Source organism: Rattus norvegicus, chromosome 6 (assembly GCF_036323735.1).
Source record: "Rattus norvegicus strain BN/NHsdMcwi chromosome 6, GRCr8, whole genome shotgun sequence".
NCBI classification, from domain to species: Eukaryota; Metazoa; Chordata; class Mammalia; order Rodentia; family Muridae; genus Rattus; species Rattus norvegicus.
The window spans coordinates 68,936,027-69,008,115 of record NC_086024.1 but is presented as its reverse complement, the minus strand read 5'-3'; positions in this window follow the sequence as shown (position 1 = coordinate 69,008,115).

Here is a 72,089-nt window from a genome sequence, read left to right as displayed (position 1 = left end):
TTAGAGAAAGAGAAATAAAAACCGAAGGACCAGGAAAAAATACACTTAACTTTCTGCCCACATCAGAGTGAAAGCAACAGGGGAAAAACAAATAAGTAAACAATACAGAAAACTGTACCATTCAGAAAATGAGTAATCCCAGCCAGATGTCATGGTGGCTAGGCTCATACTGATTGCTGGATGGTGGGGATTCTGGGAAGGAAAAAAATGCAATATATTCTCTAAGTAACAGATATTTCACCTATTTCTTTAGTATGGTTGTGCAAATTTGCTTACTATTGCTCTGGTAAAACAAACAAACAAACAAAACAAAGAAACAAAAACCTGTCCAAAACCACCTTGGGGAGGAAAGAATTTAGTTTAGCTTACAAGTTACAGTCCATTATGAAGGGAAATCAGGGCAGGAAACAATGCCGAGACAGTGGAGGAATGCTCCCTGTAGCTAGTTCTTCCTGCTTTCTTATACCACCAAGTGTTAGCATTTAGTTCAAGCTCTGCCAAAAGGTTAACTGGCAGCAGCCAGGTGTGCCTAATACACTATAAAAGTGTATGCTTGACCCTTCTCTCCTCTCTTTCCTGCTCTCTTGCTCTTGCTCTCCTCTTTCTCTTGCTTCTTACCATCCTTACCATCGGTCACCCCCCTCTCTCTCTCTCTCTCTCTCTCTCTCTCTCTCTCTCTCTCTCTCTCTCTGCCTTTCTCTGTCTCTACTCACTCAACTCCCCTCCCCATGAGGGCATTAAACTCTATTCTACACTATCCCATCCTGTGGTTGGTCCATCAGGGGAAGGGGTTCCTGAGCATGGGCCCACAGAGGCACCCCTTCCTCCACATCATACCTCATCTCCAGCAAACATATTTTCTTCTCTTTTATAAAACACAACAACCTGCCGAAAGGAGGGTCCAGGAACCTCATGGTAGTCAAGCATTCTCCCACCAATCCTTAAATAAAAACGTACCCACAGAGTTGCCTAGAGTTTAATCTTGCAGAAATATATTCCCAAAATTTGTTCTTCACAGATGACCCTGAATTTTGTCAAAGTGGAAACCAACAACAATAAAAACAGCAAAAACAAACAAGCAGACAAAAAACAAACAGCATAATGCCTTGAAGTAAAACTGTCTGAGGAATGGTTTCATAACCGAATTACATACCCTATTTCCCTATCAAGTTCCCACCCAGGCCAGAGAGTCTATGCTCCCGACAAAGATGTTTTTCTTAATGGGTATTTGTTAATGCTTTAACACTTATGTCTTAGCACCTCAACATGCTGAGTTCTTTACTCAAATGCACTAGAACTAGGAAGCATATCCTTCTGTGTTCATTTCAACATTTTTCCTACTCATTTCAATATTTATCTCATTTGCAGGGCTATTTTAATGTGTTACTTTTGGATAATAGAAAAAAATGTTTTACAAGAATCTGAGATACAGCACTTCTGTTCTGTCTTCTGACAGCATTTTAATTCACTGCAAAGAAGCTGGTGAAGTAAAGTTTTGCAGAACTAGGAAAGGTGTGATCCTTGACCTGGTGTTGGTCCTGAGATGGAGCACTGATTCATGCAACGTCAAGAGGGTAGCCCTGATATTTTGTGCTGTCATTGCTGCCATACTCCCCTATATCTGAGGATCCAAAAGTCTTGTCATTCTTTTTGACTTTGTCAGGATCATAATGTTGTCTGAAACTTTCCCATGCTTTTAAGGACACCCAAATACTTATATATTTGAAAGTATATTTATATGGATATGTGTAAATCTTGTCAGTGTAAGTCATGTATGTGAGGCCAGAAGAGACAGTTGGAGTTACAGGAAGCTGTGAGTCAGCAGACATAGGTGTGAAGAATTCAACTGAGGTCCTCTGATAAATCAGAGAGAGCTATTAAATGATGAATTATCTCTTTAAGTCTTCTCTGCATCTCTTTCCTCGATACCTCGCACCTCCTACCATAGGATCGATCACCTTACAGATTTTTCTTTACAATAATCATAATAAGCATATAGGTGGTTCTCTTAGCTTCCACCTTAACATGAATTGGCCTAGAAGTCACATTTAATACATGCAAACTATGAATGAATGTTCCTAGAGAGAGTATCACATTCCACTAAAGCTTCTGCAAGGCCTGGGTAGTTAACTGATTAGAACTTGAGTGACTGTGGAGAGATTTAAATGCTGCAAGTACAAAGACAAATAATCTTGGATCATTTTAAGCCCTCTTGATATCACTTTCTCTACATAAATGAACATGATAGTCACCATTAGTTTAATCTTTTGCGATGGGCAGACACCTAATTTGCACCAATCACAACAGCTAACAATGCCATCCAACAGCATCTGAAGCCAATAAGAGACTTTCCTACTCTGCTTTAACATGTCTACTTATAGGATCTACCAATGTATTCTAAGAATACCTTAGTTTCTTTCTTTTTTACCCTTTTTGCAAAAATCCAAATGAATAGTTATCATTTTGGGCACAGAATTTTGGGTGACCTAAATCTGTATTCCCTGGCCATGGTCACTCATATTTGGCCAGAAAAAAGATCACTTTTGAGGCAAAAGTTTTGCCTTTGCATTGACAATTTATAGTAGATTAGCTCCAGTCTTATCTGTTCTCTTCTTTCCTAAAGATGTGGCAGGCGCCACACACTTGGCAGTCACATTCTTACATCCCCAAGCAAGGAGTAGAGAAATGGTTCTTTTCTTTCTGCCATAACAAATCTACAGAAGGAGAGATTATATCAAACTTCTAATTACTTTTCTTTCTCTCCATATATTCAATTTTTCCCATAGCCAATGGTCTAGGAAAAAATGAGCCCCCCTTTCCTTTTTTATTTGTTTTATATCCTTAACACTGTTACTGAAAAGAATACTTCTTCCTCACCATGACTGATGGTAGACAAGAACTATGCAAAGGAAATACTTATCTAATAGTTATGATTTAAAACTAAAAGAAGCAATAAAGTACAAATAAACGAAACCAGAAATCAATCCAAGGCAGAAAAGCAGGCATCTTAATTACTGTGCAACACAAATATTACATTTTTTTTTTTTTGGAAATAGTTCAAGTTCAAAAGAACTTGATTTGAGATTCAGTGATGAGCTAAAATTTCATGGGAAAGTGAGCCAGTCTGTTTCCAGGGAAATGCACCACAAGCATTGTAACTATGTCTATGAGGGCTGTTCTTAGAGCCAGGACTTGGAGGATCGCCCACATAATATAAGCACCTGACCCATTGAGACATACAGGGCCCTGCATTCAAATTTGTTGCTTAACAGCTTGTAGTAGTTGTTGTAAAGTTCTCAAGGAGCTTTAAACAGTTGAATCCTGTGCTTTTATTTCATACTAGATCCTTAGGTAGTGTAAGGAAGGTGTTTGGATACTTAAGCATTGAGACTAGTGCCTCAAATCTCAAGTCTAAAGGCTTACTTCAATTCCTCTGAAAGGCAGGTTAGTAGAAGCAGAATATTTACATAGAGAGTAAAGAAGGGGAAATGTCTACCTCACTTGACTTCTGGCTTTCAGAATTTCTAGAGATGAAGTTGATGGAGAAGTCATACATCTGACGTATGAGATATTTTCTTCAATTATCAGACATATACCAGTAGATGAAGATGGTTCAGGACCCACCATTAGAAGTGAACTGAAGTGAAGGAAATAAATTGAATTACACAGCCAGCATTTCATTAACTGTTTGCTCTTATTTCCAGAGGCTGAGAATCAGAAAGGATTTCTGAGTATTTCTGGGCCAGAGGGAGAAATTTAAAAGAGTAAGAGCTATGATTGTTGAGGAGTGAGTGATTATAGTTTAATTGAAGTGAATACTAACCAAAGGAAAAAGATATGCTAAACTAAAACTCAATACACTGGATAAAGACTTACCTGAGAATGGACCAAATAAATAAAATATCTCAACAGTTTGAATAATGAAAGAACTGAAGAGTGTTGTTTTATAGTTTTGAGAATGAAGCCAGTTTTTCATGCTCCTCATGTGTTTATACAGAATTCTCAGCCATACCAATCACATACCAGTTACACATGAGAGAGAATTTATTTTGTTTATAGAAGTAACAAGCATATTTATGTGCACATGTATTTCATTTTTGGAACTTTGCAAAAAAAATGGCAGACCTATACTGCCCATGACTTTAATGAAAATAAGTTTCCTTTATACTCAATTTCTCTCTTGTCAATTATTACTAGTGAGGAAAGCAATCTGTAGATGATATTTGAAAATACATTAGGACTTTTAGGGAAATGCTGTTTATTTATTTTGTTTCTGTCCCTTGGCATCCTAAGTACATGAAATCATCTCCAGGTAGATGGATGGGTACGGTGTAGGTCTGTAGCAAAATACAGTTTATCCTTCAGGCAAAACAAGGCAAATTGCCGACAGGACAAACCAAAGAGCGCTGTAGTTTTACACAAAGATGACATTGATTAGAGGAAAAGAAAATGGTAGCAGAGAATCCCAGAGATTCTGTAAAGGAGTCAAAGAAGCTGCCAGTCAAAAGGAGAAGACAAAGAAGACAGCAACTGAGAACCGGTGGGACTAAAGATAACAAGAACAGCAGGAGGAGAGGGGGAAAACATATAAAGAAGAAAAAAACAATAAAAGATGATACATAAAAGGGAATGAAAAACCAATAGAAGATGCCAGAATTTTTGACAGTGAGTGGTAGGATCTGAAAGAGCTTCTGAAAGAAGTGGCTGAACTTCCCTGAGAGGCACTATCCTTGACAGTGAGGTATTAACCTGGAGGGATAACAGTGCAGCCAAGTGGAACAGAAGTAAAACACAGAATAACTAAAAAGCATGCACCAGATTGCAGGTATCTGCTCGGAGCCACTTCACCACTGATACTTCAAAGAGAGCACTATAGAAAAGCTGTATGTTTTAGAAAATGAAATCAAAAGAATCTTTGATGTTTGTTGTTATTTGTTTTTGTATGTCCTTCTGTTTTTTCTTGTTGGCATGGTAGCCAGTCCTCAAAGGTAAGGCGGCATTGAATAATCATTTGAAAATAGAATTCATGTTTTCCTGGGTATTTTCTTTTATCCTTTCCCCTCTTCCATTGTTTATTCTGAAACTGTTGCATTGAAAGCACTCCATTCTTGTTTATTGATGATCCCATAGCACTCATAGACCAGCTGCAGCTATTGGTTTCTTTCAGAGAAAAGATACATCAATTCAGCTTCACTTCCTCCTTTTGTATAGATTCTGCAATCATGGATGTTCATTAAAAATCTCTATGCACATATGTGTGTCTGACTGGTGTCCGGAAGATTCAGAAGCTCACTACTGACTTTATATTCCATCCATTCAGCGCTGCCTCTATTGGTCCTGTGCTGAGTCATCTCAGGCATAGCGCCCTGCCATTTTAATATCAGAGAATACCACCACCAACTGGTATGATTTCATCAGGAATCTACCTCAGCAAATTCAGAAACATTTCGAACAAGTCACAGATTCATTTATTGTTAGCAGTTTACTTGTTTATTTTTGTGAGTGAGACAGTTAGTTAAGAGGCTGATAAGTTCACACCTTGCCAGCCATCACACTGGGCAGTACAGTAGTGCTGGCACTAGCTATAACTTAAGCCTACAGGAAAGCTCTGTTTGGTTTTGTGGCTAGACACGGAGATGGACAAGTGAGAGCTCATAATTGTGAGAAAGCAAATGAATGTTTCTTCTGTGAGAAAAATGTACAGATAAGCTATATCAAGGTTATTAAAAACCAGTGACTAACTCTGAATGAAAATAGTGCCCAAGATTGGGCTGCGAAAATTCTCTGATCTTTCTTTTGTCATAAAGATTGTGCAAGGAAATTGGACATAAGCATATCCCATACCATACCATTCCACAACACCATCTCTGTAGTAACCCTAGTGTGGACTGAATATGCTGAGAGGTTTCAGACAGCTGGAAGACTGTAGCTCATGTGAAGGAAGCTAGGTATTAGTTTCCTCTCAGAAGTATCAATCTAGTCAATATTCTATGAAACCTAAGTATACTTCAGGAAGATGTTGTTCATTAGACAATTTCAAATATACTATATCATGTGATCCTCTGATATACTTTTTGTTGTTGTTGTTGTTCAAAATAACTTACAAAGAAACCAATGTTTCTCTCACAGACAATTGACTCCATTGCGAAGTGTCTACAGAGGTGGCATAATTCAGATAATTTTAGTTCATCAAAAGTGATCATTACAGTTGATGACGTAGTATTTATGAAGACAAGAAGATAATTTCAAATACAAATAGTGGGTGGTTAGAACTTTTAATATTCTGAAATCATTTATTGGAATACTTTTTCCTGAACTTCTTTGTAATTAATCATATTTTTAAACGCACAGAATTGTGCTGCTTGAATAATTGGTGATTCAGAAAAATTAATTTATTTTTATTCATTGAATATACCATATCAGCTTGCTAAAACTGTCATAACAAGGCACCATAGACTAGAGAGCTTAAACAATATGAATTAATTAATTTTTTTCACATTCTGGAGGCTAGGAGTATAGCATTGGGGCTGGAAAAGGTATGGTAATAAACTGCATTTTCTCTTCTTGACTTGCAGTTGGATGTCATCTTTGATCCTTTTAGAGTGGTTGTAGTTCTGTGCAAACATGCCCAAGGGTCTCTAATGTTTTAATTTTCTAAGAAAGACATCAGCCACTTTAGATTAGAGCTTACCCTAACAGCCTGGTTTTTAACATAATCACTTTCTCAAGGAGTTCATGCCCTAATATGGTCATATTCGGAGGTACTGAAGTTAGGAGATTTCTGGATTTAAGGAGACACTGATTAGTTTAATATTCATACTATGAATGAGACACTGCTCTATATGTTTGCGATCATAAAGAATTTAGGGAAAATACCTACCAATGTGGATCTGGCATGCTAACAAAGGGAATTATACTGTGAATGCAATCTTGACTTAAGAATTGCATGTGTCTGCTCCACTATGTTCATAGCAGCCTTATTTATAATAGCCAGAAGCTGGAAAGAACACAGATTTCCTTCAATAGAGGAATGGATACAGAACATGTAGTACATCTGCACAATGGAGTATTACCCAGCTACCAAAACCAATGACTTTGTGAAATTCATAGGATGGAACTGGAAAATATCATCCTGAGTGAGGTAACCCAATCACAGAAAGACATACATGGTATGTACTCACTGATAAGTGGATATTAGCCCAGATGCTTGAATTACCCTAGATGCCTAGAACAAATGAAACTCAAGACAGATGATCAAAATGTGAATGCTTCACTCCTTCTTTAAAAGGGGAACAAGAATACCCTTGGGAGGAATTGGGAGGCAAAGTTTAGAACAGAGACTGAAGGAACGCCCATTCAGAACCTGCCCCACATGTGGCCCATACATATACAGTCACCAAACGAGATAAATGGATGAAGCAAAGAAGTGTAGGCTGACAGGAACCGGATATAGATCTCTCCTGAGAGACACAGCCAGAATACAGCAAATACATAGGCGAATGCCAGCAATGAACCACTGAACTGAGAACGGAAGCCCAGTTGAAGGAATCAGAGAAAGGACTGAAAGAACTTGAAGGGGCTTGAGACCTCATATGAACAACAATGCCAACCAACCAGAGCTTTCAGGGACTAAGCCACTACCCAAAGACTGTACATGGACTGACCCTGGGCTTCAACTGCAAAGGTAGCAATGAATAGCCTAGTAAGGGCACCAGTGGAAGGGGAAGTCCTTAAGGCTGGACCCCCAGTGAACGTGATTGTTGGGGGGAGGGCGGTAATGGGGGTGAGGATGGGGAGGGGAACACCCATATCGAAGGGGAGGGGAAGGGGTTAGGTGGATGTTGGCCTGGAAACCGGGAAAGGGAATAACATTTGAAATGTAAATCAGAAACACCTAATTTAAAAAAGATGAAAAAAGAAAGAATTGCATGGGTCTGGACGTGTTACTCAGTGATAGAATACTTGCCTAACATGGATAGATCCTAAGCACTCTGGCTCCAAATATAAAAAGTTATATAATGTTGGAAGGTGACAGTTGCAGTGCTAGGAGGAAAATACTAGAACATAAAAAAAAAATCTGGAGGCATCAGAAATTATAGAAAGTCTCTAAAGTAGGATCATAATAGCCCATTTTAGAAAACAACAAAAAGCTCTGTGATCAAATCTGAGTGATCAGGAGAGCAGAAGAAATAGAATCACTTAGAAGTTCACAGAGAATCAGATTAAGAATGGTGTTGCTGCCATTGTAAAACTTTAAGCATTTGCCTTAAGGTCAGCAAGACCTGAGAGTAAACACATATGAACTCTCCAAACAACTTTGCTGTGGTTTCCGTGTTGAGACAATAGCAGTGGCAGGGTGGAACGTACAAATCCAGGCAGCACATCTGCAGTAGTTCCAGTGAGCAGTATTAGTTACTCCGACTAAAGGCAAGTCAATGAAGATGGAGGGGAACAGCTGTTTTCTAAATATGTTTAAAGGTGAGAGAGCAGAATTGGCTAAGGCCAGAAGAGACATGAGGTTCAGAGAAGTCGGAGGTAACTAATGTGGTCCAAATAGATGGACTCATCCAATCATAGAGTAGTAAGAAGACATTCGGTAGGGAAGATCAGGAATGGAATTGTGATGTTCTAATTCTCTTTTTTAAAATTTGTGATTTTAAAAATGATGGTTGGGGAGTTTTAGGAAAGTATAATGGCTAATCGATTATAGGATCAGTCACTAGGTTAAGAGACTTCATTCCTGAGAATATGACCAGACTCTGGAACAACCGTTATGATAATGCAGGTACTGTAGTAGCAGCTTCCTTTATTCATGAAAGCTATCATTCCAATACCAGAAAGGCACAAGTTTAATTTCTAATGTGTCACAGAAAGGGGGTGTCCTAAGAGGCACAATGACAAATGAAAATCGCATATCCAGTGTTAAACAAAGTTATTTGTAATTCTTGTTACTCATAAAACAGATTTCAATCAATTCTGGTAAGACAACAGCTGGAAAGTTTGGAATAGTAGGGTCAGAGTATATCACCTGTCAACTCTGTTAGCTATGTTACATTAGCCAAGAAATAATTAACCTTTATTTTAGTTCCCAGACTGGTAATAACTTGACAATGCAGAGGAAGGCATCAATGAAGGTTAGGTTTCAAACATCTTACGGAAAGTGGCAGATAAAGTCTATCATTCCACAGGAGGTTTGCATTTCAAAAACTGCCTCCTATGAATTTGAGAAAGACATCTCTAGGTTGAAAAGCTGGCATGAAATCTCTAAAGATATTTGCATCTTAAAGGAATAGGAGAAAGCCTGATAGTTTCAAATTTTCTGAAGAAACTGCTTTAAGGAAAAGGAATCCAAGGACGCCAAGGCAGGAAGGCGTCTACCAAAAATTGGTCAAGATAAGAAAAAAATTGTCACTTATACTTTAGTAAATTGTGTTTTAAGAGCAAGTAATTCCAGCCCTACAGCATGCTAGGTGCTCACAGAATCAGAGCAATTGTAGTTCTTGTTAATGATTGCTGCCATAGAAAGCCCTGTTTAACATAAACAAAATGCCCACCGACTGATAATCTGATCAGTGCTGTTACATGTCGTGACGATGGGCATGTTGATTAATTATGAGGTCATCATTTAGTATACTACAGAAAGGCCCAGTGATCACAGACACATCATTGGGGCTGCCTTCATGGCAGGGATGTCCTAATAATTTTCTGAGGAACATACCCCAGCAATTCTCTCTCTAGAGATGACAGATGCCTGACATGAGCAAAGCTGAAGAACCAAATTATGAATGTCACTGTTTGTAACTAACAGAATATGACACAAACCAAACCTATTGTTTTATCCCTATCATTTAATGTATAAAGTGCTATTGGCTGCTAACTGAATGTAACTTATTTTAATGGGTGATTTGAAGTGAGAGAAGATACAGTGCAACCATTCCAAAAACAATCATTCTGAGCATGCTGGATGCTGGAACTCTGTCCTGTGTATAGTACAATAGATATTAAAGAGCTTCCACAGATTGAATCTAATACTACTGGAAGGACAAATCTTGTAGAAAACAATTTAAAATAAAAATATTCTGTATACTTATCTAACCCACCCAGCATATGGAACCAAGAGTAAATGGGAGATGAAATGTACAGTCTTGACTGAGAGTAGAGAGTAGAAATTATGCCTCTAATGCATAAGTCATGTAGACATTATGTTTTAGTCCATCAAGCAATGCAATATTGCCCAGACTTGGTAGAAGTTCTTTGCTTTCTGTGATTTCTTTGCCAGAATATCTTTTATTGAAAAATTTGATACCGAAATGCTTTAAATTTGCAAAATTTTAGAAGTCCAAGATGGCTTGTCAAGAGGTTGTATATATTGACTTACTCTGCCACAAAACTGAATGGTACCTCTGAGAAAAGGACAGTACAGAAATGAAGGCTATGTAATACGGTACCAAATCCAGGAATGACTACCTTATACTTTAAAATAACATAAAAATGATAATCGTTTATTGCTTCAAAATGACTTATTTTTAAACATGAAAAAATATGTTGTATTAGTCCATTGGTTTTGTTGCCATAAGGAAATATAATGCCTGAGGCTGGATAGTTTACATAGAAAAGTGGTTTGCTTAGCTCAAAGCTGTGTAAATTTAGTGGTACTTTGCAAATGTTGGGAAGTTCCCCAAGATAGGTAAATCATATCAAAATGGTAGGAGTCTATGAGAGAGACCAAGAGATCACATTGCAAAGACAGTAATCAGATAACCACTCAGATGCCCAGAGTACTACATTAATCCCTTCTAGAGGTATTCACTTACTAACCCTGTCAATGGTAACTACCACTCTTTCTACAAGGAGAGCATTACTCCTGACACACCTTCAGCTTATGCCACTTTGACAGGCATGAAATGACCAAAGACAGTAGCCATTCTTGAAATAGAGTAGATTTCCTGTTCATCAAATAAGAGCTCTTCTCTGATGTACCTGATTGCTGACTAGAAAACTGTTTCCTTGTGTCCATAGATACGGTGAGAAGGAAAGATGGTGTGCTGTGGTGCTTAACCCAGAAATAATTGCCTTTTACTTAAAAATAAAATCAAAATAGATGATCAGAGGGTGTGTATCTGACAGCTGTTCTTTCTTCTATTTACACCTCAGTTTTCTTCATGAGTATAAGGGGGCTAATACTTGAGAATACTATGATTTGGTCATAATATATTCCTCAAATTTCTTGCCAGATGGTTGAGCTATAAAGATTATAATAGTGATAACTTCCCCAATCCCTTTGGACAGAGGTCTATGCAATCTATGCCATGTGGTGTGTTTCACAACATAAAACATAGGTAAGTGCCCTGTAATTGTTTTTATCACCTGAATGTAATAAAACTGCCAACCATATAAGTGCTTCATACATACATACATACATACATACATACATACATACATACAAGCAAACATATAGACACAAATATACACACACAAATACACATACAAATTTAAATTTAACTAATGCAATTATATGTGGGTGGATGCATTAGAACACATATATAAACTCAGTACAAAGAGGTTGAAGTGATACTTTTGTGTTAAACCAAGCTAGAGCAAAGATTAAAATATTGTCTTGAAAACTAAAACAAAGCAAATGTCTATGTAAATTGAATTTAATACTTATGTTGGTACATGTGTACAAGAATGTAAACATGACTGTGTAAATGTTTTCTTGTGGTATTAATGAGTCCTCTCTTCTTTTAACAGAAGAATGGAAACTGCTTTGAAGGAGGTAGAGAAGAGCTTTAAATTTTCAAGTTATTGCTGCCAAGAACTGAGCAAAATATTTTGTGTGTGTTTGTTGGCAGGGTATGTGTGTATGAATAACCCAGGAGGGGGACCATAAAAGGAGACATTCAATCATGGGTGTGGCCTCACTTTTTCTTATTAATGTTACCTATGACATCATCCTAGAAGCTTTAACTGCATGGGTGCTGAAGTTAATTCATGAGTCTTTCCTTAAGCCTCCAAGGAGAATGATTCATTTCTTTCTCCGCAGTGATGGTAAAGTTGGTGAGTTTCTTATTTCACTCCAGCTCTTGTAGCATATTATAAATATAGGCTTTTCTATTAAAGTTTGAGCTGCCTAAAACATGCTTTATATATTTGTATTCCTTAATTGGTTTCATATAGAGATAAATTGATGAAGAATAAATGCAATCCATCTATCCATCATCCACATATGCACCTCTCTTTACCTATCAATATATTTATAAATGTACGTACATATCTGTTCTTCTACTTACCTACTTTTGTGACTCCCCTAAGACTTTAGATATATTAATTCATTAACTCTTCTAGATACTTTAATATACAGAGAACCTGAAATTCAGAGATATAAAATGACTTCATGTATATTAGGAATAACGCCAAGATAGTAATACTGCTAAACGATTCTGAATAATCTTTGTATATGTTTTTTGTACTGTTTTGGATTTTCCAGAGATGAGAATCTGAAAACAGTGAGGACAAAACAAAATCTTTTGACAGGTGATAGTGGGAAGCACTGTATCTATATCAATACACCCCTTTAGCTATTGTTGACTCTCAGGGCTCCTTGAGAAATTACAGACAGGGTAAGATTGATGCAAAAATGATTTGAAGGAAGAGGTGGCAGGCAGAAGAGCTTTGAGGTACAATCAGTAGGGTTGTCTCTTCTGACCAGAGTGTGTATATTTCAACCTGGACCAAGGAAATAGTGATTGGTGAGGTTCATTACATTTAAGTGATTACAAAAGAAAATTATGCCTTTAGTTTTGTTGCTTTTGAATAAAGTTCACTTTTACTTCACACTATTGTCTGCAAATTTTTCCAGAGTCTGCATGAGTCCTCCAGATTCCATATAAACTAACCCAAGATTCTGAAACCCCTGAAATGAGATGTTGCTAACTCTTTGTTGTTGTTTTTCAAACCCTTCATTAAATTATATGTATCAGTCAGACTGCACAGCAACTCAACATAGTCTGATTTTCATTGCAAACTTAGACAAGAAATGGATTTATAGTTTCTATATTCAGTCAATGAGTAAGCCCCCAGGAATATGTGGCTTGAAAGCCCATTAGGTGCGTTGGAGAAGCATAGTGAGCAGTTATATCTGACATTACTCATGTCCTTCAGGGAAACACTCCTGCTCTTGTAGAAGTGAAGTTACTGGAGGGAAACATTTGCATTATGTATCCATCTCTACTCACTCTGATTACTTTCCTTAAGTTCCCCTTGGGTTCTTACAAAGCAGATATAGCTCTAAATTTCCTATGATATTCTTCACTGCTAACATGCGTGCTGTTCCAGCCTCTCTGTCACCATTATTTCTGATATGCAGAGTAATATTTGGCAGGAAAGAGAACACATGCAGAGGCTCAATGATGCGGGGGGTGCAGATGGGAAAAAGAAAGAACAGGAAAAGAAAGAAAAATGAACAGATTCAAATCAAAACATCTGACAAAGACTGGAGAGATGGCTCAGTGGGTAAGAGGATTGGTTTCCCTATCAGAGGACCAGGGTTTAGTTTCCAAAACCCATACAGCAGCTCACAACCATCTGACGCCAATCCCAGAGGAACAAACTCCCTCTTCTGGCCTCCTTATGTATCAGGTACAATATTGTTCACAGATATGTGTGCAGGCAATATACCAGCAACACACACATAAGCATACACACACACACACACACACACACACACACACACACACACAGCAACAGGTAAATTCTAACGATGAGGTTTCATACTCAGGTATAGTCAATACAACATCTTCTAGTCCTACATTTGAATGGAATGTGCCTCTTAAACTGCTAACCTTAGGATTGAGAATAATGAGCCAGGAGGGAAAATCCTTGTATTCTCTCTACTATTCTTTCCTCTGTCTTTTTCTGTTTTTCCTTTTTCTTTGTTTCTCTGTCCCATTTTTCCTCTTTTTTTTATGCCCATACCCCCATTTTCCTTCTAGTACTATGATAAACATTATGACAGAAAGTTACTCAGGGAGAAAAGGAGTTCTTTAAGCTTTCAGTTTATAGTCCATCATGAAGAGAAGCCAAGGCAGGAACCTGGATGTAGACACTGAAAGCAGAGCCCACAGGACCACTGTTTATTTGTTTACTAGCTTGCTTAGCCTGTGGTTTTGATGTTGTTGTTGGCTCTTGTTTGTTTGTTTTTTACAGTGCATAGAACCTGTAGAACCAAATGCCCAGGATTATTACCACCCTCAATGTGCTGGGTCCTCCCACACCAATCATTAATCAAGAAAATGTCCTTCAGATTTCCCTATAGTCAATCTGTTGGGAGCATTTTTCTTAGTTGGAGTTCCTCTTACTAGGTAACCCCAAGTTGTGTCAAATTTACAAAATCTAACCAGGGAAATGCTGACCAGTCCTGTGAAATTGGAAATGTTCTATACTTGAAATGTCCAATGCAGTAGCTTCTTTTTATGTATGGCTCCTGAGAACTTGAAATATTGCTAATACAATACAGCAAAAACTTATTTTGAATGATTATATACAGTTAATAAGTATGGAATTAACCAGTACAACTTTAAACCAATTATCAATCTCTAATATCAAATATGAATAATTACACATGTTTCTGACTGAAAGTTGAAATCCTCTTTGTGCCAATGCTTTCTTTATTCTGAGTTTTTAGTTTTTGACAGTTTTGTACATTTATATAATTTTTAGAAATTTTCATTCCCAGTCACCTTCCTCACTCCTGCTCCTCTTTCAAGAACTGTTAACAGCAAAGATACTCGGTCCGGATTACAACATTGGTTTAAATATTTACCGAAGTCTTTCCTTCAACTTAAGATGGCTTTTAGGGTGGGGGCAAGAAAGAACTTAGTCCTTTCTGCAGATAGAGCCTTTCTCTCTGGTTGCCTGGAGACTAGATATTCTTCAGCCAGAGAATCAGGACACCCTGGTGGGTGGTTCAGACTTAGCTCATTTTTAAGGTATGTGAGTAGGTGTCTTTCAAATTTTCATGAGCAAATGTAGAGGTCAGAAATCTCCTTAGCTATCTGCAGGAAAAAATAATGTTGGTACAAGTGTCTTAAGCCAGGAAAAAACCTGAAGAGAAGAAGGGAAGGGAAGAATGAAGGAGAAGTAGCAGAAAAAATAATAATAGAAGAATGTGTCAGAATATCTCTGAAAGTGAAATCCTTGTCACAGCTTTGCCCTTGGTTTTGAATGCCCAGGCAGTCACTTTATTAACCAAATTTTTAATCAATTACAGATGTTTATTCCTCAGGCATAGGTAAGGTTCTGGAGATGAGGGAAGGAGTTGAGGTTAGCGATAGGTATCCCTCAAGATATCTAACTTCCACTACACATGAGTCTAAGGAGGCCCTGGAGTAGACCAGGTGCTGTTTTCAGTGCTTCTGCCAATGTTTCTTTTCTCAGTAGACAGTCCGTCCTCTGAGGTTAGTGATCACTTTGGGGGAGGTCAACATTTGTTCTGATTAGCCAAAGGGAGATGGGAACAGGCACCTCAGAACCAATGTATCAGTAAAATAGGAATGTTTTCTCTAGACCTACAGATCTTCTGTTTTTCCTGAGCCTCTTACAGTCTTGGGAACATGTTCCTTATATTGGAGAAATCTATTTTACATTGACTCTCATATTTGGTACATTTTATATTGACTGGCTTTGCTGGATGTTAAATGTATTTGTGTCTAGACTTGTGGGGCTTTAGCTACAGCCAATTTCTACATTATTAAGAGGGTTATTTTGAGTGGCCCCTGTGAATAAACCTAATTTTCCCTTCTGATTAGTGCTTAATTTGAAATTGTTTGTGCAGTGATGAAATCTTTCTCAAATCTGGCTTCCACGTTCCAATTTCCATCCCCAGAGGCTGCTTTTGATTACATAAATGCATTCAGGTGATTATATGGGCAAGACCGGGCATCGGGTAGTTCCATATTTTTTTGTAAGAAATTCTGTTGTGCAGACAGAACCGCTGTGTTGGGTTTTGGATTTTTGGGTGTTTTTCAAACTGTGCTGATATCCCTTCCACATAAAAGTATACCCTTCACCAACAACCCAGCAGAATTTCATCACACAGATTCAAGGACTCATTTCTCTTTGAAGATCTGTACTGAGGGATGATGTTGTTCCCCTTCGAAGCCTAAGGCAGACTTTTCAGAGTGTGTTTCTCCAAGTTTCTAGTGTCTCTAATTTTTATAATAAATGTGTGTGTGCATGGGCATGAAAGGTTAATACATTTATTACTATCTTCAAAATATAACCTGGACATTAGATCACCTGACTTACTTATGAGCAATGCTTACAGTACAAATCTTTAAATACACACTCTACTCACTGACCCTTACTTAGCCAAAGGATTTGCTTTCTACACTCACTCACTTCTCACAGCTGGAGAAGTGTTCCTTGAGGGCGAATCACCTTTTCACCTTATTCTAATGATACTGAGATTTTGAGTTTAATGGTGATGTTCAACTGAGTTAAATTGTAGAGGAGGTTGGAATGGACAATATTAGGGCTGGGCAGAAAACAGTCTAACATTCGAATTATATCTCTTTCACCCTCACCTTGAGAACTTCAGAATCTGACCTTATTTGGAAATAGTTTTAATAAAAATAATCATACAAAATTTAGGTTATTAGAAGTGGTTCTAATTGAATATGACAGTATTTTTAAATAACAAGGAAGAATTTTGGTACATGACCATACACAGCGAGAAGAGCATCTAGAGTTATGTAGAGGATAGCATGTGGACATATGTTAGAAACAGAGAACCAGAAGTACACGCTTATGTTTAAACAACATGATGCCGATATGGTACCTGGCACAGGTCAAGACAGCTAATACAGGAAACCGAAGAATAGGAATCAGCCCCAAATGGCCAGTACCAGACGTCTGGGGACCTCAGAAGTAAACAGTGGTGTAATCTGCTATATAACTGTCTTTGGCAGAGTGACACTTTTGTGTGATTCTGTATAAATATGGTCTTGAGGTCAGAGTCCCAAACCTTTGTATACTAGCCTGCCTGTGCCTGTCTGTGTTTAGGACTGTTTCATGTTATGTGTGCATGTGAGTGTGTGTAGGCTTGTGCCCTCCTGTTTGTGGCCTATGCCTGGGTTCCTGCCAGGTTCCTAAGGGCCTTAGCTCAGAATGAATAAAATATATCTTGTCTGCCCATGTCTCCTCAATTCTTTTTCAACCTCCTTGGCTCCTCTGACCCTTTTCTGGCATCTGAGCCTGGATGTCACAATATAAAGACAACCATGTACTAGCTGAAGAGCAAAATTGGGAACAAATCCTGCTTATAGTTCTGCAAAGGAACTAACCTCTATAACTTCTGGCTTTTACATCTATAGGGCAATGCACTTCTATTCTGAAACTACATAGTTTATGGAAGAAATTCCAGGAAATTATCCGTGAACTCAGGTCCCAACATGGTCAATCTGGAGCATAGAAAAGAGCCTAGAAGAGATGACTTCCTATGACTATTCCCTATTGGCTAAATGCTCACCTCTAGTCCATTATCTTTTTACTAATCTCCTGTGTATGATTTTTAAAGCCATCTTCAGTTTGGTAGGTCCTCTTACTACTTATAAACCTCAAAGTCCAGTGCCAGTTTCTACAAACAGTCATTAGTGCCGAGTGTTATCTTTCCAGTAAAATCTTGGAAGTTTTAACATTTTTACTTTGTTGGGAGGTATGCACCAGGAAAGACCAATTAAACACAGGTTCAAGTCAAGAGAAAGTCTTATTAGATTGCAACTACACTAGATGTTTGGGACCCTACTGTAGCCCTGAAAGTTTTTCAGAATGAGCTTTAAAGCATAAACACCACATCTTATATTAAATACCTCAATTAGCAAAAACAAGTTATCAAGGAGCAGATCCACAGAAGCCAAAAACCAAGGTTACTACAGTTAGGGTCTTTTCCAGAAGTGTGGGCTTTAATGGAATGTTTTTTCTCAATTTGGTAGGTGTTTCTACCTACCTGCTGTGTTTCAGGGACAGAATGGGACATTCCACCATGGCATCAGTTGGCTAAGATCTTGAGATCTACTAAAGTCTGGGACTGTTTTTAACTTCAATGGTATTAGCTAATATTTACTGATTACATGTCTTTTTCCTGGTAGTTTTTTGACAAGGTATTACATTCGGAAAGACGACACTGACACGGGGGTTGGGAGTGCAGGATTATACCTAAGGAAGCTCATTTAATTAGTTAATGGTGGAAGTGAAAGTGGTAAGCCCTCCATAATTGTAACCATGCCCCTGCTAAGAGAATCAGATTGTGAAGGATCAAGAAATGGAGCAAAGGGAGACTTAAGAGAGGAGGTTCTGCGAACAATCACAGCTGCCCATAGAATGGCTTCCTTTGTAAACAGTATCAATTGCTTAACAGCCTTTCAGCTTTTCCCTCCCAAGCCTTTTCAAACACTAAAGCCTAACATGGATAGATGCATCAGTTCAGAGCTCCATCCAAAGGCAGACCACACTCACCACACTAATTAAAAAAAAAAAAAACCTCTTTTGTAATGCACTAAATTCATTGCACTTGATTATTTGATTCCTGCCAAGAAACAATTTAAAAAGCCTGTTTACAACAACTTGATTTACAATTTCCACTACCACTAAAATGACCTAGAGTTCTAAAAAATATCTTTCGTAGGTTGCCTAGTGATGACATGACAGTAAAATAAACAAGTATGAACAGAAGCCCACTCAGACTTTAATGATGTCCATGTAAAATATACATACTCCATCCAGTGTTAATTCCATGAATAGATAATCCCATGAACAGTTTTTTAAAGACCACCATTATACTTTTATCATGTACTGGGTATACCCGTTTGAGTCTTAATAACCTAATCTTTAGATAGATGAGGTATTATTTCATGGGTGGCTTTGAACATGACATAAACTAGAGAATATATTGCTTCTGGTCCATGGCAACTTCTTGTTCCATCCCACCTCTTCTTCTACTTTCTTTCCCGCAGGCTTTCTGCTTTTGTCATTGTCAAAGTCAATCTCCTTTGGTGTAATTTTGGGATCAGGAAGTAAAAATTATACAGGTAATGAGATTTTTGGATTCTATATATTTAAAAGTAGGTTTGTGTTTAGGAACTCTCTGAGGAGACAAGATTTTCCTCATTTTATTCAGAGTTAAGACAAAAACAGATAGTTATCCTCATGATCTTTACAGATACATGGGTGCATGCACATACACTTATTTACACATGTGAGTCTGTGTATTTGTTTGTGTGTGTGTGTGTGTGTGTGTTTGTGTATAGGTGGTATTTAAAATTGTTATACATATAAAAAGTAGGCTAAGCTGCTTGGCCTGTAAGCCCCAACTAAACTCTGACTCCCTAGGTTTGGGATTTCAAGCACCCCCACTACACAAGGCTCTACTTGCTAAGAATTGAGCTCTTGTGCAGCAAATACTTTACTGACTGAACTATAACCCGAGCCTAAGTTTAAAAAATGCTTAGTCTTTAAAGTCTGAGTTTCTGGCTCTGGCTCTCCTTCATGGATAGATTACACTGGGACTTCTTCATTGAATGAAACAATCTCAGGGCTATCAAAAAACAGGAGATTCTTGGGAGGATGGCAGATCTGTGCAGTGGCCTCTTAGCATATTCTTTCTTGTATATGTCTTTTCTCTAAGAATTTCAAGATACGAGATGAATGTTGAAGCCTTGCAAAAAGTAATCTCTCACATTTCCAGATAAATGTCCATGTTTTTAGGTAAGTCTTACTGGCCTTCACATTTTTAGGTATGGAATTTCAGTCTTATAAAGTCATTCCACTGAGATCCAGAGAAATCCCAGCCTTATACTGCATAGGTCACTGTAACAAAATTTGGTATTTAACAGAAACCAGGTTTCTCATGTTCTGAGGGTTGGGAGTCTCTGGGAAAGAGGCCAACAGCATCTATTTCAAGGGAAGTTTCTGTCCTAAGGTTGCAAACTGCAACTGCCTTCTTACTGTGTCCTTAAATGAACTCTGTAATGGGATAGGGGTGGAAGAAAGACAGAAAAAGAACCAAAAAAAGAGAGAATGGGAGGAAAGAAAGGGATGTTAAAATTATTTCTGATATTTCTATGTAATACTTTGTATGAAAATGGCGCTAACCATAAGCTCACCTATTTGAATGTTTGATTCCCGGTTAATAGACTACTTTTATGGGATTAGAGTTGGTATGTCAGTGGTGGAGGGCTTTGAGGTTTCAAAAGCTCATGCACCTCTCTCTTTCTTCCTCTGCAATTTATGAATAAGATATAATATAACTTTTATCCACTATTCCACCCCCTGCTTGCCTGCCCTCCTTCCATTCCACTGTGATCCCCACTGAGATGATAATGGACTAACCCTCTGATACTCTAAACCAGCCACAAAATAAATATTTTCTTTTATAAGTTGTCTTGGTTATGGTTTATCAGCACAGCAATAGAACAATAACTAAGACATTCTGTAACAGAGTTAAACGTAGCATGAGGTTCCTATCTTCATGAAGGCATCTAACTTTGCCATTCTTTAATGTTCCTATCTTCAAATTTTATCACACCAGGATTCAGGGCTTCAAGTTATAACTTGTAGTTGGGGGTGGAGAGCACTACTTTTATAACAACCCCTGTAAGTGCTTGCCGTAATGGCTCTATGCTGCAGATTTTGATATCACAGTGATTAGCATAATCTTGATTCTTAGCACTTATAATGTGAGGATTACTTAATTCAAAGAGTTTCTACAAAAATTAAGCATAATGTTACATATAAAACAAGATCACAGGGCTCAGCACAGTGAGGTCTTCAATTCAGTTCCCCTCTCACTTGGATCTACTTGTTCTCCCTAGAGAATGCCATACGTAGCAAAGAATATGAACTGATGAACCCCAAATTCAGTCCCTGATGGCAGAAAACAGGCCATCCCAACTACAATTACTCTGATAAGAGATTTTATCATTTGGAGACAAGGTATAGACAATTACATGAGATAAAGAGAATTAGATGTTTCTATAGCAAAAACAAATTACAAAAAGAAAAGATGATACTTGCATATTTTCCTTAAAAAAAATCACATTCAAGCCAAAAGTTGCAAGCAATCCAGATGGTGAGCTAGAGAAGATAGAAATTAATCACTCATTTCTACTACAGTGGGAGAATTTAAAGATCTTTGGGGAAGATGCTCAAAAGCTTCAGACTAATTAACCTTAGCTTATTAAGTGTGCCCAACCACAGATCAGAGCCAACAAATAAACTCTCCAGTTAGAGAAGAAGACTGGGGAAGATATCTGGTCTGTGCGCATCTTTCCAGAATGGAGAACCTTTTGGTGTGTGTGTGTGTGTTGGGGGGGAGCTGTTTGAACAACAAAGATGGCTCAATATACAGTTAAGAGGGAATATAATTCTAAGAAAGCATTTAAAAGGAAAACAACTTTATAATAAAATATTGCCAAAATTCCTTTCCAAGGGAAAATGTAAACGATGTCTATTTCTACTTCCAAGGTTCCAATGACAATTAAAGGCACAGATCCACCACCATCAATTCAGGGGACTAACAAGATTATTAGACTTCCTGACAGAAGTAAGGTGAAGGCTTACTTACAGGAGAATGAGTGTTTATCATACATCACACGTGAAAAAGACATACCTTTCACAGATGAGAGTTTCTTCTTTTAACCACATAGATGGGGTCCCCTTTTCTTCATCTATCCTGCCCTATATACTATCTTCCTTTCCCATAACCCCATGCAACAAAGACAAAATCGCATACAACAAGTAATAGGGAGTGTCTGGATACTCAGGTAAGTGTCTTCTTCCCTTCCCAACTCATTATGGGGTGAGTACATGGTCAACAAGCCTAGCTTTGAGTAATTTTTGCAAGGGGGCACAGCTGAATTACCCTAAATTGTGGCTGCTTGGCTTAGATGGTAGTCACATACAACATTTACTACTAAAGACTATGTTTGAACTCTTTGCCCCTTGTCTGAGTGTAATCTGAGAACTGAAATGAATCATGCTTTTCACATGTTTGTAGTCTGAGTAGAATGCGAATGTACTAAACCTTTGAGAACCAGTTTCTTCTCTGTGACACCTTTACATGAACATGAATGGAAAAGGATATTTCTTCTTGTGGATAGTCATCAAGTAAATAGTTGGGTGGTTCAGTGGAACTTTTGAGAATTAAGAGATGTTTAACAGCCTTGAAATATTGCAAAGAAGAACTATTTTAAAATGTCTTTGTGACCTTTCTGGCTAAATTGGAAATGAAAAATAACAGATGAGCACACTTTTTTTTCTTCTTCAGGGGAAGTGGAAAACTCTTATTAACAGGCCAAGGAAATGAGGCTGAAAGAAAGAACAAAGCAGGGATAAAATGGGAACATAAAGCACAAAGACCACATCAATACTCATTTTACTTCGTAGGTTCTGTGAAGACTTCGACAAATTTTACTTTGTCTTGGAGCACCCTTCGAATTCCTGATATGCTTTCTTGTTTCCTTAATTTTTAAGCCTTTCTAAATTAATAACTGTTAAACTATTTCACCCTTCTCTTTCTCCTTTGTAGCTTCCTAAATAAGCTAGTAAAAGTAGAAATCTGTGGAATTTGTCATGGATGACAAATGGAAGTCTAGCTGGTAAGTGTTACAGGTTTCTTCCCTGAGTTCTGGCTTCCAGGAAGGATGCTGTCAGTCTGTCTTCAAAATTCTCAGGGATTTCACTAAAGAATTGTCTGTGTGCATCTATGATTACACATGTTTAGATATACAATTTGTAAAATATGGAAATATATATATATATATATATATATATATATATATATATACATGTTCATATGTACTCTTAGGGAAACAATTGCCTATATAGTTTCTTTAGTACTAAGTTTGGGTATTCTTGGACACATAAGCTATTTCATACTTTCAGTTTTTAAAAATGTATATTTGAAAATGCAGTAGTAGGACTATGTGTGTGAATTTAACACCTGTGACAGAAAGCAATGGTGATTAGATTTGATGAAAAGAAAACATGAATTGCAAAGAGGAGGCATAGTGAAACCTAGCAAGGCAGTGTGAACATGAATGCCTCCTCAGGCTGTGCTGATTTCTTATGTGAACAGTTGCCTTAGCTGCCTTAGTTGATTGGGTGGAAACACTAATAATATTGAATGATCCTATTCCTTGAGAGGTTTTTTAAAGAAGCAAGTATGAATAAATGTGTCTGGAAAATAGAAATTACTCTAGTTGTGTGCAAGTGTACAGTGAAGTGTACAGGGGTTATTGTTTGTATAGTTATGGAAATTTTAATGTACTAGTCCTTCTCATAATCTTAGAGTAAGTGGCTTGAGAAAATGGAAAGAGGAAGGCACTCCAAGAAAAAGCCCAAGGACAGTCTCTCCCAAGTGACATAGAATTATCTGAGGTACTATTTTTAAAATTCCCTCAAATAATTTTCATAAAATATTTTATCTCCTTTGTTTTTATCTATTAATGCATCTGTCAAGAGCCACGTAAGTCCATGTTTGAGATTTTTTTCCTGAGCTGAAATTTCTCACTCAACTACAGTAAGAAAAACTGAGTGTGGCAGTTGATTGAGTATACTGTAACTTTTCCAAATGTCAAGAACATTTATAACTTTTCTTCAGAGAATTCTCCTTAAAACTTAAGAGTAACACATCAATAATTGTCAGTGGGAGTCAGGGAAAGGGAACACAAAAATACCGCACATTTGTTCAGAAACAAGAATGATTTTCACTCTTGTCCATAAACCTGCCTGGTACTTTAAAGAGTGTTCCCCGTGTGGAAATCTTTTGCTGAATATTGAGAAGTTACTAATGAAAAATAACTTAAAGGTTTGGGTATTTTCTGCTAAAGACATGTATAGATCTTTTACTAGAGCTATTTCAATTTCACAACAAAATATTGATACATCAGTGTGCGAACTCTCAGCTGTCTCATATTAATTTTACTTGATCCCTCCCATAAAACATGGTAGAAGCCATTTCCAAAGATAACTTCAAGTTTCAAGGAGGGAATATTCAGCAGATTTCTCTTTTCAGCCATAAAAGAAATGTATTCAAGATTTAATTTTGCTTCTGCCCTAAAGATGTAATTACAGCCTTGTGACCAGTATAGGTCCCTTGGACTGTGTGTCACAACAGACAGAAAGTAAAATACCTGAGTTTTGTAATCCATACCAGATTGAGGATAGAAAAATGTGTATCCTACAAATGATTCCTCTAAAAAATAGCTGTGAAATTTCTAGAAAACACCTATTTTATTGACTCAGTTTATTTGAAAATGGGAAGTTGTGGATGATTTCTAAAATTATTCTTAGTCTTTCTACAATGGAATCTATGGATCAAATGAAAGACTGGTTGAATGGATTTGTCTCCCAGTCTCTTCTGATATAGTACTCTTGACTGGGGACTAGTACACTCTTTAGTTTTTTCTTTTTTATGCATATTTTATTGAATAGTTTATGTATGTACATTTCAAATGATATCCCTTTCCCAGTCCCCCCTCTCCCATGCCCCCTCACACTGCATCTATGAGGATGATCCACCTCCCATCCACCCACTCCCACCTCAATATCAATACCAGGGAAATGAGCCTTCACGGGACCAAGGATGTCTATTCCTATCGATGCCAGACAATGCCATCTTCTGCTAAGTATGTGGCTGGAACCATGGGTCTAACATGTGTACTCTTTGGTTGGTGGTTTAGACCCTAGGAGCTCTTGGATGTCTGGTTGGTGATATTATTGTTCTACCTGTGGGATTGCAAACACCTTCAGCTCCTTCAATACTTTCCTTAATTCCTTCATTGGGGTTGCCATGCTCAGTCTGATGGTTAGGTGTAAGCATTCTCATCTGTATCAGTAAGGATCTGGTAAAGCCTCTCAGCAGGCATCCATATTAGGCTCCTGTCAGCAAGTACTTCTTTTTCTTTTTCTTTTTCTTTTTCTTTTTCTTTTTCTTCTTTCTTCTCTCTTCTCTCTTCTTCTTCTTCCTCCTCCTCCTCCTCCTCTTCCTCCTCTTCCTCCTCTTCCTCCTCTCCCTCCTCCTCCTCCTCCTCCTCCTCATCCTCCTCCTCCTCCTCCTCCTCCTCCTCCTCCTCCTCCTCCTCCTCCTCCTCTTTCTTCTTCTTCTTCTTCTTCTTCTTCTTCTTCTTCTTCTTCTTCTTCTTCTTCTTCTTCTTCTTCTTCTTCTTCTTCTTCTTCTTCTTCTTCTTCTTCTTCCACACAGCCCTCTTTTGTTATACAATTTTGAACATTCACAGACAATCTTTCCACACCTCCAACAATACTTGCTCTCTTCAGGACATTCATTTCCATTCCAGGTCACATACATGATATAGATACATTTTTCCCTGATCAACAGATCAAGATTTGAACATAGATACTAGGCTATAGATCTATGATAGAATCCATGCCTAGTAAATGTGAGCTCTGGGTATGATCTATGGGCTAATATCCAGTTATGGCTGAGTGCATACCATATGTATTCTTGTATGTCTGGGTTAACTCATCAGGATGATATTTTCTAGTTCCATCCATGTGCCTAAAATTTCATGAAGTCATTGTTTTTAATAGCTGAATAGTAATCCATTCTGTAAATGTGCCACATTTTCTATATCCATTCCTCTGTTGAAGGGCACCTGGGTTTCTTTCCACTCCTAGCTATTACAATAAAGGCTGCTATGAACATAGTGGAACATGAGTCCTTGCTATATGTTGGAGCATCTTTTGGGTATATGCCCAGGAGTGGTATAAAACAGGGTCCTCAAAGAGTACTATGTCCAATTTTCTGAGAAACCACCAGACTGATTTCCAGAATGGTTGTCCCAGCTTGCAACCCCACCAACAATGGAGGAGTGTTCCTCTTTTTCCACATCCTCACCAGCATCTGCTGTCACCTCAGTATTTGATCTTAGCCATTCTGACTGATGTAAGGTGGAATCTCAGCGTTGTTTTGATTTGCATTTCCCTGATGACTAAGGATATAGAACAGTTCTTTAGGTGATTCTGGGTCATTTGATACTCCTCAGCTGAGAATTCTTTGCTTAGCTCTGTACCTCATTTTCAATAGGTATATTTGGTTCCCTGAAGTTTAACTTCTTGAGTTCTTTATATTTATTGGATATTAGTCATCTATTGGCTGTAGGATTGGCAAATATCTTTCCTCAATTGGTTGGTTGATGTTTTGTCTTATAGACAGTGTCCTTTGTCTTATAGTAGTTTTGAAATTTTAAGAGTTCACATTTGTCTATTGTTGATCTTAGAACATAAGCCTTTGGTGTTTTGTTCAGGAAATTTTCCCCAGTACCCATGTGTTCAAGGCTCTTCCCCACCTTTTCTTCTATTATTTTGAGTGTATCTGATTTTATGTGGAGGTCATTGATCCACTTGGACTTGGGCTTTGTACAGGGCAATAAGAATGGATCAATTTGCTATATGTTGACCTCCAGTTGAACTGGCACCATTTGTTAAAAATACTATTTTTTTCCACTTGATAGTTTTAGCTCTTTTGTCAAAGTCAAGTGACCATAGTTGTATGGGATCATTTCTGGGTTTTCAATTCTATTCCATTGATCTACCTACCTGTCTCTGTACCAATACCGTATAGTTTTGTGGTTTTTTTGTTTTTTTTTCTGTTTTTTGTTTGTTTGTTTGTTTTTTTAATCACTATTGCTCTGTAATTGAGCTTGAGGTCAGGGATGGTGATTTCCCCAGAAGTTTTTTTTATTGTTGAGGGTAATTTTCTCTATCCTGGGTTTTTTGTTATTCAAAATGAATTTGCAAATTGCTCTTTCTAACAATATGAAGAATTGAGATGGAATTGAGATGGGGATTTAATTGAATCTGTAGATTGCTTTTGACCAAATGGCCATTTTTCTATATTAATCCTGCCAATCCATGAGCATGGGAGATCTTTCTATTTTCTGAGATTTTCTTCAATTTCTTTCTTCAGAGACTTGAAGTTCTTATCATACAGATCTTTCACTGTCTTGGTTAGTGTCACACCAAGATATTTTCTGTTATTTGATACTATTGTGAAGGGGCCCATTTCTCTAATTTGTTTCTCAGCCTCTTTATCCTTTGAGTAGAGGAAGGCTAATGATTTATTTGAGTCAATTTTATACCCAGCCACTTTGCTGAAGTTGTTTATCAGGCTTAGTAATTCTTTGGTGGAATTTCTGGGGTCACTTAATTGTATTGACATACCATCGGCAAAGAGTGACATTGAGACTTCTTCATTTCAAATTTGTATCCCTTTGACCTTTTGTTTCTGATTGCTCTGACTAGGACTTTCAGTGCAATATTAAATAAATAGGGAGAACGTGAGCAGCTTTGTCTAGTCCCTGATTATAGTGGGATTGTTTCAAGTTTCTCTCCATTTAGTTTGATGTTGGCTACTGTTTGATGTATATTGCTTTTACTATGTTTAAATATGGGCCTTGAATTAATTCTGGATCTCTCTTAGACTTTTAAGAAGAAGGAGTATTGAATTTTGTCAAATGTTTTGTCAGCAACTAGTGAGATGGTCATGTGGTTTTTTTCTTACTTTGAGTTTGTTTATATAATGGATTATACTGAAGGATTTCTATATATTGAGCCATCCCTGCATCCCTGGGATGGAGCTTACTTGATCACGATGGATGGTTGTTTTGATATATTCTTGGATTAAGTCTGCAAGAATTTTATTGAGTATTTTTGCGTCGATATTCACTAGGAAAATTGATTTGAAGTTCTTTTTCTTTGTTGAGTCTGTGGTTTAGGTATAAGAGTAAGTGTGGCTTCATAGAATGAATTGGTTAGTGTTCCCTCTGTATCTATTTTGTGGAATAGTTTGGAAATATTGGTATTAGGTCTTCTATGAAGGTCTGATAGAATTCTGCACTAAACCCATCTTGTCCTGGGTGTATTTTGGCTGGGAGAGTTTTAATAATTACTTCTATTTCTTTAGGAGTTATGGGACTCTTTAGATGGTTTATCTGATCCTGATTGAACTTTGGTACCTGGCATCTGTCTAGAAAATTGTCCATTTCATCCAGATTTTCCAATTTTTTTAAATACTGGATTTTATAGTAGGATCTGATAAATTTTTGAATTTCCTCAGATTCTGTTATATCTCCCTTTTCCTTTCTGATTTTGTTAATTTGGATACCCTCTGTGTATCCTTTGGTAGTCTAGCTAAGAGTTCATCTATCTTGATTTTTCCAAAGAACCAGCTCCTAGTTTTTTTGATTCTTTGTATATTCCTTTTTGTTTCTACTTGGTTGATATCAGCCCTGAGTTTGATTATTTCCTGTCTTCTACGTCTCTTGGGTATATATGCTTCTTTTTGTTCTCGAGCATTTGGGTGTGCTGTCAAGCTGCTAATGTCTGCTCTCTCCTGTTTCTTTTTGGACACACTCAGAGCTATGAGCTTTCCTTTTAGCACTGCTTTCATTGTGTCCCATAAGTTTGGGTATGTTGTGCCTTCATTTTCATTAAATTCCAAAGAGTTTTTAATTTCTTTCTTTATTTCTTCCTTGACCAAGTTATCATTAAGTAGAGCATTGTTCAACTTTCATGTATATGTGTTTTTTTTTGTTTTTTGTTTTTTGTTTTTTTGTTTTTTTTTTTGTTATTGAAGACCAGCCTTAGTCCATGGTGATCTGATAAGATTAATGGGATTTTTTTTCAATCTTCTTGTATCTGTTGAGGCCTGTTTTGTGACCTATTATATGGTCAATTTTGGAAAATGTATCATGAGGTCCTGAGAAGAAGGTATATTCTTTTGTTTTGGGGTAAAATGTTCTATAAATATCTGTTAAATTCATTTGGTTCATAACTTCTTTTAATTTCTCTGTGTCTCTGTTTAGTTTCTGTTTCCATGATCTGTCCATTGATGAGAGTAGGGTGTTGAAATCTCCTATTATTTTTGTGTGAGATGCAATGTGTGCTTTGAACTTTAGTCAGGTTTCTTTTATGAATATAGGTGCCCTTGCATTTAGAGCATAGATATTTAGGATTGAGAGCTCATCTTGGTGGATTTTTCCTTTGATGCATATGAAGTGACCCTCCTTATCTTTTTTGATAACTGTCCGTTAAAAGTCGATTTTATTTGATATTAGAATGACTACTCCAGCTTGTTTCTTTGAACCATTTGCTTGGATAGTTATTTTCCAGCCTTTTACTCTGAGATAGTGTCTGTCTTTGTCACTGAGGTGTTTTTCATGTATGCAGCAAAACATTGGGTCCTCTTTACATATCCAGTCTGTTATTCTATGTTTTATTATTGGGGAATTGAGTCCATCGATTTTAGGAGATATTACGGAATAGTGATTATTGTTTCCTGTTATTTTTGTTGTTAGAGGTGAAATTATGTTTATGTGTCTCTCTTCCCTAGGGTTTGTTGCAAGATTACTTACTAGCTTTTCCTCAGGTATAGTTTCCCTCCTTGTGTTGGAGTATTCCTTCTTTTATCCTTTCTAGGGCTGGATTTGTAAAAAGATATTGTGTAAATTTGCTTTTGTCATGGAATATCTTGGCTTCTCCATCTACGTTAATTGAAAGTTTTCCTGGATATAGTAGCCTGGGCTGGCATTTTTTTTCTCTTAGGGTCTGTATGTCATCTGCCTAGTTTCTTTTAGCTTTCACAATCTCTCTTGATAAGTCTGGTGTAATTCTGATTGGTTTGCCTTTATGTTACCTGACATTTTTCACCTTACTGCTTTTAATATTCTTTCTTTGTTTTCTTCACTTTTTGTTTTGATTATTATGTGATGGAAAGACTTCCTTTTCTGGTCCAATCTATTTGGAGTTCTGTAGGCTTCTTGTATATTCATGAGCATCTCTTTCTTTAGGTTATGAAAATTTTCTTCTGCAATTTTGTTAAAGAGATTTAATGACTCTTTAAGTTAGGAATTTTTGCTCTCTTATGAATCTATTATCCTTAGGTTTGGTCTTATTGTTTCCTGGATTTCCTGGATGTTTTGGATTAGGAGATTTTTGCATTTTGTACTTTCTTTGACTATTTTGTCAATGTTTACTATGGTACCTTCTGCCCTGAGATTCTCTCTTCTATCTCTTGTATTCTGTTGGTGATGCTTGCATCTATGCCTCCTGATCTCTTTCCTAGGTTTTCTGTCTCTAGGGTTGTCTGTCCTCATGATTCCTTTTTGTATCCATTATCAGTTTTAGATCCTGGATTGTTTTATTCAATTCCTTCACCTGTTTGGTTGTGATTTCCTGTATTTCTTTAAGGGATTTTTGTGTTTCCTCTCTAAGGGCTTCTTTCTACTTGTTTACTTGTCTTGTCTTGTATTTTTTTAAGGGATTTATTAAAGTCCTTTAATAAAGGTCTTTCTTAAAGTCCTCTAGCATCACTATGAAATGGTATTTTAAATCCAAATCTTGATTTTTCTGGTGTGTTGGGGTATCCAGGATTTGCTGTGCTGGGAGAACTGGGTTCTTATGATGCCAAGTTGCCTTAGATTTTGTTTCTTAGGTTCTTGTGCTTGCCTTTTGTTATCTAGTTATTTCTGGTTTTAGTTGGTCTTGTTTTCTCTGATTGGAAGTTGTCCCTCTCTTGGGACTGTCAGCCTTTAATCTTAGGAGTAAGTGTACAACTGGATTTGTTTATGGAGTGCAATGGAACAGCCTTAGCTCTAGGTGCAGATGGAGACAGGAAGGATCCTGTTCTAGGCTGCTGTGTTTAGTTTTCTAAATTCTCATTATATCTACTTTAGGACCACTGAGAACTTGAGTTGGGGTCAGATATTGACATGCTAACTAGACTGAACAGGCTGGTTTTTAATGTTCCAACACAAATATCAATTAGTTGTACGCATTCCTCACAGAAAAATCACTTGAACAAATCAAAAAGTTGTGTGACTTTCTAGGTTATTCATCTTCTTTCTTTAGTATTTGAAAGAAGCAAGTAAATAAGTCACACAGATGTCTGCTGAACAAATTTGTAGTACAGAGGTATAAGGTAAATTACAGAAATACTAAGATGGTTTATTCAAGCTGAGCAATCCACCTACATATTTTCCTACAGCTATGTAGCATACACAATATAATAATGTGTGTTGTGTGTTTGCAGAATTTTTAGGATTCATTTTTTTACTGTCTACTAAAGAATGGCCTGAAACTATATATTTTTAGAAATGGATTTTTTTAAATTAAATTCTTCTTATTGGTTATTTTGTTGATTTACATTTCAATTGTTGCCCCCTTCCCAGTTTCCCCACCAATGACTGTCCATCTCAGCCCCCATCCCCTTTCCCTCTATGAAAAGGATTTTTAGCTTCTATATCAACAGTATATTCTAAGGAGTAATGGTGGAAGCCCTCAATATGGAAAGTCTTATTTTAATACTCATAGGAATGACAATGGCTTGACTTAACACTACCAAAATAGAAGTAGCTAAAGACTATACATGGACTGACCCTGGACTCTGACCTCATAGGTAGCAATGAATATCCTAGTAAGAGCACCAGTGGAAGGAGAAGCCCTGGGTCCTGCTAAGACTGAACCCCCAGTGAACTAGACTGGTGGGGGGAGGGCGGCAATGGGGGGAGGGTCGGGAGGGGAACACCCATAAGGAAGGGGAGGGGTGAGGGGGATGTTTGCCCGGATACCGGGAAAGGGGATAACACTCGAAATGTATATAAGAAATACTCAAGTTAATAAAAAAAGAAAAAGAAGAAGAAGAAGAAGAAGAAGAAGAAGAAGGAGGAGGAGGAGGAGGAGGAGGAGGAGGAGGAGGAGGAGGAGGAGGAGAAGAAGAAGAAGAAGAAGAAGAAGAAGAAGAAGAAGAAGAAGAAGAAGAAGAAGAAGAAGAAGAAGAAGAAGAAGAAGAAATAGAGTTGTTGTTTGCATACAGAGTATGAAGCCAGTCTGGGCCTTGCCTTAAAAGAAAAGAAAAAAAAACCCGCTTACTTTATAGAGCACTTAGCTCTGTTTCTGGCATATGGTAAATGTTCAATAAAGAGCAGTCACAACTTAAAAAAAAAAAAGAAGTAGCTAAGTAGCTACTGCGTCAGTATATGAGCTTTTATGATTTACACATTCCTCTAAGTCCATGTGTTTAAATACTTTGTCTTCAGCTGACACTGTTTAGGAAGGGTGCTGAACCCTTAGTATGTGGAGTCTTGCTGGAAGAAATGTGTCTCTGGTAGCTAGAAAATGAGGCTCATCTGATCATTCCATGCTTCCTGACTACCAGTCTCTTATGACCAGAAGGCATTTACTCCCTTTGGTGTGCTTGACCACACCATGATGAGATACATCTCTCCAATCTATAAAGTGAAAAAAGAAAAAAAAAAACCGAAGAACAAAAACAAGCAAAAAAATGTAAAATAAAAAAAAAAACCCAGCAACCTCCCTTAGTTGCTTTTAATCATGTATTCTATCATAAGACAAAAGGAATGTGTGTGTGTGTGTGTGTGTGTGTGTGTGTGTGTTTTCAGCATATATATGATATATGACTACACACAGTCACACACACACACACACAGAGAGAGAGAGAGAGAGAGAGAGATTAGAATGGCTTACAGACTGTGATCAAGCTAACACAATAGCTGTCTAGCAACAAAATGGTCCAAGAATGCAATAATCATTCAACCTATGAGAATGGGTGTCACAGCTGGTCTACTCCTGAAGAAGTAGGCGTTAATTTTATCAAAGTAATGGGCTTGCTTGGGAGAGGAAGAGCAAACAGGCAAAGACTAAACATAGTTTCTTCCTCCCTACACTTTATATAGGCTATCAGCCGAAAGTGTAGTCCAGATTTAAGGTTGATGTTCCCATCTTAAAATATTTGCATTAAAAGTGGGTTTTCCCACTTCAAATGACATAACAACAACAGCAATAATAAATAACAACAATAACAACAACAAACTAACCATATACTAAATCACTTGGGTTTATAATTTCCTGATATAGTCAGGTTGGCATTGAAGAATGGCTACCACAGAATTTATAAAATCAGACAAAAATACCCTGGAAAATGGAAATGCTTGATATAATACACATGTGGTAAGATTGATATATTCCAGCCTAAAAAGGCAGTCTGCGAAGAAAGGGAAAATTTTTAGTGTGAAGGAAATGCAACTTTTTTGAGATTTGAAGCAAATGTTATCCATTCCTTTATTTTATCACGATATCTTTCATTATATTTATCTATTTTGTATGCATTGAAGTATGAACATATGTGTAGATTCTTTCTTACTGCCCTGAGTCCTTGTCATCAAGCTGGGTGGCCAAACAAGCCATCGAACATTGTACCGGTCCTCATTTTTATGCTCGTCTCACTTTACTTTTGCTGCCAAACAAGTGTTTTATCTTACTTTGTTACTTTAGTTGGCATAGTAAAAATATTATTGTTTTTATTTTGAGATAATTCCTTCAGCTCCAAGAATTAAAATTATGCATGACAAATACTGAGAGGATGAATCTTAGGGTATGTTATTTTGTGTACATTCTTTAAGAAAAGTTAGCTTTGTTAGTGTCATGTTTTCTTGACCCCAGCAAATGACTATTAATTAGAATATTTTTATATTAATGAAGGATCAGGGGGAATAAATCTTGCAGTGTCTATTTAGGTTCAGATTTTGTAACAACCATGTTCAAAGCACAGACTCACTTAATCCTGAAAGAATAATACATTAATTTTAAAACAATGCATACTTTTGAAGTACATTAAAATCAAATTTTTATTATGCAAATATAGGTGCTTCCTAAAATTAATGTGGTCAATTACATCATTAAATGTCAGAATTGCATTTGAAAGGATGGGTTGAAAATAATTCCTTTGAATGTCACATAAATTTTCTTTGCAGCTAATCTCTGAAAAGAGGGAAATTTTTCTCTCTACTCAGGCATAGAATAGAAGCATTAACAATGGAAAGGTCAGTGCATAATGATGCAAGAGAGAAAAGGCCTAAAGTGCCACATGGATGAAACGAGATGACAGAAGTTATACCGAAATATTAATCAATCAATCCTAATTTGAGGCCTTAGGAAATGAGCTAAAAATCCTCTTTACTATTTAGTATCAAAGAAATGTTCACAAAAAATTTGTTCTGTGAATAGAAAAACATTAGGTTCAATATTTTCCTTTCCATTTCAGTTCTTTATATTAAAGGTAAAACTGAAAACCGAGTTAATCTAGCAGTTAGTGAATAGCTATATTTTTCTCAACATAATTTGCGTACATTAGCTTAGAGCAGTGAATCCCAACCTGTGGGTCATGACCTCTTTAGGGGTCAAACAATATTTTCTCAGGAGTCTCATATCAGATATTTACATTTTGATTCACAACAGTAGTAAAATTAAAGTTATGAAGTAGCAACAAAAATAATTTTATGGTTGGAGGTCGCCACAACATGAGGAACTATATTAATGGGTCATAGCCTGAGGAAGGTTGAAAACCACTGACTTAGAGGTTCAAAGTTGATTACATAAACCTCTACAAAAGCAAACTGTGTGTTCCTTAAAATTCATGTCTGGAAACTCATGCTATAATGGCTATGATAAAATAGCAATTAAACTTGTGGTACATCAACTATACTTTATAAAGACAGTACACACAAATACATGTTCAAACCAGAAGAAAAAAATATATTATGAGAAAAATTGTTATCTCTACTTGACAAAAACTATCTGTAAATAACAGATTTGTTTGGTGTTCAGAGTTCCAAGTAAGGTGGTGTTTAGCATATAGAGAGATGTGACTTAATTTAGCAAGTTTTCTTTTCTTGATCTCATTCACGTCATCTAATGTACTTGTTACCTGCTTTATGTGACATCTCACTCATACATGTGGTAAAAAAGACAAAAGTTGCTAGAAAGGAAAAGAAAAACTCAAGACACATAAAAGGTAAGTTACTGTCATATAGGAAGATGAAGCTTTCAGGAAGATATTTGGCAGAACAATACTTTTAATTGCATTTGAATCTGATGTGTATACACAATCAAAAGAGTGAGACGTCAAGTTGAGAGATTCTATAAAATTAGTATAACACAACCACTACACCTAAAGTTCAGTGTACATTACAGATAAAAGAAGTGATAAGATCATAAAAATCAGATGATCAGAATATATTGTCAGGTACGTGTTTCCTACATATGATAGGAAAGCTGCTCAATAAAATGTTAATAATTCTGTCCCATAAATAATGCACAATGACAATACCAGTTGACATCAACAGTCAACTTGAATGTGAAAAATCTCCCCCACCAAATTAAGCGCTTATATGAAATTAATGACTGCTAAGAAATTGGGCATTCGGATTTCTTTAAGAATGAGTCCCTTATGTGTTAACCAATCTCCAAGTGATCATCCCTATATACATATACACATACACATGCACATACACATACACATACATATATGATGACCAAAATTAAATGGGCTCAGCAAGATGTATTTGTGCGTGTGCATGTGTGTGTGTACATGTGTGTGCGTGTGTGTGTTTATGTGTGTGTGTGCGCCTGTGTGTGTGTGCGTGTGTGTGTTTATGTGTGTGTGCCTGTGTGTGTGTGCGCCTGTGTGTGTGCGTGTGCGTGTGTGTGTGTGTGCGTGTGTGTGCGTGTGTGCGTGTGCGTGTGTGCATGTGTGTGTGCGTGTGCGTGTGTGTACGTTTATGTGTGTATGCTGATATGTAACAATAGTAGTTAAAGAAGTAGAGGTCTGAAAGTTGAGAGAGCTGGAAGTTTAGAGAGAGACTAGAGAAGGGAGGAAAGGGTGGTGTAAAAATGATGTAAGTACAGCACTTATGTATAGAATTTTAAATAAATTAAAATAAATGTTAAAGATACTCTTTAAGAAACAAAATTACTAATGGTTGAAATAAAATAAATATTTTCAGGTCATACTGAGTCATTGGTGTTTTCCAGCAGAAGTGAGTAACTGAACAACTGAGAGAGTATTTAAATGCCATGCACTCCAAAATACCATGTATTTCAAAATGGTGTCCAGACTGAAAAGAACAGCAACAAGTCAGGAAATACAGAGTACCACAGCAGCCCAGAAAAGGGATCAGAAACATTTATGGCAATTAGTCTGGAAGAGAATGGGAAAGGTATATCAGCAATAGGAATAATAAGACCTAAACATAAAGTAAGGTAGTTATTTCAATGTTTGTGCCATCTCTGACTCGTAAAATGAGAGTATATGCTATGGTGTCATGCTGATCCTGCTTTCAGGACCCCATCTCCTCAACTGAAAAAAAAAATGAGACAATATACAAATTAACAACTTCCAGAGGCTGCCCTTGACACAGGGTGCTTCTTTGCCCAATGTGGTTCTCCTTGGCCCTAAGAACACAGCATATCAAGATGTAGCTCAGAAATGCATGCTGCTTAACTCAATTGAGTAAGATTTTGAAGCACAAATCCAGTTGTAGGTCCAGATTATAAACAGGTTAGATTCCAATTTACGAAAGTATCTCCATTCAATATCTCACTCTAGAGAGGCTTGCTTTCCTTATTTCCTCACAGCAATAGTTCCAGAGGCTATCAGTTGGCTTCCTGCATATATGTATGTGTATATATATATATATATATAATCTCAGATCTAGGGAATTTCTAGGAAATATGGTCACGATAACTTATAAGGAAGTATTCAACTAAATATCAGTGATTGGATCAGCATATTTTCATTAACATAGAGAGCCTCACTATTAGTGGCACTCAAGCTGATGGGATTATTAAAGCTTCTAACAGTAGTAAACCACACAGGATACTGGTGGAGGAGACTTTCTGAAAATGCAATAACTTAAACTTTCAAGAATTAGACGAGCAGTATTTTTAATGTTGATGAGAACTGATGTTATTCAAAATTATTAAGTGTGGGAGATAAGGGCTGGAGAGATGGCTCAGTGGTTAAGAGCCCTGACTGCTCTTCCAGAGGTCCTGAGTTCAAATCCTAGCAACCACATCATGGTTCACAACCATCTATAATGAGATCTGATATTCTCTTCTGGTGTGTTTGAAAACAGCTACAGTTTACTTATATATAATTAATAAATGAATCGTTTAAGAAAGTGTAGGAGACATACAGCAAAAGAGTAAGGATGACTAATTTCTAATTAAAGTAAATTTGTAAAATGCCAAGGGTCAATTTGAAAGTCTGTTAGGAGAGTCTTATGTTGGCAGGTTGAAGGGAAGACAAACACGAGGATTGTGTTTAAAATACAGTTATGTTGTATAACAACTGTCTTCAGATTGAAGCATTTCATCAATGAGGAAAGATCGTTAAGACTCAGGAAGCAAACAACACACAAATTTCAGGAAATCACAAAGATTTCTAGATTTACAAGGACATTTTTTTAATGAATGTATAATTAGTAACTACTCTTCAGGAGAAAAGACTCTCTGGCCCATAGAACTGCCTGTAAGTTTTGAGAAGACCTCCAGGGCTGGAGTTTTCATGTGCCCTTACTTACTCTAGGTTGGAATTTTTGTTATGCAATGCCTTTGAGTTAGTAATATCTCACTCATATACCTCGAAGTAATCAGATAAACTCATTCACTCACCAAGTTGGACTTTTATGGCTTCCTTATTTTGATCTAGCATTGGTTTCCTATCTAAGTTGAATAAATTTTGTTTACAGGTCTATGCTTGGTAGATTGAAACATATTGGCTGTAATGTTGATCACTTAAAATAACTTACTTAATTAAACCATCTGGGAAATCATTGTATATACAATGTAATTTCATTGATATACTTTTCTAAATTACGGAAACTGATCTATAGTGACAAAATGATGATTGCTTAGTTCCTAAAGATAGAGAGGAAGAAAAATTGAGAGGCTAAAGAAAGAATCCAAGGAGATCCATGAAAATTTATGGGAAACAAATAGCCCTTACTATAATGGTTTGAAATTGTATGTAAGTGCCACATTTGTGAAACTATACATTATATATATTCAGGTATTCAGCATATAATTAATAGATGATAGGTAGGTAGATAGATGATAGATATATACATAGTGAGATGATAGAAAATTAGATATCAGCTACATATAACTAAAATAATAAAAAACTCCCCATAAAAACACATACAAAAATATACCTTCTAAATCCAATAGATTTGAGGTTACATCACTCCTTTCTACACATGTCTACATGTTCCCTCACAGTAGATGCTATACAAATCTACTATAAAGTAATACCACATGACATTTGCCATTAAGTCCCTGGTTCCTGGGTGAAAATTCATCAGTTCTCTTTTGGGATCCTTTTTGGCCATAATTTTTATATCTGAGAAGGAGCACATTGGGCCTGTGCCTCTGTCCCCTTCCCCAAATAAATAGGAAATAATTAGATTCCACATGATGTCTCTTGGAAGCTTCATGGGATCAGGACTGTAGGGTGACTTTTCAAGTATTACCTTATTTCTACTGTGTTAGTTAGCTGCTTATAATTGCTGTGACAAAATACCCAAGAAAAACACAGTGGGAAATGTTTGTTTTCACTTACAATTCCACTTCATGCTCTATTGGTTCCATTGTTCCTCCAGTCAGTGGTAAAGGGGAAACATCATAAATGTAGGCATGATAGACAAAACCTGATTACTTCAGGGTAAGCAAGAGAGGTTGAGTCAGGAGGGTTGGGGAGTAGAGTTCAAAGTCAAAACCTCAATGATGTGCTTCCTAAACCAAGTTTCTGTCTTTTATAGCATTTTAATCCATTGATTAATTTAGCTCTTTCATGCTGGGAACCAATCCTTAATACACATGTTGTTTGGGAAACAATTTATACTCATATCGAAACACTCATAGAAAAGCTCTGATCTTCCATATAGCACAGTGAAAACATCATCTATAATGTTTCTTGGTGTCTTTCTGGCTATGAAATTGGAAGAATACCCGTAAACAAAATATTCATTCTGTGTAGAGGTCCTGAGAGATGATTGGCTGGATCACTGTAGCTGATCAAGGTCATTAGAGGGCTGATTTTTGCTCTATTATGAGCCAGAAATTATGGTTGGTATCGCTAAGCTAAGCAGTGTGGGCATATCCTTAATTTAATTAGTCTTAACATCTCTGTACTCCTCATCTAGAATATTGTTTTTGTGGACTCTACCCACAAAACTTTCTTCTGTGCTTCAAGCTGGCAAAGCAATCCTACTAATCCAGGCCTTTACATTTTCTTTAATTTTAATCAAATCTTTATTATTTGAAATAAATCACATGTGCACCACACATACATACTTTATAGGAAGGCTACATTAATTGTGTTTGCATGTGTTAGTATAGGTATATGCACACATACATGTGGAGCATGTATGTGGGGGTGGTGTGAGTGGCTATGCATATAGGGAGGGTAAGGTAGGCTTGGTGTAGCTTTCCTAGAGATCTCTCTATCATTTGATTATTTCATCATTATTAGCTTTTGAGACAGGGTCTCTCATTGAGCCCAAAGCTCATGGATTGGGTCAAGCTAACAGGCCAGTGAGTTTCAGGATCTTAAATGTCTCTGTCTCTAAAGTAGTGGGGTCACAAATATACATGAACATGCCAGTCTTTTTTTTTTTTTTTTGTAGATACTTATTCCTAAACTTCAGGCTGTGTGGAAGATGCCTTACAAACAGATATCTTGCAGTCCCTTAATTTGAATAATTAATTATTGAAAAAAGGATAAAATGGGCCAGAGACTATATAGAAACTCTAGATTTTGTTGTACTCCTCCCTTCTAGGTATCTTCTTGGGGTGGGAGGAATACAGAAAACAGATAAACTCTTTGGTATATACTCGATCAAACCTAGTAGAGAAAACTACTTTCAAGCCAATTGGCCTTTTACATATGTTCTATATTCATCCTGGAAGAATTCACATAAACAGCTCTCAACCTATATTTAAGAGAATGAAAAAAAAAAAAGCAGGACACCCCTGGATATTGAATTATCAAAGATTAAGCACAGCAATACATCCACAGGCTATATATTCCAGAGACTCTTGAGCCACTTTATTCATATACTATTAATTGTTTCTTCTTTAGGAAAAATGAAATACTGCAAAAACTAAATCACAAATGGTGATACATAATAGGTAGACCTAATAGATGACAGGCCATTGTTCTTTCTCTAAGGGCTTTCATCTGTTCTTTTCACAGCCTTTGATTCTGTCACTCAGAAGTTCTTTTACCTAGTTCCCACTCTTTGTATGTGGTGTGTTTGCACATATATGTAATATTTGGACATGACATATGGAGATGATACTAGATGCTGTATGCTGATATAATGAAAGAAAGCAAGAAATCAGGTGTATAACACAACTACCAAGTCTTTCCCTGATGTTCAACTCAGAATCCTAATAAATTAGTCTTTAAATATGTGAATAAACTATGTTAGATATTATGTCCATATACTCTAAGAGTATAGTTTAGAGTCAGTTTTAACTTGAGTCATGACAATGGCACTTACAGGTTGATACCTTGAAACAATGTTGCACAAACCAATTATCTACTCTAAAATGGAATCATGATATACTATTTAAAAAATGGTGTCTAAACTATGATGTTGATTGTTCTTGTACATTTGTTTCTACATTGCTGCCTAATTCAATCTTTGACATTGTTAAAGTTTTACCACTGCCTATTTTATATATACATATTCAGTCATAGACATATAGAAAGTATATATTTATATATAGAATTGAAATTTATATTTTTAGTTGGAGACAGCTTTGACAGAATTCTGATTCTGTTGCTCAAAAGCAATGGTGAGATTTCTGAACCTCTTTGCTTTTCAAATTTTTTATCTTTAAAATGATGCTAATATAAGACATTTAAAGGAGCTTATAGGAGGATTAAATGCTGTCTGGCACTCAGGAAAACTCTGTGAGTTGTTATTATAATTACTAAACTTTTTCAGATGGCGATTCTATGGGTGAATAAAATCAAATGAAAATCAAATGACAGCAGAGTGAAGATTAAAGATGTCAGCAAATAGATGAACCTCTTTCACTTTAACCTAATTTTTGAAACAGATGCTCCTCTCTTAATCTCAACAGGAAACAGATTTCACCGCCCAGGAGCATAATTACAGAAAACACTGACTCCTGTGGTCACAAAGTTATTCTTGGGGTGCACTGAGTAGCTGCCAATTCAGACCTCAATGGGTGACGAGGGCATACGGTGATAAAGGATCAGTCAAGAGTACATCATGATGTTCAAAAACTGCTAGCATCTTTGCAAAATTAAAAATAGAGGACGCCATGCTACTCCATCAATAAGAAGCAACAAAATTCACTGCATAACCTGATAGACACATCTCAATTCTTCTCATTCTTCTCCCCTCTTTCCAATATTTTTCTTATCTCTGATACAAAGTTGCATGTATATTGATGATCTGTCATGTACCAGGAAATATGTTATCTAGTGTGGACTAAATAAAAATGGACAAAAGTAAGTAATAGAAAAACAAAATAAAAAGACATGTCCTTGATTTTTGGAACACATAGCCCAGTGAGTCTCCACAGAGTTCCCTGCCTTGTTAGGGTCTGTAGACTGAGTATTACCAGACACTCATAATTTATTACTGTTGTGTTTCACTATTCCTGTGGGAATATGGAAAAATGTCTATTCACCCCAGATAGGGAACCAATAACAGATAAAAGTATGGATACCACCAAATGCCCAACCTGCAGGCAACTCAGCAGGCTCCTCTATGTGTTTCTGTGTCTTGTTATTAGCTCAGTTGGTCTGAGCCTTTTTCTCGCAGCAGAGCCCTTTAGGCAGCTGTCCTGGTGTCTGCTTCTTTCAGGCTACTTAGCTTTTCTGTTAAGCAGACAGCTTGTTTGAAAGTAACTCTCTTCCATCTTGACTCCTTATATACTCTTAGAAGGGAAAGGTTCTATTGAATTTCGTCAGTTTCAGGGACTTCCTAAAGATATTAAGAGTTATTTACTTCCTGAGCTTAAGGAGCTTCCCTGCAAGATGGATTATTCCACCTTCCCTTAGAACACCTTATTGTTTTCCCTACTTATAAACACCCTACCTCTTAATGAGCTTCTTCCTTAAGACAGCCTCCATTAAAATATCTGTCTTAAAATTTCCTGATGATTTGCCTCCCATTTAACATCATGTATTTTCAGAAGCTTTCTTCCATGAGGAAAGATTTTGATCTTGGAGGGAACTACTAGACAAGAGATCCACACAGGGAAAGATGTTCTTGATAACATGGCAACCATTTGTTCTCTGAAGATTCGTGTCTTAAATTCATGCAGGTGGGCAATTCTACTACAGAAAGACAGTGGTAGGATGGAAAAGACAATAACTTCCCTCAGTTACATTAGCTCTCTTCTGTTAAGGTATTGGTATCCATTACCAATGAAAGTGGAACTTGAGAATCTTCCATAGACAAATGTCTCATTTCTTTTGTATCTAGCCTGTGCAAATTAATCCCTTTAAAGGTTAATACATTTTGGATTAAGAGGAACCAGCATTTACTGTTAATTCTGGCTAGGGCAATCAAATTCTTCTTAAAAATGGTAAACATTGTTAGGCTTCTTTGCTTTTCATTTCATAAAGAACAATAACTTTTAGATCATTAATATATATCTAATGGGATAGGCGAACTATTGTAAAAGAGTTATAGTGTTATCTAGGGTAGGAGAAAATCATCAGTTCTGCAGTGCAATCCATTCCCCGACAGTTTAACTATGAGTGGGTATTTTATGAACACTTTACATCAGTTTCCTGGGAGTTTATTAACACCCAGATCACCTCTGTGGTGGATAAGATCCCCTTGGATACTTTCCTGAGAAAGAGACTGGACTACTCTTTCTGCAGATACTTTGGGTTAACATTGAAATTGGACACAGATAAAAGAAGCATACTATAGGGGCAGTATTAAAAATAAAGTATGTAGTTTGCAGAGCATCTTGGATGACTCTGACTTTCAACTTGTTGATCAAACTATGGCCTGCTGGGAATCTGAGAACATAGTTGCAGATGGAATGACATGCACATACTTAGTTTTATCCTATGCTCTGGCAGGAAGCCCTGAATTGTGCCAAATATAACCTATAAAGGTTCTTCAGAAGAATTTTGTGTGTTTGACACAAACACACATTCTCTCAACCATGCAGTTTTTTTTCTAATTCTAAATATAAATTACCCTTTCCTTTTATATTACATAATAACTAAACTAATTTTACTGTGTTAAGAAATTTTGAAAAGGTGCATCTGTGTGTTTGTGTATCTATGTGTAAGTGTATATGTACTCTCTCTAAGTAGAAGCCATATATATATATATATATATATATATATATATATATATATACACACACACACACACACACACACACTTTAAAATTCTCATCAGTATAAATCAAACTCAGTGAAATAATAGGATGAAAGATAATATTCATTTTTTTATGATTGATATAAACATTATCTTGAGTTCCAAGATTCTATTCTACATTTTGAATCCATTTTTGTTTTTGATTCTTATTGTATGGGCAGTTAGTAATCCATATTAAAGTATATGAGAAAGACCATTCCATTAAGATTCTTTGGAGAGTTTGTTTCAATCAGGTTATGAAGTAAGGGAATTAGTAGACTGTAGATTTGGTCCTTAAGCAATAGCACAGCTAGAAAACAATGTATTATGGTTCGCCACAGGCAATAATGTTCACCTTTAATAACACAAGACAGATAATTCTTAAGGACACCAGACTCACTCTCCACAGGGTATCTTCAGATTGTTTCTAATTTTTAAAGTGTCCGGCATAGCTGGTAGACAGGTAAAAATTGTATTTTAGTAAGCAATTCTTTGCTGTTATCATTGTTTATGCTATTGTTGCTTTTTCAAAAAAGCAGAAAACAAGGCCATTGATATCACGTTCATCCCTGGATAATGTCCATCGACTCTCTTTATTTTATTTTTCTTTTTTTTTCTTTTTTCTTTTTTTCAGAGCTGGGGACCGAACCCAGGGCCTTGTGCTTGCTAAGCAAGCGCTCTCCCACTGAGCTAAATCCCCAACCCCTATTTTTCTTAAATAAGTGATTGTTTTCTCAGTTTTTTCTCTGTGGTCTTCCCTGAGTAGGGAAACTCAAGGATACAGAAATATACATAATATCTATTACAAGACTTACTTACCACAAATAGCTGTGGGAAAATATGACACATAGCATTTAAGAGGAATGTTTGTACATCTCTTTGGAAAGTTAGAAATAATACATTAAAATATAAATAATATGAATACCTTGAGGAAAGAATTAGGTAGTAATATTAATATTTTTAATGGACGTTGGAGGGTCATCTCCTTAAATAAAGTATGGCATAACCTCATTGAGCCTTACTCCTCAAAATGTGAGCCATGAGGTTTCAGTGACCTTGACATCACATAATAATTCACTTTCTAAACAAGGGATCTGCATTTTAATGAGATTTTTGAGGTGAATCATGAGCCTATTAAAGATTCAGTAACACTTCCCTAGGGGGTCTTTGTAAATATATGTTTCCTATGGGGGCATACTTATGTCAAAATCAATAACTATTATGAATAGGAACATGTTTTAGTCTTCATTAATATTAAAGTAGATGAAAATTCAAATGACATGTAGGATTCTACTAAGTGGGTAGACTATGATGACCATATAGCTAGAATTATTTGAGAAAGTGTAAGATCACTCATGACAATATGTCAAAACATAACTGAAATTTGAATAAGAAAAAGGAATAATAAAAGTAATGAGAATAATGATAAAACAGAAAGTAAAATTTTGTTTCTAGGTGCAGAACTTTTGGTTGCATTTGGGTGAGAAGCAAGCAGGAATTAATCTTGTTCCACCTTACCTGAGAAACTAAGGAACCTTTCAAGTTAGGCATGTGATAATAAAATTCTGTCATGAAGGCAGGGCCTATGAATGGCTTTGTCAACAGGAAAAAGTTTTAACTTCTCTGCACTCGGAGAAAAAAGGCAAAACAGTCAACATTTGAAACTAGGGGTTTAAATTTATCCAATCAATACCACTAGAACCCACTTCATTTTCAATACTTTTTGTTACATTTATTTGTCTATTTGCCTGCCTGCCTGTCTATCCTATTTAGCCACATATGTATGTATGTATGTATGTATGTATGTATGTATGTATGTATGTATGTATGGATATATCTCCCTATCTATCTTTCTATATTATATGTGAGGGAGCATGATATAGAAGTAGCACAACTTGTAGGAGGCAAGTATCTTTTTCCACCATGTGGCACTTATGGATACAAATCAAATCATCAGGTTTGGTGAGGCATATTTCTGGCCTTTCATTCTCAATTTAAATAATATCTACCCATAGAGCAGGAAGAGAATTGGGGCTTTCCTCACACAAGATGGGGAAGAGACATGCACATTTCACTGAGATCGGAAATCAAACAGGTTTGAAGCTTGAATTTATGTGACCCACATAGCCTCCAGATGAGAACCCAATTCCTTGCTGGCAATGCTACTGGAGTTCTGGATACAAACTGACAGATAAAAAATTTCAGAGATTATTTTTTAACCAAAGGTACATGGATGTTCAATGAAAGTTTAAGAAGATATATTACAATTATAAATATTTAAACATATTTTTTATTAACTTGAGTATTTCTTATTTACATTTCGAATGTTATTTCCTTTCCCGGTTTCTGGGCAAACATCCCCCTAACCCCTCCCCCTCCCCCTCTATATGGGTGTTCCCTTCCCCATCCTCCCCCCATTACCGCCCTCCCCCCAACAATTTTGTTCACTCGGGGTTCAGTCTTGGCAGGACCAAGGGCTTCCCTTTCTACTGGTGCTCTTACTGGGTCATTCATTGCTACCTATGAGGTTGGAGCCCAGTCTTTGGGTAATGGCTTAGGCCCTGGAAGCTCTGGTTGGTTGGCATTGTTGTTCATATGGGGTCTCGAACCCCTTGAAGCTCTTTCAGTCCTTTCTAAGATTCCTTCAACGGGGGTCCCGTTCTAAGTTCAGTGGTTTGCTGCTGGCATTCGCCTATGTATTTGCTGTATTCTTGCTGTGTCTCTCAGGAGAGATCTACATCCGGTTCCTGTTGGCCTGCACTTCTTTGCTTCATCCATCTTGTCTAATTGGGTGGCTGTATATGTATGGGCCACATGTGGGGCAGGCTCTGAATGGGTGTTCCTTCTGCCTCTGTTTTAATCTTTGCCTCCCTATTCCCTGCCTAGGATATTCGTGTTCCCCTTCTAAAGAAGGAGTGAAGCATTCGCATTTTGATCATCCGTCTTGAGTTTCATGTGTTCTGTGCATGTAGGGCAATTCAAGCATTTGGGCTAATAGCTACTTATCAATGAGTGCATACCTAGAATGATCATATTTCAATATTTTTTAAACAAGTGATAATTGCATAGGAATTGAAATTAGTATATTGATATTGATTCTATCTAGGACAGTAAATGAAGAGTTATAATCCTGGGCTATAGAAAGACTTTATCAAGTAAATCATTTGCTATACATGCTTATTTGAATAGGAATGCCTTCTTACCACCCAACCTCACAAAGAATCACATGTTTGAATGCTTGGCTCATAAGTAGTGTCACTATTAGAAGGTGTGGCTTGTGGGAGTAGGTCTCCCCTAATTGGAGGAAGGCTGTCACTGTGGAGGGAAGGGTTTGAAGTGTCATATGTCCAAGGCATGACCATAATCCAGTTCCAATTAAATGTGCTTCTTTATAACAGTAGTGTGGTCGTGGTTTTTCTTCACAGCAATGGAACTCTGACTACAACACTATCCAGGCATGATGGTAGACCTCTAGTGCTTTCTGTATTGGTATCCTAGTCTACACTTGGTGAACTGCAGACCACTGAAAGGTATTGCTTCAAAAATCTCAAGGTGGATGGCAATGTAGGAGTGACAGCTAAGGTTATAATCTGACCCTTACATACACGTAGATGCATATGCTCCTTTATTTCCTCTTCCACAAATACAGCCTTTAAAAGAGAGTTGTGGCGAGTTAAATCAACCAGTAAAAACTAAGTATTGAATATATGAAATTGATAATTAAATTGTCAAAATGAAGTAAGAAAGGAATGAAAAGTAATGTTAAATGTACTTGGAAGAAAATGCAAATTTCAACATATATTTAGAGGCATTTCATCAAAAAAGAATAGAGGAATGATTACAAGGTAATAATCTGAGGCTTTAGCTATATTTTAAAACTAGGCAGAATTAATATAAACAAATCATAAACTAGGTCTATTGTGGTGAAATGAACCGCTAAAGCCAGTGGTTTAAAAAACATGCAAGTAAAGAGAAAAGACAGATCTATTACAAAAGAACCAGAATTAGACTGACAGTACACAAAAGAGGCCAGAAACCCACGAAAATTATGTCTTCAAAATGTTAACAGAAATAACAGCCAATTGAGAATTATATGCATGAATAAAGTATTATAGTGAGAAAAGAAAAGGTGAACAGATGTGTTGAAGACTATGATGTTATCCTGACAGAACTACAAAAGACTTACTTTTAGAAAATAGGAAATTGTTCCTGGTGGAATAAGTGTCTGCAATACCCTATGTGGCAAAGAATTAGTAAATGGTTCAAAGTCAGTAAAGTGTTTAATGTTGAAAACAGATACCACCACAATAATAATTTAAGGTTGTTAAAATTAAGTAGAAAATAAAATAATAAAATATAAGGCAAAAGAAATGGGAATGATCAGAGGTAAATATTTTTGCTGTTTTTATTATAAGAAGAAATCAGCAACATTTACTATATTGGTAACCAAGAATCACAATAGTGGGTTAAGAATGCTCACAAAGCATTAAACTATAAACTATAACTGTTCTATCTGTAGGAAGAACAGATAATACAGTGAAAATAATTAGCTGAACAATAACCAATCTAAAAGAGTAGCATGGTGCTTTGAGAGCCATGGTCCAGCATCATAAAATCAACCTTAGCATGTCCACATCACACTATGATTTTGAGTGTCTAACGGTTCCAAGAAAAATTCTGATAAAATACACTTGGTTATATATTGTTTACTACAAACATATTAAGGGCTGTGCATGAAGGCTGTGGTGAAGACCCTTGATTTTAGTCCTGGAAATGCAGAGTCAGTCAGATCTCTATGAGTACAAGGCCACCTGCTCGATCTACATAGTGTGTTACAAGCTTTCCAGGTCTACATACAGTGAGACCATGTCTTCATATGTGAATTGCAAAACAATTGTGCTTAAAACATGACCAAAATGATTAATTGAAATAAGCTGATAAGGTGTGTGTGTGTGTGTGTGTGTGTTTGTGTGTGTGTGTATGTGTGTGTGTGTGTGTGTAAAACATGTAATGTCTTTCAAACAAATGCCAATAAAAATCAGTGGCATATCAAACAAAGAGAAGTCAATATGCTAATATAAAAGGAACTTCGAAGAAAAGGATTCTAAACTTTGATGCATATAGCTTCAAAATGTAAGATTGTACCATACAAAACATCATTTAGGCTTAAAAAATTCAGCAACTCTAGGTTTCATGGCATATGAAAACAAAATACTAACAGGACTATGTGAATGGCTGAATAAGTAATAGTCGACAATTTGACAACCATCTTAATGAACACAAAATGAACGAAGTTCTGAAGACTTGCTCAGTGCAAGTAATGACCTTGAGCTTTTTGCCCCAAGCAGACACAAAGCCAGTGAGCTATATTGATCATGTCTTGAGCTAAGAAAAAAAAAAGATTAAATGAACTTCAAGGACTCATATAACAGAGACCACAATAAAATAAAATAAAAAAATCAACATTGAAGGGACAGGAGAGATGACTGTGTGGTTAAGAGCACTGGTTGCTCTTCCAGATGACCCAGCTTCAATTTCCGGCAACTGAATGGCAGCTCAACACTGTCTGGAACTTCAATTCTAGGGATCTGACACCTTCATAAAGATATACATGCAAGCAAAACACCAATGCACATAAAACAGCAAAATGAAACAAGAAACAAAAGAAAAGAAAAATCAAGTAGGCAATAAGAACACTCCTTTACTTTTCCAAGTTAATTTGGAAAAATGTAAATATCAGTTTTAATTCTTTCTGGACCCATGGGGGAAAAAAGCATAGTTTAGATCACCAAAGGGGAAGAAGTGAACGCTACACTGAAAAAGAAAACATATCTACTGCACTATTTGTTTTATGAGAAACTTCTTATGTTTCCTTGGAACAGGTTTGTCTCTCTAGATATCTTTCTATTTTCCTTGTTAGGGATTGCCAGTCTTCTGCACTCCAGTCCAGGCACCACTGGCTGCCATGGTTACTGTACACTTGTGGTGTGTCTAACTGAATTGTGATAGCGATTACTCATTGGAATTTACATCTCACTATAAAATCAAATCAAATGCATTTTTCATTAACAATATTTTCTGTTAATTGCATACAAAGGAATGGTAGTTTAAAATTTGTTATTCTTATTAAAACATAGCAGAATTGTTCTGACTTGTTTCTTGTTTTTTCTTTATTTTCTTATTTGTAGTTGCTGTTAAAGTTTTGTGTCCTAATGGAACAAACAGATGCAGAATACTGAAACAGAACTGTAGATATCTGCAAGGCATGGAACTTGGAGAAAGAAGGGATATGTTTTGCTCCAAAACCTGAAGTCTATCTAGCACTGAAGTCAAAACTGCAACTGCTGGAGCAGATAAAGAGGGAAGGTTTTTTTCCTTCTCTCACTTTAGACCAGGATTCCTGAGAAAGCTACAAGTACGAGAGAAAGTGGTTCCCAAAGGAAATGTTATACTTTTACTTAATTATGCCTACTGCCCTTGTCACCAGGGAGAACTCCAAGTTGCTAGCCCAATGCTTCATTCCCAGCAGCAAAACTTTCTATCCTCATGGAATAAGTGATTTTCCTCTGAATTTCCTTCTTTTTCCTTCTGTGGGCTTTGCTCTTTGTATTTCTTCAGCTTTGTGCTGTTTCAAATTCTGCATTGTCTTAACTGAAAATCACATCATTTTAAAGATAGTGGCATTCAGAGCCATTCTGATCTTTTAACTTCCTCATTTCTTGATATGTATATATATATATACATACATACATATATGTGTGTGTGTGTACATATATCACACACATATGTATATATGACAACTTCTTGGTATTGACAAGGAAAATATTTCCCTGATACATATTTTGCATACAGTTCACCACTCTGCTCCCTGTCAATTGAACAAAAAGACTTCCTGCAATGTGAAGAAAAGAATCTCAGTGATTTCTGTGCTTCTTGACTCTATGGTTAAATTTAATGTAGAAGACAATATTTTCACTATACATTATCTTAAAGCAGCATTACAATAAAGCAGAAAAAAAACCTGAGAAGTTGGTACCAGGCAGCAAGTTATTGCTGTGGCAGACCTGATCGTGTGTCTTTTTTTGGAGGAATTTGGGACTTTGAACTATGAAGTCCATTTGATGTTGTAAGCAGAGATTGATGGGGTATTCTAGTCAGAATTCGGAAGACAGTGATGATAATAATGTGGTCTGTTGAGGCACACACAAAAGGGTTTCTATGAAAAATAATTAGCACCTGGTTTAGGAACCTGTCTTATGATATTTTGGCAAAGGCTGTCGCTATATTTTGCCTTTAACATAGATTTGTATGAAGCTACACTTAAAAGTAATGGACTACTTTCCTTAGTGGAGGAGATTTCAAGGTAGCCTAATGTTGATTCTATTATGAGGTAATTAGTCATGCCATGTGGTTATCACTCTCATGAGTGTCTACAGAGAAAAAAAAGAACAATTGGGTAAAAAATTGCAAAATTTACAGTCTGGGGAAAAATAGTAACTTTAATGGGAACTTTAAAGTTGAAACCAAGGTGTATGATAAAAGTGATGAAGTAAATCTGATTGGGAATGGAATAAAGAAAGTGGATCAGGACAAAATTCATTTTTAAAAATGCATGAGAAATTTCTGCTCCAAAAAAGCAAAAACAAACAAATTTTGCTGAAAATGTAGCAGGACAGTCTTCATTCCGAATGGGCATTTGAACTTGGCAGTGCTCTGTATATGACAGTGGCTCTCCAGTAGACAAAACTAAAGGGGTTATGGATCTTCGTGTGTGGATAGGAAAGCTGTTAAGGCTACATGTGGCAGGGTAGTCCCTGAAACCCTGAGAGACTATAGTACGAAGCTATGGAATTGAAACCTGCACTGCTTTCAAGACTCTGAGATGTTAGATTTGCCAGAGTTCTAGGATATTGCAAAAGAGAGCTACACACAGGCAGTGAAGACAGTCAAAGAAAGCAGAATGTATTACAGACACTCAACTCAACAGGTTGGAGCTAACTTGACCCTTTGATTAGGCATAGATATGAGTTTGACCTGCTAGGGTTTGGTCTCACTTTGGCTCAGTACTTCCTTACTATGCATCAGTCCTTCTTTATGGATTGGTAATGTATATTTTGTGCCATCGCATGTGGAAAATACTTAGTTTGCTCTGAGTTTTATTTTTCATTAAATTTGCAAAAGTATAAGGAGAGACTTTGGACATCAAGCAGTAAAAATATTGTAAAAGACTATGAGGCCTTCTGAAGTTGGACTAAATTTATTTTGTATTATGATATGGTCACAAGCCTATGGAAGCTAAAGAGACGAATGTGGTAGTTTGAATGAGAAGGACCCTTCTTTGTATGCTCTTATGTGTGAACACTTGGTTTCTAGTTAGTGGAAGGATTTGGAGGTTTGGCCTTGTTAGAGAGGGTTGGGGCAGGCTTTAAGGTTTCAAAAGACTCACCCCCACTTCATTCTATGCTTTCTCTCTTTTTTTCCTACTTGTGGATGAAGATATAAACTCTCAAGTATCCCTCTTGTCATGATATTTTCCACACTTATAAACAATAACTTTCATAACTGCAAGCCTTTTTTGCATAAGTTAACTTGATCATGATGTCATCAGAGCAATAGAAATGTTTACTAGGACATCAGTTTCCCACCCCTCCTGGTTTTGAACAACAAAAAATTTGAGTCATACTATGTTTTTGTTTTTTTTTTTTTTGGTCTGGTTTCATTCACTTAAATTTGTATTCCGATAATTCATCATGCTTTGTGTAAACATGGTGTGTTCAGTCTTAATGTATGAATATGACACAAATTTTCCCTCAATTATTGAAGTATAATTACCTTTTAGCATGGTGATTTTTTCATATAAAAATACTTATCTCTATACCCACAGAAGTTGACCTTGTGAAGGTTAAAGTAGGATTGAGAACAAAGCATCCTAGGCTCCTATGATTTCCCAAAATGTCCTGATGGCATTAGATCTAAGGATGCTCCCAGCACATCAGTGAGACTGCCAAATTGAACTCAAGCCAGTGTGGTGGTTGCCCCTTCCCATTTCCAAGTCTTCACAGAAGTTATCACAGGATAATACTCCCTCTACTCTTTCTGTGTTACCTCATCAGTTAATGCTTTCATTGAAGGATAGTGATAGTGTTCTGAGATACTACAGACCAAGGATTTAGGGGCTTGGGATTGGCTCAAACACTGTATGTAAACATATAGACTATGCAATAAACTCAGATCTATACTTTGATGCAGTCTCTGGAGTCTGATTCCTCATGTGACTCTATTGTCTCTCACTCTCCATCCTCAGACCTGTTCCCACATCAACATATAACTGTAGTTTTTCCCATTCAAAGAAGCTTCTGTTTGTAGCAGATAGAGCCTATTACAGAAAACCACAACTAGTCAAAGTACAAAGAAGAACGGCATTTAGAGTTCTAAACACCTACTGGTACATATACAAAACAACTCCTCCTCATAAGGCTCAGAGAAAATGTATGATAAAGGACACAAGGGTGCCTGCTATGCAATAGTGTTAAAATGACAAGGAAAAGGGACTCGAATCTACCAGCTTCTGAGAGAGGGAGATCAATTTTCTCCAGTGATAAACACACTGGTAGGTTATCCTTCGGTAGGTATCTTAATTAGTGTTTCATTGTTGTGAAGAGACATCATGACTAAGGCACCTCTTATAAAAGAAAACATTTATTGGAACTGGCTCACAGTTTCAGAGGTTCAGTCCATTATCCTCATTGCAAGAAGCATGGCAGTATGCAGACAGACATAGTGGTAGAGGAACTGAGAGTTCTATATCTTTATCCAAAAGGAGCCAGAAGGAGGAGGTTCTCATATGCAGGCAGCTAGGAGGAGGCTCTATTTCTACATTGCAAAGAAGTTGAGCACTAGGATACCTCCTACCTACATAGTGTCATACTTTCTCTAACAAGACTATAACTAGTTCAACAAGGCCCTACCTCCTAATAGTGCCACTTTTGATGGGCCAAGCATATTCAAACCACCACAGTAGCTTAGGTTATCCAAGTGGATAGCTGTAAGCACACATACTGATAAGCAACAATAGATGAACTGAGCAGAATGTATTTGTGTGTGTGTGTGTGTGTGTGTGTGTGTTGTGTGTATGACAAGAGCAATTAAGAAGAGGTCACAGCAGAAGGAACACCCATTCAGAGCCTGCCCCACATGTGGCCCATACATATACAGCCACCCAATTAGGCAAGATGGATGAAGCAAAGAAGTGCAAACCGACAGGAGCCAAATGTAGATCTCTCCTGAGAGACACAGCAAGAATACAGCAAATACAGAGGCAAATGCCAGCAGCAAACCACTGAACTGAGAATCGGACCCCCGTTGAAGGAATCAGAGAAAGAACTGGAAGAGCTTGAAGGGGCTCGAGACCCCAAAAGTACAACAATGCCAAGCAACTAGAGCTTCCAGGGACTAAGCCACTACCTAAAGACTATACATGGACTGACCCTGGACTCTGACCTCATAGGTAGCAATGAATATCCTAGTAAGAGCACCAGTGGAAGAGGAAGCCCTTGGTCCTGCTAAGACTGAACCCCCAGTGAACGTGATTGTTGGGGGGAAGGTGGCAATGGAGGGAGGGTGGGGAGGGGAACACCCATAAAGAAGGGGAGGGGGAGGGATTAGGGGGATGTTTGCCCGGAAACAGGGAAAGGGAGTAACATTAGAAATGTAAATAAGAAATACTTAAGTTAATAAAAAAAATAAAATAAAATAAAAAACAAAAAAAAAGAAGAGGTCACAGATTTGTGATGAAATGTGATTATAGAAGGAGTTGGTAGGGGAGAGAGTGGTAGAAATTATGTATATTTAATATATATGTATATATACATACATATAAATAATGTGAAGCTCTCACACAGATAAAATTAAATTACAATCGCATAGAATTTGGTGTCATGTTATGAGATATGAACACATTTGATATACATGTACATTATACACTTGTGTGTGTGTGTGTATGCGTGTATTGTGAAACTTAAATTCCACATCTTAATCTCTGTCTTATATCTTTCTAGTCATTGGATTTCAAATATATGTTCTAAAAAGTTACTGTGTTGACTTTGTGAACCCAAAGGAAATAGTATTGGGCAGAAAGAAAGTGTGCCAATAAACCATGTGAAAGTTGTTTTTGAAACTGTTGGTCTGTTCTCACTGCCTTCTGGCAGCCAATTTAGACACATAAATCAAAGTGCTGTAATCTTGTGACAAAAATAAATGTAAGATTTTGATATGCTTGCTTTCTATAAATGTCATGTAATGCTTGTGTTCTTTATAGTATAGTGGGCTCTGTCACTATACACAATACTTTTTATTGCCTGTCTCTTGTTGCCTTATATTGGAGTCCCTGTCTGTAATGGGAAAAGGATTTTGTAAATAAAAAAACATGTCTTGAAGATTCCTTAAATAAGAAACCCCTGTGAATATAAAGGTATTCCAAGCATAATAGCAGTATTGATGCTATTTTGACTTCTTTGGAAAATAGCTGGCTATTCTTGAGATTATATTTCTTTTGTTAAATGTTTAACATTGGAAGCTTTCCCATTTCATGTAAATTAGCATTACAATCTTATAAACATGTTTCTATTTGTTGAATTCTGGGTCAAAGTAATTATACAACAAAGAATAATGTTTTCATACTGAACTGCAATGCATGCATGTAAATTGGGCCTCTTACTGAGGAAGCAATGAGTAAAATCTCACATTTCATGAGTTGAATCTAAAAGGGGAAAACTGCTAACAGACTTTTCATATTTTAGAAACCAGTAGTCAAGGAGTCATCCTCTTTTCCATTCACTTTAGACATGATCTATTAAACACTGTAAAACAAAATTACATGGAAAAAGTCCAAAAGACTCATACATGGGGGGTGGAGGTGAATTTTCACTTTTCAACATAATTTGAATAGTTTCATCTCATTAAACTATCATGATTCATATCTAACCTAATATTTCCAGGATGAAAATTGTATCCTGGAAATTATACAATATTGTTGGCAAGGCCATAAGTCTGTCGACCTGGTTCAGAGTTTACTTCTAAGACTCAACATTTAAGTAGCACTCAGAAATTTACCTAACCACTCAGAGCTACAGTTGCATATTTAGAAAAATGTGACATCTATTCCAAAGGCATGTGGAAATCAAAAGATATTATTCATGACAAATAGTTAACTCAGTGTCTAGAATGTAACAAGGTCACCACATACTACATATAGATCACACACATCATTCCTGTTGCTTCTAAAATGCACTAGTGCAAACCTATGGCACAATTAAGTGAGATGGAGCCAGGCTGAATCACTTAAAGTTAATTTTGCTACTTTTAAGGTCAGAATGTGTGGAAAATAGTATGATTTCCCTTCTTAGGATGTACTAAAGTAAAAAACGAAGTAATAATGCTGGGGTAAAATTTTCAAGGTTGAATTGTTCTGTTACTGCTTTCTACACAATCTGGGAAGATGATTTCTCTGACTTTTATAATAGGCCTTGACTCTCAGAAGATATATATATATATATACATATATATGTGTGTGTGATATGTATATGCATGTATGTTGCATATGATTTAGTAAATAGATTTGTCACTTTTGCTAACAGATTAAGTCAACTAACTTATGGATCTTTTGCTATACAATAATTGTAATTAAGAGTTTGCTATTAGAAATATTCAACTGGTTTCAGACTGAGAATGTCACTTGTAGCCTATATAGGAGAAAACTAGAAATCTCTGGAGAAATACATAGAGGTTTTACACCTCAGTGCTGAGTTCCCATTCTCCAGCAAGCTTCTTCAATAGACAGCCAATAGAGTGCTAAAAATCATGTGAGAACTTGATCTTAAATTTTGCAAATTCTTGAGCTTAAAGTTCCTAAAAACATGGATAGGTGTGATGGAATGTGTTAGGAAACCACATTAGAAGCTGCAAATATTTTTTTCTTGTTTTTCTAGAAGCTGGGGTTTTTGTATTCTAAGAGAAGTTACTGCCTGGGCCTTTCAGCTGTGCAAACTGATGTCATAATTAGAGAAGGAAGTATTTGAGAAGTTACAACTGTAGGGTAAACTAGTTCCAGCTATTATAGAAAATGTAATCTGTGTAGTCAGAAAAACAGCATTTCTGTAACATACATTGTTTCTCTCTTCAAAAACAATAACAACAAAATTTGCATTTCCAAATGTGTATTTGGATATCTACAAACTGCTATTTGTTCATTGATCTACTGCCTATGTATAGCATTTATAGAAAGATTATCATACTTTCTGTGAGTATTCTTTTGAGACTGTAGGGTGAGGAACTCTATGTCCATATGACAGTGGACCTTGCCAGTGCCACTTTCTCTAGGAAGATAAAGTTTATTATTATATTTTTCTTTTTTCACACTCCAGATTTTACTCCCTTCCTGATCCACCCTCCAACTGTTCCACATCCCATGCTTCTTCCTTGTCCCGCCTGTCTCCACGAGGATGTCCCCATGCCACCCACCCCACCAGACCTCTAAATCCCTGGGACCTCCAGTCTCTTGAGGGTTAGGTGCATCTTCTCTGACTGAACCTAGACTGGAGAGTTCTCTGCTGTATATTAGTTGGGGATCTCATTTCAGCTGGTGTACGCTGCCTGGTTGGTGATCCAGTGTTTGAGAGATCACAGGCGTCCAGGTTAATTGAGACCGCTGGTCCTCCTGCAGGGTTGCTCTTCTCCTCAGCTTCTTCCAACTTTTCCCTAATTCAACCACAGGGGTCAGCAGCTCATGTTCACTGGTTGGGTGCAAATATCTGCATCTGATTCTTAACAGCTACTTGTTGGGTCTTTCAGAGGGCAGTCATCATAGGTCACTTTTCTGAGCACCCCATAGCTTCAGCAATGGTGTCAGGTCTTGGGACCTCCACTTTAGCTGGATCCCACTTTGGGCCTGTTGCTGGACCTTCTTTTCCTCAAACTCTTCTCCATTTCTATTTCTGAAGTTCCTTCAGACAGAAATGGGCCATAGTTTTGACTGTGGGTTAGCAACCCCATCTTTACTTGATGCCCTGTCTTTCTGCTGGAGGTGGGCTCTACAAATTTCCTCTCCCCAGTGTAAGGCATTTCATCTAGGGTCCCTCCATTGAGTACTGAGAGTCTCTCACCTCCCACATCTCTGGTACATTGCGGAGGATACCCCCAACCTCCTACCTGCCAAGGTTACCACTTTCCATTTTTTTTAGCTGGTCCTCGGGTTTTAAGTTCTTTCCCCCAACCCAATACCAGATCATTTTCCCCTCTCCCTCCATTTCATTTCCCTCCGAGGTACCTCCCACCCTACCTCCTTGTGCTTGCCTTTTTCTTCTCCCTCCCAAGTGGGACTGAGGCCAGCTTGTTGACCATTTTGAGTTCTTGTTTGAGATATCTTTGTATCTTGGGTATTCTGTATCTATTTCACTAATATCCACTTACTAGGGAGTACATACCTCGAATGTCCTTTTGGGTCTGAGTTACCTCACTCAGGATGATATTTTCTAGTTCTATCCATTTGACTGCAAAACTTAGGATGTCTTCCTTCTTAATAGCTGAGTAGTTTTCCATTGTATAAATGAACCACATTTTCTGTATCCATTTTTCTTTCATGGAATACCTGGTTTGTTTCTAGTTTCTGGCTATCACAAATAAGACCACTATGAACATATTGGAGCACATGCCCCTGTGGCAGGGTCGGGAAACTTTTGGGTATATTCTCAAGAGTGGTATTGTTGGGTCTTTAGGTAGGTCCATTTCGAATTTTCTGAGGAACCTCCTAATTGATTTCCAGAGGGCTGTACCAGCTTGCAATCCTACTAGCAATGGTATAGTGTTCCTTTTTCTGTACATCTTAGCCAATCTGTGCTGTCACCTGAGGTTTTGATTGGTATAAGGTGGAATCTCAGTTTTGTTTTGATTTGCACTTCTATAATCACTAAGGACTTTGAACATTTCATTAGCTGCTTTTCAGCCATTTGAGATTCCTCTGTTGTGAATTCTCAGTTTAGTTCTATACCCCATTTTTTGATTGGGTTGTTTGTTTTTTTGGTGGTTGGCTTCTTCAGTTCTTTATATATTTTGGATATTAGCCCTCTATTTGAGGTGGGGCTAGCAAAGATTTTTTTCCAGTCTGTAGGTTAACAATTTGTCTTGTTGACTATGTCCTTTGCCTTAAAGAAGCTTTCCAGTATCATAAGGTCTCATTTATCATTTCTTGATCTTAGAGCCTGAGCCATTGGAGTTCTGTTTAGAAAATAAACCCCTGTGCCAATGAGTTCAAGGCTCTTTCCACTTTCCCTTCTACTAGATTCATTGTATCTGGTTTTATGTTGACCTCCTTGATCTGCTTGGACTTGAGTTTTGTGTATGGTGACAGATATGTGTCTATTTTCATTTTTCTACATTCAGACAGCCAATTAAACCAGCACAATTTATTGAAGATACTTTTTTTAAACCATGTATATTTTTGGCTTCTTTTTCAAAGATAAAGTGTACATACGTGTGTGCTTTTATTTCTAGGTCTTCAATTCTACTCCATCAACCTGTGTGTGTCTGTACCAATACCATGTAGTTTTTATCACTATTACTCTTAGTAGAGCTTGAGGTCAGTGATGGTGATTCCTGCAGCCGTTCTTTTACTGTTAAGAAGTGTTTTAAGCATGGACGCTCACTCCTTCTTAAAAGGGGGAAGAAAAATATTCATAGGAGGGGATATGGAGACAAAGTTTGGAGCAGAAACTGAAGGAACACCCATTCAGAACCTGCCCCATATATATATATACACACACACACACCATATATATATCTCCACCAAAACTAGATAAGATTGATGAAGCTAAGAAGTGAATGCTGACAGGAACCGGATATAGATGTCTCCTGAGAGACACAGCCAGAACATGATGTCAAATACAGAGGTGAATTCTAGCAGCAGCAAACCATGGAACTGAGAACAGGATGCCTGTTGGAGGAATTAGATAAACAACTGAAAGAGCTGAAGGAGCTTGAAATCCCATAAGAACAATAATACCAAACAACCAGAGCTCCCAGGAACTAAACCACTATCCAAAGACTACACATGGACTGACCCATGGCTCCAGCTGCATATGTAGTAGAGGATGGCTTTGTTGAGCACAAATGGAAGGAGAAGCCTATGGTCCTGCCAAGGCTGAACCAGGAATATTGGAGGGCTGGCAAGAGGGGAGGGGAACACTCTCATAGAAGAAGAGAAGGGGGATGGGATAGGGGCTTATGTTGGGGAAACAGGAAAGGGAATAACATTTGAAATGTAAATTTAAAAAATCCTATAGAAAAAAAGAAGTGTTTTTTTAAATATATCCAATAAAAAAATTAACAATAAGTGTTTTCACTTTTCTGTGTTTTCTGTGTTTCCAGATAAATTTGAGAACTGCTTTTTCAATGTCTTTGAAGAATTATGTTAGGATTTTGATGGAGATTACATTGAATCTGTATATTCCCTTTAGTAAGATGGCATTTTTGTTATGTTAATTCTGCCAATCTGTTGGTATGGGAGATCTCTCGATTTTCTGAAATCTTGGATTTTTTTTCCATGAGAGATTTGAAGTTATTCTCATACAGATCTTTCACTTGTTTGGTTAGAGTTACCCCAAGATATTTTATATTATTTGTGGGTATTGTGAAGGGAGAATTTTTCCTTAATTTCTTTCTCGGCCTGTTTATTATTTGTATAATAGAAGTCTATTGATTTATTTAAGTTAATTTTATATTCAGCCACTTGACTGAAGTTGTTTATCAGCTGGAGAAGTTTTCCAGTAGAATTTTAGGGTTGCTTATATATACTATCATATCGTCTGCAAATACTGATACTGTTAATTCTCCTTGGCCAATTTATACCCCCTTGATCTCTTTTTGTTGTCTTATTGTTCTAGCTAGCACTTCAAGTACTATGTTCAACAGATATAGGGAGAGTGAGAATCATTGTCCGCAATACGTGGGATTGCTCTAAGTATATCTCCAATTACTTTGATATTGATTGTTGATTTGCAGTAAATTGCTGTTATTATGTTTCGTTATGGACCTTGAATTTCTCATCTTTCCAGTACTTATAACATGAAGGGGTGTTATATTTTGTCAAATGCTTTTTCTGCATCTAAGAAGATGATCATGTGATTTTTTTTCTTTGAGTTTGATTATATAGTGAATTACTTTAATGGATTTCTGTATATTGAACCAACCTTGCATCTCTATGATGAAACTTATTTGATTGTAGTGAATGATGATTTTGATGTCTTCTTGGTTTCAGTTTGTAAGAACTTTATTATTATATTTGAATCGATATTCATAAGTAAAATTGGTCTAAAGTTCCCTTTTTGGTTGGGGTCTTGCTGGCTTAGGTATCAGAGTAATTGTGGCTTCATAGAATGATTTAGGTAGTGTTCCTTCTGTTCCACTTTGTGGAATAGTTTGAGGAATATTGGTACCAGTTCTTCTTTGAAGGTCTGGTAAAATTCTGCACTGAATCCATCTGGCCCTGGGCTTTCTTTGATTGGGAGGTTTTAATGACTTCTTATATTTCCTTATGGGACATGGGCTTGTTTTGATAATTAACTTGCTCTTGATTTTATTTTGGTATGTGGTGTCTGTCTAGAAAACCATCCATTTCATCTATATTTTCCAGTTTTGTTGAGTATAGGCTTTTATAGTAGGATCTGATGATTTTTTTGAATTTCCCCCATTTCTGTTGTTATGTCTCCCTTTAATTTCTGATTTTCTTGATTTGGACACTGTCTCTGGGCCCTTTAGTTAGTTTGGCGAGGAGTTTATCTCTTTTTTGATAATCTCAAAGAATCAGCTTTTGATTTTGTTGATTCTTTGTATTGTTCTCTGTTTATATTTGGTGATTTTGACCATGAGTTTGACTATTTCCTGCAGTCTACTCCTCTTAGGTGAGTTTGCTTCCTTTTGTACTAGAGCTTGATGTGTGCTCTTTTTTTTTAATAACTTGAGTATTTCTTATATACATTTCGAGTGTTATTCCCTTTCGCGGTTTCCGGGCACACATCCCCCTCCCCCCTCCACTTCCTTATGGGTGTTCCCCTCCCAACCCTCCCCCCATTGCCGCCCTCCCCCCATAGTCTAGTTCACTGGGGTTCATTCTTAGCAGGACCCAGGGCTTCCCCTTCCACTGGTGCTCTTACTAGGATATTCATTGCTACCTATGGGGTCAGAGTCCAGGGTCAGTCCATGTATAGTCTTTAGGTAGTGGCTTAGTCCCTGGAAGCTCTGGTTGCTTGACATTGTTGTACATATGGGGTCTCGAGCCCCTTCAAGCTCTTCCAGTTCTTTCTCTGATTCCTTCAACGGGGGACCTATTCTTAGTTCAGTGGTTTGCTGCTGGCATTCGCCTCTGTATTTGCTGTATTCTGGCTGTGTCTCTCAGGAGCGATCTACATCCGGCTCCTGTCGGTCTGCACTTCTTTGCTTCATCCATCTTGTCTAATTGGGTGGCTGTATATGTATGGGCCACATGTGGGGCAGGCTCTGAATGGGTGTTCCTTCAGTCTCTGTTTTAATCTTTGCCTCTCCCTTCCCTGCCAAGGGTATTCTTTTTCCTCATTTAAAGAAGGAGTGAAGCATTCACATTTTAATCATCTGTCTTGAGTTTCGTTTGTTCTAGGGATCTAGGGTAATTCAAGCATTTGGGCTAATAGCCACTTATCAATGAGTGCATACCATGTATGTCTTTCTGTGATTGGGTTAGCTCACTCAGGATGATATTTTCCAGTTCCAACCATTTGCCTACGAATTTCATAAACTCGTTGTTTTTGATAGCTGAGTAATATTCCATTGTGTAGATGTACCACATTTTCTGTATCCATTCCTCTGTTGAAGGGCATCTGGGTTCTTTCCATTTTCTGGCTATTATAAATAAGGCTGCAATGAACATAGTGGAGCATGTGTCTCTTTTATATGTTGAGGCATCTTTTGGGTATATGCCCAAGAGAGGTATAGCTGGATCCTCAGGCAGTTCAATGTCCAATTTTCTGAGGAACCTCCAGACTGATTTCCAGAATGGTTTTACCTGTCTGCAATCCCACCAACAATGGAGGAGTGTTCCTCTTTCTCCACATCCTCGCCAGCATTTGCTGTCCCCTGAGTTTTTGGTCTTAGCCATTTTCACTGGTGTGAGGTGAAATCTCAGGGTTGTTTTGATTTGCATTTCCCTTATGACTAAAGATGTTGAACATTTCTTTAGGTGTTTCTCAGCCATTCGGCATTCCTCAGCTGTGAATTCTTTGTTTAGCTCTGAACCCCAATTTTTAATAGGGTTATTTGTCTCCCTGCTGTCTAACTTCTTGAGTTCTTTGTATATTTTGGATATAAGGCCTCTATCTGTAGTAGGATTGGTAAAGATCTTTTCCCAATCTGTTGGTTGCCGTTTTGTCCTATCCACAGTGTCCTTTGCCTTACAGAAGCTTTGCAGTTTTATGAGATCCCATTTGTTGATTCTTGATCTTAGAGCGTAAGCCATTGGTGTTTTGTTCAGGAAATTTTTTCCAGTGCCCATGTGTTCCAGAAGCTTCCCTAGTTTTTCTTCTATTAGTTTGAGTGTGTCTGGTTTGATGTGGAGGTCCTTGATCCACTTGGACTTAAGCTTTGTACAGGGTGATAAGCATGGATCGATCTGCATTCTTCTACATGTTGACCTCCAGTTGAACCAGCACCATTTGCTGAAAATGCTATCTTTTTTCCACTGGATGTTTTTGGCTCCTTTGTCAAAAATCAAGTGACCATAGGTGTGTGGGTTCATTTCTGGGTCTTCAATTCTATTCCATTGGTCTATCTGTCTGTCTTTGTACCAATACCATGCAGTTTTTATCACTATTGCTCTGTAATACTGCTTGAGTTCAGGGATAGTGATTCTCCCTGAAGTCCTTTTATTGTTGAGGATAGCTTTAGCTATCCTGGGTTTTTTGTTATTCCAGATGAACTTGCAAATTGTTCTGTCTAACTATTTGAAGAATTGGATTGGTATTTTGATGGGGATTGCATTGAATCTGTAGATTGCTTTTGGTAAAATGGCCATTTTTACTATATTAATCCTGCCAATCCATGAGCATGGGAGATCTTTCCATCTTCTGAGGTCTTCTTCAATTTCTTTCCTCAGTGTCTTGAAGTTCTTATTGTACAGATCTTTTACTTGCTTGGTTAAAGTCACACCGAGGTACTTTATATTATTTGGGTCTATTATGAAGGGTGTCGTTTCCCTAATTTCTTTCTCGGCTTGTTTCTCTTTTGTATAGAGGAAGGCAACTGATTTCTTTGAGTTAATTTTATACCCAGCCACTTTGCTGAAGTTGTTTATCAGCTTTAGTAGTTCTCTGGTGGAACTTTTGGGATCACTTAAATATACTATCATATCATCTGCAAATAGTCATATTTTGACCTCTTCTTTTCCGATCTGTATCCCCTCGATCTTCTTTTGCTGTCTGATTGCTCTGGCTAGAACTTCAAGAACTATATTGAATAAGTAGGGAGAGAGTGGGCAGCCTTGTCTAGTCCCTGATTTTAGTGGGATTGCTTCAAGTGTCTCTCCATTTAGTTTAATGTTAGCAACTGGTTTGCTGTATATGGCTTTTACTATGTTTAGGTATGGGCCTTGAATTCCTATTCTTTCCAGGACTTTTATCATGAAGGGGTGTTGAATTTTGTCAAATGCTTTCTCAGCATCTAATGAAATGATCATGAAATGTTCTGTTCTTTCAGTTTGTTTATATAATGGATCACGTTGATGGTTTTCCGTATATTAAACGATCACTGCATGCCTGGGATGAAGCCTACTTGATCATGGTGGATGATTGTTTTGATGTGCTCTTGAATTCGGTTTGCCAGAATTTTTTTGAGTATTTTTGCGTCAATATTCATAAGGGAAATTGGTCTGAAGTTCTCTTTCTTTGTTGTGTCTTTGTGTGGTTTAGGTATAAGAGTAATTGTGGCTTCGTAGAAGGTATTCGGTAGTGATCCATCTGTTTCAATTTTGTGGAATAGTTTGGATAATATTGGTATGAGGTCTTCTATGAAGTTTTGATAGAATTCTGCACTAAACCCGTCTGGACCTGGGCTCTTTTTGGTTGGGAGACCTTTAATGACGGCTTCTATTTCCTTAGGAGTTATGGGGTTGTTTAACTGGTTTATCTGTTCCTGATTTAACTTCGGTACCTGATATCTGTCTAGGAAATTGTCCATTTCCTGAAGATTTTCAAATTTTGTTGAATATAGGTTTTTATAGTAAGATCTGATGATTTTTTGAATTTCCTCTGAATCTGTAGTTATGTCTCCCTTTTCATTTCTGATTTTGTTAATTTGGACGCACTCTCTGTGTCCTCTCGTTAGTCTGGCTAAGTGTTTATCTATCTTGTTGATTTTCTCAAAGTACCAACTTTTGGTTCTGTTGATTCTTTCTATGATCCTTTTTGTTTCTACTTGGTTGATTTCAGCTCTGAGTTTGATTATTTCCTGCCTTCTACTCCTCCTGTGTGTATTTGCTTCTTTTTGTTCTAGAGCTTTTAGGTGTGCTGTCAAGCTGCTGACATATGCACTTTCCTGTTTCTTTCTGCAGGCACTCAGCGCTATGAGTTTTCCTCTTATCACAGCTTTCATTGTGTCCCATAAGTTTGGGTATGTTGTACCTTCATTTTCATTAAATTCTAAAAAGTTTTTAATTTCTTTCTTTATTTCTCCCTTGACCAGGTTATCATTGAGTAGAGCATTGTTCAATTTCCACGTTTATGTGTGCATTCTTCCCTTATTGTTATTGAAGACCAGTTTTAGGCCGTGGTGGTCCGATAGCACGCATGGTATTATTTCTATCTTTCTGTACCTGTTGAGGCCCGTTTTTTGACCAAGTATATGGTCAATTTTGGAGAAAGTACCATGAAGATCTGAGAAGAAGGTATATCCTTTTGCTTTAGGATAGAATGTTCTATAAATATCCGTTAAGTCCATTTGGCTCATGACTTCTCTTAGTCTGTCGACATCACTGTTTAATTTCTGTTTCCATGATCTGTCCATTGATGAGAGTGGGGTGTTGAAATCTCCCACTATTATTGTGTGAGGTGCAATGTGTGTTTTGAGCTTTAGTAAGGTTTCTTTTACGTATGTAGGTGCCCTTGTATTTGGGGCATAGATATTTAGGATTGAGAGTTCATCTTGGTGGATTTTTCCTTTGATGAATATGAAGTGTCCTTCCTTATCTTTTTTGATGACTTTTAGTTGAAAATTGATTTTATTTGATATTAGAATGGCTACTCCAGCTTGCTTCTTCTGACCATTTGCTTGGAAAGTTGTTTTCCAGCCTTTCACTCTGAGGTAGTGTCTGTCTTTGTCTCTGAGGTGTGTTTCCTGTAGGCAGCAGAATGCAGGGTCCTCGTTGCGTATCCAGTTTGTTAGTCTATTTCTTTTTATTGGGGAGTTGAGGCCATTGATGTTGAGAGATATTAAGGAATAGTGATTATTGCTTCCCGTTATATTCATATTTGGATGTGAGGTTATGTTTGTGTGCTTTCACTCTTTGTTTTGTTGCCAAGACGATTAGTTTCTTGCTTCTTCTAGGGTATAGCTTGCCTCCTTATGTTGTGCTTTACCATTTATTATCCTTTGTTTTGCTGGATTTGTAGAAAGATATTGTGTAAATTTGCTTTTGTCATGGAATATCTTGGTTTCTCCATCTATGTTAATTGAGAGTTTTGCAGGATACAGTAACCTGGGTTGGCATTTGTGTTCTCTTAGGGTCTGTATGACATCAGTCCAGGATCTTCTGGCCTTCATAGTTTCTGGCGAGAAGTCTGGTGTGATTCTGATAGGTCTGCCTTTATATGTTACTTGACCTTTTTCCCTTACTGCTTTTAATATTCTTTCTTTATTTTGTGCGTTTGGTGTTTTGACAATTATGTGATGGGAGCTGTTTCTTTTCTGGTCCAATCTATTTGGAGTTCTGTAGGCTTCTTGTATGTCTATGGGTATCTCTTTTTTTAGGTTAGGGAAGTTTTCTTCTATGATTTTGTTGAAGATATTTACTGGTCCTTTGAGCTGGGAGTCTTCACTCTCTTCTATACCTATTATCCTTTGGTTTGATCTTCTCATTGAATCCTGGATTTCCTGTATGTTTTGGACCAGTAGCTTTTTCCGCTTTACATTATCTTTGACAGTTGAGTCAATGATTTCTATGGATCTTCTGCTCCTGAGATTCTCTCTTCCATCTCTTGTATTGTTTTGGTGAAGCTTGTATCTACAGCTCCTTGTCTCTTCTTTTGGTTTTCTATATCCAGGGTTGTTTCCATGTGTTCTTTCTTGATTGCTTCTATTTCCATTTTTAATTCCTTCAACTGTTTGATTGTGTTTTCCTGGAATTCTTTCAGGGATTTTTACGATTCTTTCAGGGATTTTTGCGATTCCTCTCTGGAGGCTTCTACTTGTTTATTAATGTTTTCCTGTGTTTCCCTAAGGGAGTTCTTCACGTTTTTCTTGAAGTCTTCCATCATCATGATCAAATATGATTTTGAAACTAGATCTTGCTTTTCTGGTGTGTTTGGATATTCCATGTTTGTTTTGGTGGGAGAATTGGGCTCCGATGATGCCATGTAGTCTTGGTTTCTGTTGCTTGTGTTCCTGCGCTTGCCTCTGGCCATCAGATTATCTCTAGTATTACTTTGTTCTGCTATTTCTGACAGTGGCTAGACTGTCCTATAAGCCTGTGTGTCAGGAGTGCTGTAGACCTGTTTTCCTGTTTTCTTTCAGCCAGTTATGGGGACAGAGTGTTCTGCTTTCGGGCGTGTAGTTTTTCCTCTCTACAGGTCTTCAGCTGTTCCTGTGGGCCTGTGTCTTGAGTTCACCAGGCAGCTTTCTTGCAGCAGAAAAGTTGGTCTTACCTGTGGTCCTGAGGCTCAATTTCGCTCGCGGGGTGCTGCCCACGGGCTCTTTGCGGCGGCAGCACCCAGGAAGACCTGTGCTGCCCCTTCCGGGAGCTTATGCAGCCTCAGGAGTGCCCACCTGACCAGGCGGAGAGGTCTCTTTCCCAAGGGGTCTGGGAGCAGAGAGCTGCTGCGGGCCGGGATCCGTGAGTGTGGGACTTCTGGTAAACACAGGACGTGCCCGGTTCTAGAGGAATTCTGCCTCTGTGTGTCCCGATTTCACCAGGCAGCCTTCTTGCAACAGACAAGTTGGTCTTACCTGTGGTCCTGAGGCTCAAGTTTCCTCGCGGGGTGCTGCCCACGGGCTCTCTGCGGCGGCAGCAACCAGGAAGCCTCATGTGTGCTCTTAACTTGCTATTGTAAGATCTCTCCAGTTTCTTTACCAGGGCCCTTAGAACTATGAACTTCCCTCTCAGCAATGCTTTCATTGTGTCCCATAAGTTTGGGTACGTGTCAACATTTTCATTAAATTCCAGGAAGTCTTTAATTTTTGCCTTTATTTCTTTTCTGACCAAGTTATCATTGATTAGAGAGTTGTTCAGGTTCCATGTGTATGTGGGCTTTCTGTCGTTTTTTGCTGTTATTGAGAATCAACCTTAGGCCATGGTTGTCAGATGGATGAATGGGATTATTTAAATCTTTTTGCATCAGTTTATGGTTGCTTTGTGACCAATTACATGGTTGATTTTGGAGAAGGTACCACGAGGTGCTGAGACGAAGGTGTATTCTTTTGTTTTAAAGTGAAATGTTCTATAGATATCTGTTAAATCCACTTGGTTCAGAACCTCTATTAGTTTCACTGTGTCTCTGTTTGGTTTCTGTTTCAATGATATTGAAACATTTTCCATTGTTTCAATGGTGAGAGGTTCCATTGGTGAGAGTGGGGTGTTGAAGTCTCCCACTATTATTGTGTGGGATTCAATGTGTGTTTTGAACTTTAATAAAGTTTATTGTATGAATGTGGTTTCCCTTGCATTTGCGGCATTGTTATTCAGAATTGAGACTTTCTCTTGGTGGATTTTTCCATTTGGTGAATATGAAGTGTCTTTCCTCATTACGCTTGATAACTTTTGGTTGAACATCTATTTTATTTTATTTTGTTTTTATGGCAACTCCAGCTTGTTTTTTTGGGACTACGTGCTTGGGAGGCTTTCTTCTGTCCTTTTACTCTTAGACAGTGTCTGTCTTTGTTTTTGAAGTATGTTTCTTTTATGCAACAAAATATTGGATCTTGTTTGAGTATCCAGTCTGTTAGTTATGCCTTTTTATAGGTGAGTGGAGTCCATTAATACTGAGAGATATTAAAGACAGATGACTGTTGGTTCCTGTTATATTTGGTTTTTTTGTTTTTGTTTTTGTTTTTGTTTTTTTTTTTTTTAGATAATTTTCTGTGCTTGTAGTTCTCCCCTTTTGGCTTCATTGTGAGATGCTTAATTTCTTGTCTTTTTTTTTTTTTTGGTATAGGTACCTTTCTTGTGTTGGAGTTTTCCTACTAGGTCCTCTGTAGGACTGGATTGGTAGATAAATACTGTTTGAATATGGTTTTGCCTGAAATATTTTGGTTTCTCCATCTATGTTGATTGACAGTTTTGCTGGGTATAGTAGCCTGGGCTGACATTTGTGTTCTTTTAGAGTCTGCAGGACCTCTGACCAGGCCCTCTTGGCTTTCATAGTCTCTGTTGAGAAGTCTGGTGTAATTCTGATAGGTCTACTTTTGTATGTTACCTGGCCCTTTTTCCTTGCAGCTTTTAATGTTCTTTCTTTGTTTTGTGCATTTAGTATTTTCATTATTACATGATGAGAGGATTTTCTTTTCTGGTTTCATTTGTTTGGTGTTCTATAGGTTCTTCTACCTTTATGGCAATCTCTTTCTCTACGTTGGGAAAGTTTTCTTCTATGAATTTCTTGAAGATGTTTTCAGGTCCTTTGAGTTGGGAATCTTCATTCTCCTCTATTCCAGTTATTCTTAGATTTGGTATTTTCATTGAATCCTGAACTTCCTGGATGTTTGTGTTAGGAGATTTTTGTTTTTTTGAATTTTCTTTGACAGTTGTGTCAATCTTTTCTAAGGTATCTTCTACACCTGAGATTCTCTCTTCTATCTTTTTTATTCTGTTGGTGATAAATACATTTGTAATTCCCGATCTCTTTCCTAGGTTTTCAATTTCTAGGTTTAACCCCATTTGTGTTTCCTTTGTTGTTTCTACTTCTACTTTTAGGTCTTAGACCACTTTATGCAATTCCTTGACCTTTTCAATTGTGTTTTCCTGTATTTCTTTAAGGGATGTATTTGTTTTCTCTTTAAGGGCTTCTACCTGCTTACCTGCGGTTTCCTGTATTTCTTTCAGTGAGTTATTTATATCCTTCTTAAAGGATTCTATTATATTCATGAGATAGGATTTTAGGTCAGCTTCCTGATTTTCAGGTATGTTGGTGTATTCAGGGCTTGCTGTGGTGAGAGAACTGGGCTCTGATGATGCCCATGTACATTGGCTTCTGTTACTTATGGTCTCATACTTGCTTCTCACCATATGGTTATCCCTGGTGTTTGCTGTTCTGGGTGACTCTGTCTGGAGTCTGCCTCTTTTATCCCTGAGTTGCTTCAGGTCTCCTGGTAGTGGCTGTAGCAGACCTCCTGTGGGGCCTTCCAACTGGAGATTATAAGAGGGGAAGGGAAGCTGCTCATCTGCTTCTCTGGCTGCAACAGAATGTCCTGGGAGGCCTTCAAACTTTTGGATCTTCAGAGGACATTCAATCTGTTGTTCTGTGTGAAGCTGTTCTCCCAGGGGGCCTATGGATTGTGGTTTCTGTTTCCCTGTGTGCCTCCTGGAGGCTTTCAGTTTTTTTGGTTCAGTTGCCCTGCTTGCTACAGAGCCCTGGAGAGGTCTTCAGTCTGTTTTGTGATTTGTCCAGTTGCTATGTCTACAGAGGAACTCCTGGGATGCCTTCAGGCTGTGGTATCCGCTGTGCAGCAGAACTCTTGAGATACCTCAGGATGTGGTGTCTTCCAGGGAGCAGACTAGTTAGCAGTCTGTCCCAGCAGAAATGACTGGGCAGAGGGGAGTGGTTTTCAGCAGGTGGCAGTTTTGGGAGATGGTGGGTCCCTGAGTCCACTGAGCTCCCAGTGGCAGTTGTGGGACTTCAGGAGTGTCCTTATGAGTACAACGGATCTTCAGGCTTACCTCAGGATAAGGTGTCTTCTGGAAAGCAGACTAGCTAGCAGTCTGTCCCAGTAGAAAGGACCAGGCAGAAGGTGGAATATAAAGTTTGAAACATGAAATGAATCTGTAGTCTGGATACAAGGAATTGATACCTTCATCTTTCTAGGATTGACTTATTTGGCCTTGATGTTGGTATCTATCTACCCTGAGAGATACTTGGGAAGAATAAAATATCATCTTTTTTTTTTACAGGAAGAAACAAAAAGACAACTTTAATGTCCTCATCACCAAGAGCCTGGCAATGTGGCCCTAAGAACACCTGTTTCTAGAATCTAATATACCCTGATTTGTTTGTGTACTGCTTTTCTTCCTGGCCCTTCCTTCAGGGTTTGTCAAAACTCAAGGTTGTTTCTCCTACATCTGTTAAGAAGGAAGCAACAGTGTGGTCACTTTCAAAAATTGCTCTGAGAGTTGCAGGCTGCATCAACAAAACCAATGGGTTCCTGTGCTTTTGAAACAGTTGTTGTTCAGATTGGAGGACTGGCCTTCTGATGGTGACCAATTACAAGAGCAGCTAGCTAAAACCCTTGGGTTCAGCAATATGGACTAAGATAGGGATTCACTGGAAATTATGAGGATTGACAACAGTTTGTTAACAGTAGCATAATAAAGCATTATGATTTCATTTATGTATACAAACAGTGAAAGTTGAAACATTTAATTGTGTCTATTAGTAAAAGAAAGAAGCCTATCCCAACAGCAATGACAGCCTAACAACTAAACAGGCAAAGTATTGATTGCCCAGAAGTGATAGGAGACTGTCTAAATACACCTTTACTTATAAGATTGTCACTGTTCTACCAACAGGACAAGTAATTTTCTGTCATTAGGATTAATAAAGTGTGCACAGTAAATGAATTCTCAAATATTGTAGTATATTGAAAGAATGAACCTTATTTTAAAAGATTTTTGCTGTTTAGTTAATTTGTATGTGTATGAGATTGCATGAGTTTATGGGCACCATATATGCATGGAAACCAGAAAAGGGCATTGAACCCCTTGGTACTCACATTATAGAAAGTTGTAGACTTTTGGAATCAAACTCAGATTCTCTGAAAGAGCTGAGCCATCTCTCTAGGCCCAGAAATGTGTCCTTTCATTACACAACATATGATGACCAACAAGATCTATATTAACATTATATTAAAAATTTCACATTTTCTTTGTTTTAACCCTACTTCTTTTCCAATTATGTGGTCTTTTTCATAATACATCTACTGCAATTTAAAGGAATCAGTTTCTAGAGACATATACTCTTCAGGGGATATCTTTTCCTGATTATTTCTGTGCCTGTGTATTAGACAGACTTCTCTAGATAAATAATAGAATTTATGGAAGGCATCTCTCTATGCATGTATATACAATATGTATAATTTCATATATACACTATATTCTACACTCTACATTCAATATTCTATATGCCATATAAACACATAACACATATAAATATAACAGCCCATCTCAGCCATTCTTCAGAATATGCTAGAATCCCATATAAGCAGGCTGTAATGCCAGTGAATGAAGGGACTTGCTAAAGGGTTAGTTAAAAAGCAAAACTTTCCTTCTTCCATGTGCTTGTATTAGCTTTTATCTGA